Raw genomic sequence first — 72,089 nt, forward strand, 5'->3', positions numbered from 1 at the left:
AGGTGACAAAAAGAGGGGAAGGAGTGTTGGAGGGGGCTTTCCGCTGCAAACTTGAGCAGTGAAACCACTCTGGGGAAGGGTGTAATTTTCTGAAATCTCCCTGGCACAATTTGTATCTTATGCAAAAAGTAGTTACATTTGTGTAGTGTTGCTTGAATTATCTGTGAAGTATTTTGAAGGTGGAAAATGTTTTGTACAGAACTACCAGCTCAAATCTAAAGCCCAAAATCGTATTTGGCATCCAAATGCTCTGTAAAGGGATTTGGCTTTGTGTTATGGCACAGCCCAGAAGATCTTTGTTTTCTGCTTCTAAGCTGCAGCCAGACCCTTGCAAGAACAGCTGATGAGCTTTAGCCTTTATTTAGGCAAAAATCAAAACCAACGCTGCAGCCTAGTCCAAGTTGTTGGCCCCATCTGTCTGTAATCGGAGGGATCTCATGGCAGCTCTGACCTGAAATTGGTGACAGGCTGTTATTAGAAGTGTCCCTCAGTAAATCCCAAGAGCTGTGGATCATAGAAACAGAACAAAAATAACTGCTGTATTTTAGCACATTAATGTGGAGTGCAGAGTCGTCGTTGGTAGTGGTGCTAGGATGTTGTTACGTGCTGTGTGGGTAATGTTTAAACTTGTCACTTATTTTCTTCTGGACAAGGGCTGGGACACCGTATGTCACACCTGCCAACATCTGAGAGTTATTAGTAGGAGCGTTTGAGCCAGAAAAAACGCATGCACCTTGTAATTCTTTTGAAAACCTTTATTCTGGAGGAAGTTTGGTTGGCAAAAGGCGGCCAAATCTTAACGCCCTTGGCTTTCGATGTGGTCTTTGCTGGCACAGAGGAGTGGGTGGCCATCCTACTTCATGAAGTTCAAGCTGGAATAGTTTATAAAAACAAAGCCCCCCCTTCTCCCTGACCTCAGAGTGCGGTGTTTGCCTCGTTCGGCCCCTGTGAAGAGGAGTTGGGGCTCGTTCCCCCTGGCTCCTCTACCCGGCGCACCGGTCCGGCGGGACCCCGCCGAGGGGCCGGGCATTGCCGGCGGGGCCGGGCCTGGCCGCGGGCCGCCAGGTGCCCCTGGGCGGGCGGGCGGCCCGGCCGCGGGCGCCTCTGCCGGGGACGGGCGGCGCTGCCGCTCCCCGCCCAGCGCCTCCCCCGCCCGGCAGCGAGGCGGGCGGGCAGAGGGCGAGGGGCTCGCCGCCGCTCCGGAGCTGCGGCAGCGCAGCCGGCCTGGGCGGCAGCCGGACCTGCCCCCTTCGCCGCCCCGTAGTCCGCCTTCCAGCCCGGCGGTGTGGGGAGCGCCTCGGCCGCCGGTGCCCACCCCGGGCCGCCGCGGCGGGAGAGCCCGCCGGCCATGGAGCTCTCCCTGCGGCTGCTCCTGGCGTCCTGCCTCTCCCTGGGGGCGGCCGGAGAGTTTGACAGAAGGTAGGCGCCGGCTTCCGCGGGGGGAGCGGCGGTGGTCGGGGCCGGCCGGGCCGGGAAGTCGGCGTTTCCTCGGGCGGGTCGGAGCCCCCGCGGGGAGAGCGGAGGGAGCCCGGGCTCTCCCCGGGGCGGGCGGGCGGGGGGCTTCGGCACCTGTAACGGCCCGCGGGCTCCTAACTGCCACCGGACCGCCGGGGCGCGAAATGGCGGCGGGGGGCTCGTTACCGGCCCCCGGGGCTGCCTCCTGGCGAGGCGGGGGCGGCCGAAGCCCTCAGCGAGAATGTCTCTCTCGCCCCCGCCAGCCGAGCAGAGGTGCCCGGGGGCCCGGGCGGGCGGCTGAGGGGCCTGGCCCCCGCGACCCGGTGCCACCCGGTGCCGCTCCCGGGGTTCCCCGTGACGGACTCGCTGGGCCCCGTCCCCCCGGCCTTGGCCCGCGCTAAGCGAGTGCCGGGCATTGCTCGGCAAGCTCAGTACGGGCTTAGGTGTAAAAAGTTTATTGCTCTGGCAGGGTTGCGTCCTGCAAGAATTAAAAACAAAGCAGTTTGCGTGCTGTAAAAATAAAAATAGTTTATTGACGCCTCGAGGCACTTGAAACAGAATACGGTGGAGATTACAACTCAAGTTTTAACACGAATCAAGGTGAAAACGAGTGCTCGGAGAGCGTGTGCCTGGTGGTTGTGCTGAGCCGTGTCAGGTGTAGTGAGCGGCTGTGAGGCGAGTTGGGGAAGGCTTCGTGGGGGCTGCAAGAGCGGGCTGCCCGGCGCAGCTGTTCTGTCTGCGTGTAAATCGGCCAGCGTGATCCCCTCTCCAAGGATTTCTTCTTAGGATTTGTTCAAATGCAACGTTCAGATGATTTCAGCTTCTCATTAAAAAACATTAACGATTTATGTCAATGTTTTGTAATTGCTTGAGGCTGTGGTATCTTTTCCTTGGAACAAGGGAAGACTACAGCTCTCCGTTTGTAGTTAATTTCTGTTTAACAGTTCAGGAAGCTTTCGTTTTGATTTTTTTTTCCTTTAATGTTTTAGTGAGAAAATTTGGCCATATATTGTGAAATAACCCACTGCTGAAACTTTATGATGCCAGTTTATTCCACGCTATAAATTCTATGTTTCCGACTTCTGAAATTATTCAATACTAGCCTGGGAGTGGCAGCAGTGAGCACATTACAAAGCATGTCAGTTTTTTCAGGCTTTACAAAGTTACTCTAATTATCTTTTCCCCTCTTTGCCTATAGTCATTTACATTTTCTGAACTGAACAAAGTATTAATGATAGAAATATCCTAGACTCAGTTTAGAGCAGTTACTATAAAAAAAAAAAAAGGATATATGCCTCCATAGAATCACAGAATCATCTAGGTTGGAAGGGACCTTGAAGATCATCTAGTCCAACCGTTAACCTAGCACTGACAGATCCCAACTACACCATATCCCTCAGCGCTATGTCAACCCGACTCTTGAACACCTCCAGGGATGGGGACTCCACCACCTCCCTGGGCAGCCCATTCCAACACCTAACAACCCGTTCTGTAAAGAAATGCTTCCTAATATCTAGTCTAAACCTTCCTGGGCACAACTTGAGGCCGTTACCTCTTGTCCTGTCACTTATTACTTGGTTAAAGAGGCTCATCCCCAGTTCTCTGCAACCTCCTTTCAGGTAGCTGTAGAGGGCGATGAGGTCTCCCCTCAGCCTCCTCTTCTCCAAACTAAACAACTCCAGTTCCCTCAGCCGCTCCTCGTACGACATGTGCTCCAGACCCTTCTCCATGCATGAGAGGTTTTTGCTGGTCTTTGTCTTTTGTTTTTCTTAATCTAGAATAATTTTAGCTACTTTCAAAATGTTTCACCAGACTTTTTTGAACTGTCTTGTTCAGGTGGCCCAGACAAATAGTCTCCTCCACAGGACTGTGTCGATTTGGAAGTAGAATTGACTGCTGCTGGGGCTGGGCCCGATTGTCGTGGGGACAATGCCAACGTGAGTATCATTGCTGCTGGGGCTTCTAGTCACTTGTAGAAAAGGCTTTACGCACCTAGTCACATCTTTCACATGTTCACACACATTCTTACAATGCAAGGTGTAGGCTTTTGCACGTGTGAGTCTGACTTACTTAGAAGGATGTTGTCACATTAAAATTCTGGCTATTATTAACAGGGCTAAAAATGATTGCAATCAAGCAAGGTAGACTTTAGTTAGGGCAATGAGCATTTGGGAATTTCTGTTTGGTTTCCACTTCATTTCATGCTCTGGTCTAATAGCCTGACGTAACACTATACTGTGTCATGTTACAAGCCCTACAGGGTGAGAATATTGATGTCCAAGAAGGAAACCCAAATTATTGGTATTTCACTTAGAAAGTCGATGGAAATGTTCCAGTTAGTATTAAGTTCAAACATTCTTTCAGTAACACCAAACTAAGGGAATAAATCTGCCTGACAGCATCCTTTTAGTGGGTCACACGTGAAGAGAAACTTCTCTGAGATTCTCACATCTATCTAGAATCTTTGATATGATTGCAGGATAACCAAGTAGATAAGTCTTCATCATTAACTACATCTTCAAAATGTATTCTGTGGTGGCAGCTAGCACTGTGTAGAAGTTAAAGTTGTTAGGAGTGTCATAGAGACCTCAGCTCGTTAAAATTACAGCCTTTGATATTGGAAACACTCACTCGTGTTTTTAACAGTGCATACATGAGTGATATCCCCTAAGTTTTTGCAGAAGTGAACCTATAAATACTGTTCCTCATTTTTTTAAATTTAGATGCAAATATCTGCAAACTAGATAATTTTCTGCCAAGCCATTTTTAAAGTAAAACAGGTATTAAATACTGTAAGTTGCTTAGTCTGCAAGGCTGTGGCTGTAGGTGGCAAATATTAAGATAGAAATAGCATTGGCAATGCAACTGTAGACTCTCAGCAAAGGTTTTGTTCAAATCTGTAAACAGCAAGACAGGCTTCTTCTTTCCTGAGTGTGTTAAAAGCCCACGATGTTTAATAGTATGTAAGATGACTGATAAATAAGCTATGTAAAGTACTTCTGGAGCTTAATATAACATCCCTGATACTGTTTTTTGGTACAGAGTTCTCGGGCTGATACCTCTCAGGCCACACCGTGAATCGTTTTGATTTTTAGGGCTCTAACTGGTAACAAGTAGTCTTTTCCTTGAGCTGAATGTTTATTGAGAAGGAAGGAGAATGTGAAGTAGGTTGATTGAGGCTACTCCAGAGATGATAGAATCTATGTCCTTCTTTCATAATGCAGTTTCATTTGAAAATCATTGAGCATTTAAATGTTTGAGGCTATGAAGGCTTAACTGGCAAGTATCAATAATTCACATTGTTTAAGAAAAATCAACCAAGAACAAAACCAGAAAACCTCAAACACTAAAAGTGCCTCACTGTGGCCCTTTTCTTAGACAAGTCGTCTCCTGTGTTGTGACCATAAATAGCAGCTTATGTCTAGGTGGAAGTCAGTTTCTCACTATTAGCAAGTCTGATTTGGGGTTGCATTTTTATAATCTTGGGAGACAGGAATAGCATAAAGTGATACTGTCAAAAGATTCATAACTGAAGGTTGAAAACAAGTCAAAAACAATAATACACAGAAAGTATTTTTTATTTTTTACTCTGAATTTTGTCAGTAAGGTCATTTGTAGTGCTGCCTTTTTCAGGTACCATAAACGGTCTTCTTTTAAGGCTAAAGCTAGGTGAATTCTCACCTCCTTCCACTGCATTTTAGTCCATTATTCACAGATTTGTTCTCCATGCACATTTCCAAGAAGTGCAGAGATGGATTTTATGTGGTCATCTTGTAGTTGGGACCAGACTTTCAAAAGAATACAGTTATCACTTAGGTGTCTAAATGCATTTTTCCCCCCTTTTTTTCCACACACTGGGTGCTAATAATTCTTGAATCGCTGCTTCAGAAGAGTCACAGATATTTGGGTGAAGACCTTATTTAAAAACTTAGCACCTCCTTCTCGTTTTTAAGTGGGAGCCAAATTCTTAGCAAAATAAAGCAAGAAAATCTGCCCCAGTTGTGGGTGGTGAAAATTCCAGTCATATCAGAGAGTGGGAGATTACACTAAATGAAAGTGAATCTTTCTAGTGTTTGCAGCCAAACAGAAAAACTGTAGTCAACCCTCCACCTTGGGAATGTGGCATTCAGTATGAAGGATTAACCTGGCACAGAAGGCAGCATTCCTGGCCTCAAAGGAAAACTTGGGTGTTTTGCTGTACAAAGGGATATCGCTGAGAAATTTCCAAAAAGCCAAATACACAATTATTTCTCCTGCTTTCTCTGTGGAGAAAGGCAAACCTCTTAGTTCCATCCCTGAAATGAGTGGCATAAATACATGTCAGACTTTTGCTACTAGGTGTACATTTTCTTTGCTGTTTTTAGAATAAATTGTATTTGCACAATGAAAACAAGTATAGAGTCAGGGTTAAAAGTTAGTAGTGAGACCACCTTTACAAATGAGTCCAAAAAATCAAGCTGTAAATATTCAAGCAATAATGCTGAGCTCTTTATTAGTGAGATTGAACTGTTTTTCTCAAACTAGTTTGAGCCATCCTTGGTATGCCTGCAAGTGCTACAGCACCTTTGGACTCTCACCTGCTTACTCATGCATAATTTACTATGTAGGCACTAATTACTCTGAATTTATCTTTCTAACAACAAATGTAAGGTGAGAGCCATGCTGGAGCCAGAGTGTAGCAAGAATATAGGCTGCAATACATCACAGGGTTGTCCCCTGTTACAGAGACCTCTGAACCATGGTGAGCCATGGGTAAGTGATCGCTGACATACCTGGATATGTTTTCTGCTGTCCAGCTGAGCTGTTCCACATGGAAACTGTTAGCTAAACTAGCTTTGGTGAAGTGTGGAGTAATTCCTTTTATATCCCTTTGACTGACAAAGGAGTGCACATAGAACATAATTGTGCTTACTGCTGCTTAGTAACACAAGTCAGCATAACTCAGCTGTCTTTTTTGCTCTTACAAACATGTAGGAAGAAGTTGAAATCAGGCCTTCCTTTAATTTACACACTTCCTTTAAAACATCCTCTGACTCTTGTTAATAAATTACACTAATCAAGACTTGTACATGTAAGGAAGTGCATGTAGGTCTGATCAGTCTGTAAACTTGCTTCCAAAGCCTGTGTCAGCTGTAACATCTCAATTAGTAGAAATAGTCTCTCTTCGGTGACTGAAAGTGTCTTCCCAAATGCCCTTTCCAATTCCAGCAAATGCACTTAGAAGGTGTCCCTCCAACTGAAATATTGAAAACTTTGAAACAGGTTGGATTTTTTTTCTTTCTTGCAGATTGTGAGCACCAGGGTGAGGTTTATGTTTAGGCAACTAGATCCATTTTGAGATTGATACAAATATAACCATATTTTCAAAGGTGCTGAACACACGTAACTCAAATACATTGGCATTTCTTTGTCCTTCTAAACTGAAAATCCATCCACACTTATTTAGTGGCCTAATCTAGATTTAGAACTGTGACTATATTCCATCAGTAACATAACTAAGTAGCTTTTCTGAGGTTTTGATCTGGTATATAAACCAGGTCTGTTAGCTTATTAGTTAAACCTGGTGTGTAAAAAGGCTAATTTGGATGCAGCAGAAATGTTTAACCAACAACTCTTAGTTCATGTGAAGTAACCTCATCATCGGTAGAGTTGATCCTTTACACTGATGGACCCACAGCACCAGTAATATTACTGTTGAAATTAGTAAAAAAGTTGCATGTTGTACCAAGCCTGTGGGATTTACTTGTACCTTAGTAAGTAGTAGTTGGAGTAATAGCTGTAAGTGGGAATAATCACACAAAAGCCTACTTCTGTGAAAAATGGTATGTTGATAAAGTACCTGATGAGATGTGTGTAAAAATAATGCTGTTGTCTTGCATTTTTATGTGTTATCGTGTACACAGCAAAACTATAACCCAGAGCAAAAGTGAGAGTAGAAAGAGTTTCTTCTGGCTTTCTTCTCTCAGAGTAGGGAGTTTTGACTTCCTGTGATAGAGTGTTTTTGGTGAGAGGAGATATCAGCTACATTTTTAATTCATAGCTCCTTTTGCTTTGTAAGGCCACGCTCAGCATCTGTGGTACTGAGTGTGTTGTCCTAGTTCAGAACCCATTCAATGGTTTTTAAAGCATAGAGGGGAAAACCAAGTTGGGGCATGCATCATTGCGTGCATCTTGCAGACATTCACTTTTCTGTGTGCCAGCAGAAAAAATTTGCCTTAGGAAGTTGATTCAATTTTTTTTTTTTTTTTTTTTTTTTAATGTGTTATTCAGCATTAATTTTCATGGTTTGAAATGCCCGGGGGAAGAGAATTTCCAGAGTGGTAGGGCTGGAGCTCAGTTCTTTGGGCTGGATGAGAAATGTCAACTACAAAGTAGAAAACAGTTGTGGCCATTCCTGTATTCTAGCTACAGGTCTAGGAGACCTGCTGAAGCCTGTCATCTCATCCCCCTAATATGATGATTGTGACAGTATTCTGCGGGGATGACTGTCTTCCTGAGTGTTTCTCAATCAAAGGATAATCTGGGCTTTGTCCCAGTGTCTCTGCTAGGTCAGAGGTAGGCCAAGCAGCAGGAAAATCCTTGGAACCACTGCTGACTGACCCTTCCTGATAATCTGGTGTACAGAAATCAGCAGTGACTCTATACTCACATACTGAGCTCTGGAACCTGGTTAGCCTATCAGAAAACTAAAATATGGCATAAGAAATGCACTCATTTCATGTAGAGACTTATGTGAGTAGTAGTGTGAGGCTTTTTATTCTTCAGTATGAAAGTGGAAGTTCTTCCCTTGAGTTTCCAACAGGCCATGCTAGGGGTTATCTGAAAAAGAGTGCTTTTGTGAACATTTTTGCCACTAATCCATCTTGGGTCCCAAAAAGTTATTCTTAGAACTAATGGTCTACTTGCCTTGCTTTTAGCTGGCTCACAAATATCTCTGTAGCTCTTTCAAAAGCTAAAAAAATGAGTGTGTCTTTCACAAACAAAATACACCTGCTTTGTACTTGGCTGCATGTCTGTCTGTAATCGATTTGTATGCTAGTTATATGTAGTCAAGGTACACTACAGGTGTAGGCTGCCTTTTGCTTCAAAATTTCAGCTGCAGTTTAACAGCCAAGAGCTGTAGAAACAGATACTACTTTAACATAAGTTTAAAAAGTTAAGCAAGATTTTTTTTTTTTTTAAAGAAAAGCAATATAAACAGTCTTGAATTCTTATTCTGGATTACAGTTTGGACAACTCCTTTGCTAGAGGTGATGGCAAAAATTACTCCTTTTGCTGTGTTCGCTTATGTACAAAATAGGTTGGATCTGCAGCTTCTGTAAAAGGATGCAGATCTACTGTCAGATCCTCTGTTGGCAGGAGTCTGCATGACTGTTGAAGTCAGCAGAAGGTACTCTGAGATTTTTGTCTGGTGGACAGAAAATTTGACCAACAAGAGATGCTTAACAGGAATAAAATCCCACTGAATGTGGAGTTTACAAGTAATGATGTTATTTGATTACTTCACTCATTTCAATGTTGAATTCTCCTTAATTGATGACGAAGTCTATAAAGCCTGTCTTGAGAAGGGGTAGTGAAGATGAGTGTGCTCTTTCAGAGCATCCATCTGTTGTAACTCCATCTGCTTATCTTCCTGTGCTGAGTGTTCTACCTACAGAGCAAAACCAGAATAGGTCAGCAAAGTAGTTTCCCACCACCTTACACTAAAACCATGAGAACTGGCCTAAAAGCTTAGGGACCCAGCAATCAAGAAGGTATACAGTAAAATAACCCATTAGTAAAAGTATGTCAAGCCATCAGTTTACACCTCCCCTTAGCATTGCATCATTAAAAAAATGTTAATTGAAGGATGTCAGGTTAGCATTTGGATTTAGTCAAACCTAGTAGAAAGCTTACTATTTCAGGAGGTTCTTAGGAGGACCTGCAGGAGAGAGAGGGGAGCTTGTACAAGCTGATGTAGCAGATGCAGGCATAACCAAATGCTTTGCTGGGAACTGTGCATGCTGCTGCCTTCTTACAACTGTTGTTAAGAAACTTACAGTGTCTATGCTGCTGCTCCTGTCCTAATGAGCTTAAAGACTGTGCATCTGTACTGTGCAATCTATTTACAGAAATGCAAAGTGGTGGGAGGTGTGGGTAAGAGGTGGCTGTGCTCTCATTGATGCCTAGAAGGAGATTTTGTATAACCAATGATCATGTTGATGGGAGTTTACACATATAAATCATCTTATACATCAATGGGAGAAGAGGCCATAAGCTGTTTAGGACTTCTGTTTCTTGCACGTAACAATGCTTTCAGTGGAAATGGCAATTCTGTATAGTCCAAGATGCACAAAAATAAAACCATGATTTTGTCAATAATGAGCCAATAACTGGCTTCCAGGAGGCTGACTCACTAGCAGAAACTTCCTTCAAGTCAATGAAAGTTTTGTTACTGAATCTGGGGTTGCAAGAACACAGTCTGTATTAACGCATCATGTTGGCAATGTTTAATTCATACTGATATGCAGCGTGTCTGCTTCTTACAAAATGACCAGTATTTTTGTGCATCCCTGGTACTTTTCAAAGAAAAGGCATTTTATACGGAATTGCAATACTGCTTTAATACTGCTATGCAAGAAAAAAAAAATGAGGTTTTGCTATTTTTATTCAGTTGGTTGGTTTTTTTTTTTCAGTTTAGAAGCTTTATGCTTTTAAAGCAGTTACGACTTTACTATGTTAAAGATACAGTATCCTTTTCCACTTGCCCACTGCATCCCTCCAGCACTTCATACATAGAATAATAGTTTTGTAGTCCAGGTTTTCCCATGGAAATCTCAACAGTAACATGATCTGACCATTTATGACTGTAGTACATTTGTATTTGGAGCTTCTCTCAAAGCGCATCAACAACTTGGGGAGCCTCCCTCCACTGTAACAAATGCTAAGGGACTTTCTGGTTAAAACTAGTTTAAACCAATGTAAGTTGCAGTCACAGCAAACTCTTAAGTGTTGGACACATACTACTTAAAATACAATGAGCTGCTGTTGCTTAAGTCCCAGTCTTTTATAATAAGGCTATGTAGCCTAACAAGCTATGCTGCCAACATTAATTTTATTGGCAAATAAATTGATTTAAAATAAGCCTGAAACGTAAATCTGTGTTTCCATCTTACTTAACTTTTGTAGCATATCTAGTTTCATATGGTAGTAAGAGCTGAAAAGGTCTCTAAGCATTAGTTATAATTTAGATGACATTCAAAATTTAAACATTCTATAAAAGACCAGTAAATTTATATGCCAGCATGTTTATTGATTGCAGATGTTCAGATACTTATAAATGGGTGTAACTTTAATTACTCTCAAATTAGCATCCAGATGCTAACCCTTTATGTTTGCTCTGTGGAGACGCAGCATTAAAAATATATACCTATATTTAAATGAAAGGATACTGTCTCTTTAAGAAAAGCATTTATGTTCTGTTGATGGAAACATTGAACCTAAACCCTGAAACATGAGCATTTTTACAACTATGCACCGTATGAAACATGACAAAGTGTAGCTCCTTATTTGATTGAATAAGAATAGCATCACGCCATTACATTTAATTACTCCTATGTATCAGAATGTGTTTGTTAAATCTTATAATGAAATACTGATGTAAGGTATTTCCATTTTTAAATGTGTACCAGAATTTTTTTTTATTTCAGAAAAGCTCTGAATGTTGAATGTGTGTAAGTCTCCAGGAATGTAACAAGTTGATAAAAACCCCAGCCAAGCCCATCCTCCTTACAGGAAAAAAAAGCTGGAATTTCTTTTTTTGGATATTTGTTTTGCAGCTTTCTACGTCTTAAGGCAGAGAATAGCCAGCCTAAGGTGCCAGCCCAAAGGTTAGCTGAACATATTTCTTGAAATAATTTTGGCAAGGTTATGACTTGGAGTTATGGCCTCTAAGTCGTAAGTTTACGTGAACACTATAATACTGTGACAAGAAGATGTAGATGCTCTCTCTTTTTTTTTTTTTTTTTTTTTCTTTTTTAAACATTTGGTCTGGGGAAGATGAGGGGGGAAGGAAATTAACAGGGCTGTTTTATCCGTCACCTATCCGATGAGATACATATTTTCTAAACTATTGCACTTTTCCCTTTTCATTCTTTTCCTTTTTCTTTATTTTACCCTCAAGCCCCAGGAAATATTTTTTCCTTCCTGCAAATTGTTTATACTCCCAGCATCATATTTACAAGCTGTCAGACCTAGGAGGCCTAATTTGCTTTCACAGTATTGAATTGTGTGCAGTGGGACGTTAGTTTGGGATAGCTGAAGCACTTATTGCCCCCCGTTGCCTGCTTTGCACCTCCACTACAGGTTATCATTCCCATGACAGGGAAACTTTACAGCCCTTGGTCTACAGCAGTGTGCAACCTAAAATGTTAGAGTGAAATGAAATCAATGCTGGTTTTCATTGGTATCCAGGGCTGCAGTCTGCTGGTGCTTAGGAATTGCTGTGTCTTGTTTACCTATCCCTGTGGCAGGAGTACCAGTCTTTAGAAAGGGGGGCAAAGCAATCAGGTGTTCATCTGTCCCTGAAAGTCAGATTTGTTACTGTGATACAGAAGTTACTCTGCTGAAACCAGTTGGTGTTATATTCTAATAAATAAAATAGCAATAGGGTCCAGTTTGTTTTCTGCCACCACACCTAGAGACACTCATCATAGTCTGCTTGTGCCTGATGGAATTCGGTAGACACACAGAAAGACTCGGGTGACAACAGGCATTTGAGATGATAGAGCACCATTCTTTAAGCAATTATGAGCCACTTGAAATGCAAACATGGAAAGATTGACAAAACCTGAAATATTTCTTGCTTTTCTAATTTTGCATTGTGCTAGATCAAATTTTTACTGATTTTTAAAAAGACTATTTAAGTGCATGAGCATTAGATTAACTTTCACTGGCTTCATTAAATCCTATTGATTTCAGTGTTACCCATGCTTAAGTTATGCATACTTTTAAGTGCCGTTCTGAATAGCAAGGCATTCATGAAGCAGGGTCTGGATTTGTGTATGCAGTTTAGAAACACATTTGGCAGCAGTCATAGCCAAGCAAAGAATTCGCTGCAATCAACAGCCCACACTGGTTGCAGTTTGTCATGTTAATGTGCTGTTACCAGAATCATATGTGCAAACTGAGTAACTGATTTACCCAGGCAAATGTAGTAGTTGTGCATGAAAAATTAGGAGCCGCTTACTTAATGGACCAGTATGTTTTAGATAGAAGCTTAAGCATGCGTTTTGACATTTGTTATCATGAATGTTACAAGCAAGCACACGTAATTTGTGAAAAAATATTCAGGCATTAGATACTACCGTTTTATCTGATGATATTATCAGTCTCTAGTTACAGAAGTTGGTCAAGGACCCTTATTATCTTTTAAAATACACAGGAATGTTTTGCGTATGAAATTATCTGAAAATTAATACCCAGATGCCCTAGTCAGGCTTATTAAGGTCTGCAGAGATATATGCTGTGACTGCTAATACACTTATTTGGGAAGCAAAGTTATTTTTTCAGAAGTAATTCTGTAATGTGAGTTATGGGTATGACATGTTTTTACCACCTGCTGGTAACTGTGTGGCAGGTTAAGCTTTATGCATTCTCCTGCATTTGTATGTAGTTGAACAAAAAAGAAATATGTAACTCTGAAAGAGCTGCAGTGATTTATTTTACAAATTAACTCATCCTAGATTGAAATTACTGTGAATAAGGGAGGTTTATTTTCCTTAGTGTGTGCTTGTGCAATTGCATAATTTGCAAAGAATTGCAAAAAGTAAATAGAGACAGACATGAGCTGAAGCTGGCTCTGAGGAGGAGAAGTATAGAACTTGAGGTTGTAGTCTGTTAGCACCACAAGAAAAAGCGAGCCAGTTTCAGATGAAGGATGAAGCTTAGAGGAAATCTTGTTTCACCAACATGCAAGTCCTGTTCTAAAGTTGGCACTGGGGGAATGTAAGTAGTGATTTTAAGATTGGAAGTCTGCTCTGCATTCAGCAGTGTAAGAGGATCCAATAAAGGTTTGTGAAGCTGAATAGGATGTAATCATCTCTAGGCTGATGCACAAATTACTTCCTGTGTTTTCGCAAACTGAATTTTAAGGAGCTGGGATTTAGAGTCAGAATAAATAAGGGGCTATGTGTTATTTGGGAAGAGAGGACAGAAACAAGGCCGTTCAGGCAGATGGTCAACATCATTTCTTTCAGATGCAGGTATTATGCGTATTTTTAGACTTCAGAGAGGTGAAAATAGAAGTTCAAGGACAGGTTGGACATCTGCAGTCTGGCATTTTGAGGCAGATTTGAGTGGAGGGATGCAGAAAAAGCAGTTAAAGACTTTGAGGGCAACTTCTATCAATAAAACTGTCTTGTGGGCATCATGCAAGAAAGAAAATGCAAGGAAGACGAAATAAGTATTAAGGAACAGAAACTTAAGAGGCAAAGCAGAGAAAAAGAATTTAAGAATTACACACAGAATTCTATTCAAGGCTGTTTTGATGAAAAATGTAGCTAGGAGTGTTGGAAAACCAAAGAATTAAACTGGTAGTGATACTCCACAAAGAAAGGTCAGGGATTTCCATTGCTGGCCACAAACAAAGAGGAGTAGTTAGGCAGGTAGGAACCAGGCAGTGCAACTGTCTGGTTAGGATTCCACCGAACAGTGTTTGGTAATCAAGAAATAAATCATTAACATTAAAATTCTATATGAGAAGAAATAGAGGGGACAGCATGTGGTAGTCATCCATGCCCTCAAAAGGTGGGCAGTGTAGTGCAGAGGAACTGACAAAACCTGAGGGGGGACTTCCAAAGCACTTCTGAGGGAACTGTGTGCAGGGAGAAAATACAGATTAAAATTAAAAACCCCAACATTATAGACCCATAATGAATTGATTGAATGTGTTTTTCATTTATAGTATTTATGCAACAATTAAAAAATAATAATTCAGAATGATTGAGTCATGCTCAGACACTACCAGTAGCTAGTAGTGGCTGGGAAGATTGGTGGCTTCTGGCTTTTATGTGAGCGTAACATGTGCTAACAGCACGTGCATTTCACCAGAAATTCTTTCTCCCTCTCGCTCACACTTGAAAAAAGTTCCCAACCCTAAACCCAAACCACTCATTCATGTTTCAATTCCTTGTGTTATTTTTACAGGAAGTTTAATTTGTCCTAAAGTTTAAGTGAGACTTAAAATGTGGTATTTATCACCTTATTTTGGAGGAAAAGGTAGTTCTTGCCAACCTTTAAAATAGGTACTGTGTTAGATTTATGGCCAAATAAAAGGCTTTAGGATACCTCCTTGCCTCCATTGAAGTTGGTGGGAACTGAGACAGAGTAAGTCTTCACATCTGGCCCCCCAAAAAATGAAAAGTGTTCAAACTGCAAGGAATAATCATGAGACCAGAGTTTATTTGCTGATACCTCTTTTATGTATTAGGCAACAAAATGAAATGGAAAGTTTAATTGCAGTTTTATTCTATGGCCTAGATAAATAATCAGCAGTTGACTAAAGATGAAAATAGCTGTGCTTAGGAGATTTATTTCTGTCTCAGTCCACATTACTATGCGATGGGAGTGCCAGTTTAAATGCTTTCAGAGAGGAATCTTTGGAGAAATGGTAGGTTGTTGTTGATATTGATTCAATAATGAATTAGCAATCTTTTTTTTAGTGGCACTTGTCTATACAAGTGTACTTCTATCTTCTTTTTAAACAATTACCATTATAAAGAGTAGAAAGTTTTCGCTTCTCTTTGGCAACCTTTTCAGACTCTTACCTTCTGGCCTTCATTGCCTTAAATGTGTAAGAGAGTGGTTTTTCTCACCCTGGTGTAACTCTCCACTGTCTACATTTCCTTCTTGCCTAGTAGGGAAGTGAGTGTTACGTAGCAGACTGAAGTCCATGGACATGGCTTATTTCAGTCATGGTAAATGTGAGTTGATTGGAGGGAAATGGTGTTGTGTTGGTTCTTGTGGTCAGTTGTGGGGGAATTTTTTAATTGTCAAGACGCAAAGAATATTAGTTAGGAGGCTTTATTCCCCACTACTTATGAGTCTAATTGTGTTAAAAAAAAATGGGTAAACTCTATGTGTTTGTGTGTGAGCAGGGCAACTGAAATCTATATTCTATTCTATTCCTATTCTATCCGGAATTTTGTAAGAAATTAAGTAGAGTTGAAAATTCAAAGAAAAAACCCAGTCGCATCAGCATACATAGTGTATGCCTAGATTCATACCAAACAGCTGAAATAATTACCTGCTATTAAAAGAAATTATGAAAGTCAGGCTCAAGCTTATTTTTATACCTGAATCTCACTGTTGGCCACATTCGAATGGAGCCCTTCAGGAGTCAGCGAGTGTGTATGTGCTGCTGTGCAGGGGCAGCTCCTCCTCTGGAGAAGGGAGTATTGGCAAGGTGCAGGTGGCAGAGCCTGAGCCAGGGCACCCCTCTGGGCCTGGTGGTAGAGGTCAGAGGGAAGGGCGTATAGATGTTGCCGATGGAACCCCAGCCAGGTGTGCAGGCTGGGCTGGACACCGTCTCCTTACGTTCTGAGCACTGTGCAAAGTCCTGTTTGAGTGAATGGGAGGATGTACAAATTGCTTGGTGAGGGTGGCTTGATTCCTGATAGGAAATGCTGTGGGATGTGTCTGTGGTGTTGGCAGAGCTATGGATGTTGCTAAGCTTACTGCAAAGCACTTCTCTTGTGTATAGAAATTCTTCAGTTGTTACATTGTATTGAATTTCAGCACCTGTGTATAGCATAATACTTAAGTAGCCAAAGTGCACAGAATGTATGCTAATAAACAGGATTTCTTCAAGCACAGTGTTTGGCAGTAAACATAGGTTTCCAAATACCTGTTTAATGTGTAGAAAAAGAATTTTATGATGACTGACTTTATGGATAGTGGTTTGCTAATCACTAGGAAACTGTCCTTGTGGTAGTAGAGACTCTTGAGCTGTAGACTGCCGATGGGCTGAGATGTCCTTTAATTGAGACTTTTAAAACAAGAGAGACATATCTGTCATGTGATTTAAGTGCATTTCTTAGTTATATCTTGAGACTAGGAGGTAGACGAGATCAGGAGTTACCCATCTTTATGTCATACAAGACATTAAATACTGCATTGTATGGTGCTGAGTTTACTGAGATGTATTGGACTAGATGGTCTCTTGAAGATCCCATAGATCCGATTGCTAGATTTTATAACATGGCCTGTTACATGTTTCATATCTGTATTTGTTTTAAACAAATGCTAATACGTGATTTTTGTTCTAGTACGATATCTGACCTACTTGGTTAACAGATAATTAAGCAAAACATCTGATTCCTAATACAAACGTATTTGACCCTCTGAATTAGAGGAACATTTTCATTTCTAAATGAAATGAACATATCATTTATTTCATTACCAAATTTTATAAGGCTTTTCATCTTTAAGTATGAGATTGTTTCTTCCTCTATCTGAGCTGCTGCTAATTTACAATCTATGCAATTGAGGGAGTGACCAAGACTTTTAAAAACTCAGATAAAATAACATTGCCACAGGTCCAGTTCCTCAACTGTAACACTTCACAGCAAGTTGATCCCATGGTGCTTTGTGTTTTTTAAAGAGTAATTATTACCTAACTGTATCCCACTCCACAATATGGATTTTCTCGAAAGTGCCATTGAAATTTCATGGAAGCTTTCAAAAACATATTTATAGTAATTTCTGTTTCTCTGCTGTAGTTTAGATCACAACTTTTTCTTTTTCCCCAGTGGCTTCAAAGTCATGATGTTGGTCTTCATAGTCTGTTTTGCCTCCATCACCTCTAATTAGACTTGGGTCTATGGTGTCAGGAATATGAGTCTCAGTGTCTAAATGAGCTTTTACACAAAGATGATCTCTTTTTCTGTTTATGACCATAACGATTAAAAAAGAATTAATTGTTTCCAGGTACAATGTTCTAGAAGTTTTCCATGATGTATCAGTTGCTCTTCAGTCAAATCTGTCCATTACCCAAGGGCCTACTTGTTGAAACATACCTTTTAGTAGTCTAAGCAGTCCCTTTTCCTAACACTTTGAGAGGTGCTTCTGAACCTGAATCCCTTTTCTTTGTTTTTTGACAGTGTTTATTGGAAAAAAAAATAAATTCATTAACTAGAAACATCTCTCTCTGTTGCCTTTTAAGATATTTCTTAAGATAGTTTTCAGAAAGAGACTGAACCATCATGTTAGGAAGATCTGTCAAGAGCAGTGCTGTAGATTGAAAACAAAGTTTTATGTTCTCAGGGCATATCACTGGCCATATCTATACATATATAACATTTAAACAAAAAAATGCCCTGATAATAAAGGGCAAATACAGTCCTAAAACTGAAGCAAACTCTTCCTATGCTAACAATAGCTTCTGTGGATGCATTTGTGGGAATTGCTGATTCTGGATGATTTGAATCTTATGGAAAAGATTTTAGAACATAAGAGATGTGTTTGCATAGTTCTTCCACAACCAAAACTAATCTCTTGTGTCTGTTTCAATTTTATTTAATTCAACCCTGTTGAACGTCTTGGCTAGAATGCAAGCTACATTTCTGAGTGCGTTCTGACAGATTTCTGTTAAATTACATCCTTAATACATCCAGTTTCATGATACAGCCTGTTGTCAGATTAATTAATATTACAGCTGGATCTTGTTAGTTACTCTGCAAATTCCAAAAGATACTGTTAGTTTAGAAAATGAACTTAAAGCCAGGGTAAATAGTAAATCCTGATTACAGGGTATTCAAGTTATGCCACCCTCTGATTTCTGTCTAATTTGTGTCCGTGTTGCTTAAACAGTAAGCTCACCAGAATTTTGCATCAGCATTTTGTCATATAATGATAAACAGTATTTTAAAGCATAGTAAATACTTCAGTTTTCCAGTAGGTTGAAACAGTATGCTTAGTAATAGGAAGATGTTTCTAATAAAAAAGACTTGGAAATATTATTTAAAATTTTCAGCTGTAAAAGGGTTTCCAGAGTTATGCAGGATTTGTTACACTCTGAAAATATTCCTGTTAGCTAAACCTACATCACTAAAAATACATTTGTGTGTGAATTCTTATATTTCTTCAGAAGCAACGCTTGTTTTATTATTGAAGTTTAAAAGTTTGTTTTATGAATTTTATTTGTGTTATATTGAGAGAGATACCAAAAAATGGCTTCCTAACTAGTATTTTTTGGAGCTCTGTATTTATACTCCATTTGGGGAATTAGAAATTGCCTGGCAAATTTGACTCTGGAAGCAGAATACACCATAACTTCACATTCTGAGACTGTATCTGTACCGCAGGTTGGGTAATAAATGCTTGAAATATCTGAGTAGAAGTGACTTGGATGAGCGCAGTGATAAAGCAGCATATTACAGTTGATGTTGCTTTTGCTTTTACTCAGTCCTTTTTTCCTCCAAAAGAAAAAAAAGAAGTAATTCCCATGCCAGAATCCAAACACCCAAAAGGGAGAGATTCAGGCAAAACATTGCTTAATGAGGGAGTAAAGAGTGTTGCCTTATAGAGGAAAACAGTGAATGTGGGGATCTGTGCTACTGCTATGGCTTTGTTTGTCACCTCTGATATTGGCATATACATTTCTGTACAGCTGGGGCATATTCCAGGTTTACCAAATTTAATGACATGAATCATAGTACATACATACATAGAGCAAGTGAAGGCACATTGCCTGCTTGCTGATTAGGTATTGAATGGGTTTAATATCCCAGAAACAGCACAGTGTAGTGTTGTACAAAGACTACTACTAAGTATCTCACTCTTCCCACATGTATTGGGGTGGTGGCTGTTTTTGGAAGTGCACCTGGTCTTTGAACAGCGATATTTGAGGAATATAATGATGCTGAAGGGAAGTACATAAATGGTACTGTTTGTTAGGTTGTTGCCATGTTTCAAAGTAAAGCACTGTCAGCCATGACTGAAGTGGAAGGATAACGAGTATTCCTCTATTTACAGCTATATGCCAGCCAGGATGTAAACATGGTGAATGTGTCGGGCCAAACAAGTGTAAGTGCCACCCAGGATACACTGGAAAAACCTGCAACCAAGGTAAGAAAGTGAAGTCCAAGAAAGAGAATTTCTTCTTGAAATTGACAAAGTATTGTTAATCCCTCTCCCCACAAATGCTGTGTGCGTCATCTGCATTTATAGGGTCATGAACTCATATACCAGGTCTGTTACTGCTGTAGCTATTCTGATATTGGGACTGACATTTGTAGAGAGAATGACATCTGCAGTGGGATAACACAGGGGAAAAATTGCTTTCATTGAGATGAAATCAGTGAGTTTAGTGTAAAGGATGCATTTACATGCTCTCCTGAATCTGAATCAAATTACTTCAATCTTGTGGTCAGGATTGTTATTTTATAAAGTCACAATTTTCAGGTTTGGATAGTGAAATAGTATTTGTTCAATTAAAAAAAAATTCATTCACGCATTTTCATTTTTGTGTCTCTAATCCTGAACTAGTTAGGTAGGCATAAATTGTAGTGCATATGTAGGAGTTGGAAACATAAAGTGTTCTCTTCCTGAATTATTAATATAGTTTTATTGTGCTATTTTTGCCAAAAATGATCTCCAAACATGTAATGGTATAAAGATCATAGAGTATAAACAGAATTGTAGTACATGATTTATTAGATTTTGATGCCTAAGACATGGTCACATACAAAGATATCTCAGTAAGACTGTTTTCTTTTCCAGTTGTCTCAGCCTACAGAAAAAGTTCAAACATTTTCTGAGAGTGCTGAGGAAGTATGGTAGAAAAGTGTGACATTCAGAACTATGTTGTTCAAAAATGTACCTTGATGTTTGCTAACCTTCTTTTGACATGTTGATTTTAGAGTGAATAATTTTCTTTAAAAATAGATACATATTTATTTTTAGATTTACTAATCCTTCCCAAACTGATGTGGAAATGAAAGTTGTATTTATCAGTTTTGTTTTAAACTTAATTTATTCTGTCATCTCTCAGATTAGCCTGTCTCCTTTCTCCTTTACTCTGGGCTGACATTTTAAAGTATGGGCTGTTACGATTTTATTATTCTACACCTGTTTTGGTCAGTCTGGAACTTTTTTAGAAAACAGTGCAGTGAACTAACAGTTGTTATATGTATATGTAACAGTTTTTATTTGTACTAATAACTTTAACAATATCAAAAGAATGCTATGCAAATTGCTGGAGGCAGCAGTCTTAATCTCAACTATCTGCTTTCCACTAAATGCTAAGGAAGGAAAAAAAAGTGGTGATAAATGATTAAAAGAAGCATTTTAGGCAGTATTGATCAAATGTTCTTGCATGGTATTGGTGGCAAAGTTGTCATGACAGATATGCGTGAGGTTTCCGAGGTGCCTGCTGACTGTGGTGTCCCAGATGTACACCAGTTCAGGTGACTACATCCTATAGCTATTTTACTATATGGTGAGACCTCTGAGCTGTTTCTGGGGTCAGGGTATGCGTTCTTCCCATGTGTTGATTCCATGTTTAGGTGAGACCTGAAAGTGCATAGTGGATGCAGAGCCTGCTTTTGCTGGGAGGAAATTCAAATTGCACAGGATGAGTGTGACCTATGTTGTTATACCTTAATATAGCACCTGTCCTGTCCATGGGCCATTTTTCTCATTTCTGTTGTAGAATCATAATTAGTAATAACAGAAAGTAATGGTGTTGACAGAAGAAATGGTGGAGTTTGCCTGCAGAGGTGGAAGTCTTTCTAGGATGTATGATGATGCCTGGATGCTTGTCCTTTTCTAGTGGCACTGCGGCTGCTGTGGCAATCTAGACCTCGCTTTAGGTCACTCAGAAGTTAGGATTAGCCGTTTCTTCTTTTAGTATGTTGCTATCATCAGCAATTCAATTGCAGTGACTTTGCACAAGAGCTAACCATGTGCTCTCCCCACAGCATTCAAATCTCCTGAGCAGCTTTAGTGTTTCCCTTCTAGCTTTTTGATCCCAGCTTTACAGCTGTAACCAGTTAAGAAGAAGCTGAACAATGTGAAAGAAAATACCCTGTGCCACCTCTCTAATTTATAGTGATAATAACAGAACTAATACTTCTTTCAAAATGTGTTCATCAGAAAATTGATACCTGATCTTCAGTAAGATCTTTGTTCACAGACGAATACAAATGGTTGAAAACTTGTGATTTTTGCTAGTAATCTAAGGCATATGCAGGTTAACTTCATGTAGCTGGGAAAGGTTGTCTTCATGCAAAGAATGTAAGGCTGCTCATCTGTAACTTGGTATCTTCTTACCCTGTTTGTTCCAGGAACATGATGCAAAGTTTGTTACTTTCTCTTTGTAATACAATTCTTGCCAGCACTTGAGATATATATATATGTATGTATGTATTTTATTTTTTTTTAAATGATGAAGTAATGCATATTACAAAGATCTGGTAATTTCATTTTTATTATGCCTTCTTCCCATCCTGTGAAGATGAGCAGCCATATACAAGTCCACCTGGTCAGAGCAGTGAAGCACTTCTCTTCCTCCCTCTGGATCATCATGCAAGAAATATAGCATCAAGGGGTGAGATGGACCTGTATTTCAGGTGGCGTGCTCCTTCTACCTGCACGGCTTGAAACAGTAATACAGTTTCTTGCAAAGGGGTTGGAGGGTAATAGATGATGGCTGTGCTGCAGAACCTGAACCTGCGTGTCATTAGCATGCAGAGCAAAAAATTTATTGCATTTCCTTGATGCTGTGCGCCTTTATTCTGAAGAGACTTGACTCTCCACCATACTTATGGTTGCAACTTGCTTTTGTTACTTTCCTCTGCTCTTCTTTCAGGGCCTGTGCTTTGTTTCTGAATTCCCCTTTAAAGTGAGAGTGATGGAAATTCTTTATCAGGTTAGGTAAAGACAAAACTGTGATTTACATAAAGCTGGAAGTTGAAGAAAATGAGGACTGTTAACTTCTGCATTTGGCAGCTGTTCATTAATCAGACTAAGTGATGTGAAGAAAACTCTCTTAGGGTGATACAAATCTCCAGTCATAAGTTTGACATGATAGTGTGATGATGACAGTTGCTGGAAATGAAAGCTGATCTACTGTTTATAGTATGGTGATAACAGTTTAATTTTTCATTTGGTTTCTGATCCCTGGTTTTCTCTTTTCAAAATCTGAGTAAATTTGGTATTGAGTATTTGACCTTTGTGTTGCCTGATCCAAGTTAGATAATAGGCAGAAAAAGGCAGAGAAGGTGTGAGTGATGGAGTTTTCTGCAGAAGCTAAATAAAGAAAATACCAGTGTATTGCATCTTCCTAGGAGTTAGTGCCCCATTGTTAAGTGTGCCCTAAAGTCAGTCATTACCCAAGATCTTGTGTGGTGCCACACAGTAGTCAAAGAAGTCACATCCGGATTTGCCAGCATAGCACTCTTGTCCTTCCCTTACATTCACATTTTCATTTCATTTCTTTAAAAATAAAATACTTGTGCTCAGCAGCCTGTGCTTATGTTACAGACCTGCTTTCCATCGTGTCCAGAATTGTTATTCTGCTTTTATGTACAGTGCTGTCTCATGTTATTTTGAAATTAAGAATGCTGGTTTTTTATGACTGTACAATTGCAGGCAACATGGGAATTTTAAGTGGCTGAACAGTGAAGTTCTCAAGTGCAGGACAGTGAGTGGACATTCCCGCAAAGAGATTAAAGGGATTTGTTAAACTTTTTAATAGTGTTGGGCTTTATATTTTAAATTCCAGTGTGAGAGTATAAGTGACTAAAAGAAATGATGATACTTTATTAAAAAGAAAAACAATGTAAGAGTGTTATTTTTACTACCCCTTGAGTTTATACATTTTAGCTTTCACTTTTTTTAGAGGAAACCTATGCTGTTTTCTTATTTCATCTTTTGATGCATGGACATTTATACTGAGATGTCTTTATAGCTGTTGCTTGAAATACACAACTGATAAGTAACCAGCATTTGTTCAAGAGGGTATGTTGCTATGGCTGATTTTTTGACTGCTAACATTAGCCTGAACCTGTTCTTGAAAAAATAGACTTAACACAAAACACACAAACAGATCAAGTGTATAAATAGCAGGAATGTTTCAGCGCTCCCTGAGTCCATGTCCAGTACATCCGGACTCTTCTTAGAGAAGCACGCTGTTAGAGATTATGGGTGTGTGGAGGTGGATCGAGAGAGCTGTCAGCATCTTCATACAGGCCTTTATGTAGAACCAGTAGGACCTGCCAGTAACCGTACAATGTGTCTCCTAGGAAATGAATGGTGCTTGTCGTACAGTTTCCAAGTATGTGCCCATCTCCGCTAGTGAAAAGAAGTTGCATTTTGGGGAAGATGGGCTGAGCAGTATGCTCTAACACACCTAACCTCTTTGCAGGCTGACTTCTCTCTTAAGCAGCCACACCACTGCCAGTACCTGTTTTGCTAAACAGTAGCCTTCATTCTGACTCTAGAAGGTTAAAAACATCTTTCTCTCAGTAGTTAATTTCAAAGGCAAAAGTGAAAACCCATGACACATGAGGTTTAGGTTTAAGTGGAGTTGTGCTAACAGCCTGGTTTTGCTGCCTTGTGACCTTAGCTTTCTGTTACGTCAGCCAAGGTTAAAAAATTTGAACTTTTTCAACACACAGGCATTTTACTTTCAGCATGCTTTTTAAGACATCAATCAAAAGCTGATGTTGACAGCGTTTGTTCACAGGCAGAAATAGAATGAAGACAGTAGAAATAATTTAGTCAAAATTCCACACATGAAAAGCGTGTCATGTGATAGCCTAATACAGTTGATTGCATCTTACTTTTTAAGATCAGGTTATTCTTAGCATATGTTACTAATAGCTATCTATTTGTCAATACCAGAGCTTTCATTTCTGTACTAAGAATATTTTTTACCAAATGGTAGTGTAGTATTCAGAGTCCTATAGAACGACCCAATTATTTAAGGCTCATAATGTAATCTACTTTATGCAATATGGTAAACTGAGAACAGTCATAAATTCTTACTGTTTTCAACTTTGGATCTGTGGTTGTAGCTCTGGAAATAAATGCAAGACAGTTCTTAAGGGTAAAGTCTTCAGGAGTATCTGAATTTAGGAGCTGAAGTGCAGTGGGATGTAAGCACTAGATGTTAACACAGGCACTGTTAAAATCCTGCCCTGTCAGCTTAATTTCATCACTACCTTTCCTCATTTGGTCCCTACTTCTAATTAAGTATTTTATACTTAGCTCTGTCATGCATTTATTTTATAAAGTGTTGGTTTTTGTACAGAAGAGGAAGAGTGCAAATATTTTAGACTTGCAGAACTTTTCTTTCTCTTACTTCAAAATGACTGTTGTCCATGGATCTCAGAACAGTCAATAGTGTGGGCTCTGTGGGGATACTTTTATGAATTGAAGTTAAACTCTAACAGAGTTTTTGAATTTAACAATGACTTTTTTAACAGATGTGTTGCATGTGTAATGAATAGGTTAATGTAGCAATAATGTCTGTCAGGAGCTGCCTAATTGTAGTAAGTTTTACAGAAGAAAGAGAAAAGCAGCTTTTTGTGCTGCCCAGAGAAGTTTGCCTCCCAAAATTCAAGCTTTCACCTGTTTATTACTCATCATTTTTATACAAAGTTTTTTTTACACAAAGATTTTCACATTGAAAACTTGCCCTTCCCCTCTAGCGTAATCATCTGCTGCTTTTCCATCTGGCCTGTGCAGGTACTCGATAGTCACAACTCTTAGCTGAAGATCTCTCTTTTTCAGTAGAAAATGTACATCTCTTCTACAGCTGTTTCTCTCAGACCCAGCAGGTAGACTCTTGTGATTGTGGCATTTGGTGCCTGCTAGGAGAAGTATTTTCTAGCAACTCCAGAAATGTTTTCAAACTCCCAAAGAGTGAGAGTTGAACAGGGATGCTCTTTCTGCAATGCGTGATCTGTAGGATGACTGCGGAGATGGTTATCACCCCTTGTTTGTCAGGCACAGGTCCAGCCCTTACTTTAACAACTTCTCACTGAAGTCCTGCTACACTCACCTGGTCCTCCTCACAGCTCTAGGAGCAAATGTTTCCCTTCAGTCTTCCTAGAAAGATCTTGTTGAGCCTTCTGCAGGAAGAAAGGGAAAATCATGTCCCTTACCACTACCCTCTCACATCAGAGGAGAGCAGGGAGTATTCTTAACCTTAAGCCTGCTTCTCTTCCCAAGGCCTTGGAAAATGAAGTAAAAAAAAAAAAGGTCATACCTGTCAGTTAGGGGAAGGGTTGTGGGGAGGGGCAAATACCTGTCTGCATGACGCTCGCTCTCCCTTGACCCCATGAAGATGAAAACAAAGTAGGTCAGAAGACAACAGATGTAATGATACACATAAACACTGTTTGGAATTACTGACTTCATTCTAACCAGAGGTATATTTGTCTTTCTGTTTAAATGTCCTAACTCCTAAGCCTTTATATGTAGTCCATAGAAAGCATGTGTCGTCTCCTCAGCTGGCATTTTATAAAGTGGCTACTGTGTTCGTGTGTCTACCACATGGTAGGAGCCCCAAGGCTTATCTTTCTGCTACGTGAATTAGGGAGTGACTTTTGATGAGAATGTGCTTAGTGGTGGAGATGGCTTTTTGAAAAATTCCTGGAAATAACAGTGACTTTCTTACTGTAACAGACCTCCAGACAGCATTATGCAACATTAGAGATGAAGGTCAGTAACTCAGTTGTTTAAGTACTTGCTGGCTGGATTTGTGAATAGATTTATTATTTTCACCTTTATTGCATCTTTACTCATAAGTACACAGATAACTAAGTACAAATTATTCTGGTTTACCCAGATAAAACCAACAGGCGTTCCTGGAACAGAATTCTGAAGGAAATGCTCACTCAATCTTTACTTCCTGTTAGAAGCCTTTTCTACTAATATGAAAATTGTATGCTGAATATTTTCAGTAAGTCATGAATTCTGTATTAAATTGTAAATCTGAGATAGTAGCCTTCGTGGATAGTCCTTTGCAAATAACACTGATGTCAGATACTTTTTTTTCAGTATGTTCTAGATGGTAAGGAATACATTTCTTCTGTGAGATTGTTTAAAGTAGGTTAGCCTCAGCTTTCCTGCCTTCCTCTGCGACTAATTTTGAAGCATGATAGTGAATCACTGAATCAGTATCAGAATTGCTGATAGTGATTGCAGCAGTGACGTTAGCTTTCTCCCTTCTCCTCCTCCAGAGTTCTGGCTGGTCCTGGACATGGTATCAATGTGAATAGTGGCAAGATGTGGGCAGCCTGAGCTTGTGCATTCCCTAGTGAAACTTCTGTTGGCACTTAATCTAATGCTAATACTGTCATTTTTGAACGAATATCTGTGAAACAGAAGAAAATATGCCACTTGGCCGGAAGGGTGAACAGTGCTTCATGCAGGATGTTCTAGACACTTGCTATCAGCTGCACTGCGTATAAAAAAACCAGTTGCCATATTTTTCCTTCTTCCTCCAGGAACTTGAGCTAGTAGTTTTTTCACACATACTTTGTATGTTTTCTTTTCCCACCACCTTTCCTTGTACCCTTCATTTCAGATCTAAATGAGTGTGGACTAAAGCCACGGCCGTGCAAACACCGGTGTATGAATACCTATGGCAGCTACAAGTGCTACTGTCTGAACGGCTACATGCTTATGCCAGATGGAACGTGCTCAAGTATGGCAAGGCTTGTTGCTTTCTGTTTTCAAACTCCTCAAGATCCCTGCTTGGGTTTCCCTGGGAAACTTGTATGAAATGAAGATGAGTCCCAAAGTAAAAGATTAATCGTGCTGGAAATTAGGCAGTTGCACACGATGAGCTTCTTTCTTCTAATGAAATTAGGCTGAACAAAACTAGAGCAAATATTTTGATTTTTATTAGTTTTATTACACATTTCCTCAGAAGCATTCTTCAGTGCTGTAAATCACTGTTAATTGGCCTTCAAGGACAAGTGCTTGCAGTTTTCATTGCAGCAAGACACCTGCAGTTCTGCTGTGTTACGTCCTTATGAATGTAAAATCATTAAAGCTGCAGATGTTGGTTGTTTGACTGGTATAAAATTGTACTGTCATCTCTGTGGAGATCAGGTTCCTGCTTGCTCCCATAAAAGTGGATATTTAGAGTGTCTGGACAGAGAGAAGGGGAGAGAAATTACCTTTAATTAAAGAAGTTCCTATTTTAAAATGGCAGTACTGTTCAGGAGGGTTTGTAGTACATACTGGGTTTTATATTCCTCATGGGGGCTGCATTCCATGACACAACTTGCTACGATTGTGGTGGTTTTCTTTTTTTCTTTAGAGATGCAATTTGTGGAAAGAAAAAATTTACTGCATATGCATTTGCTCTTTAAAGCCTGAATGGATACCTGTCAAATTCAACAAGCATTTTTCCACTTCTATCATAATTATATGACGTCTTAATTCTCCAAAGTTTTTAGTAATTTTCTGGTACTGATCAGAGTCCTTCTCTAAATATGTTCAATTATTTTTCCCTAGATGCCCTTTCTTGCTCGATGGCAAACTGTCAGTATGGCTGTGATGTCCTGAAAGGGGAAGTACGCTGCCGCTGTCCTTCTCCTGGACTGCAGCTAGGGCCTGATGGCAGGACTTGCATAGGTAGGTGATCAAATGTAGATTTAATTTTTTTCTCCAAAATGATTTTATCGTTGCACTGAATGCCATTCAAGAGAGTTTATCAGTTGTATTTAGAATGCATCATACATGCAGTTTAAAGACATTACTAATGAGAACTGGGATAGGCACGTTGCTCAAGTGCTCTCAGGTGGTCTGTCATAAATCGCTAGTGTTTTCCTCCAGACCTGCAAGTTTCACTGACTGCTTAAAACTCACACAGGCTGCTCTGGCATCCAAGTCCTTGGCCCTTACACTGCTGTTACTGGGGCATTTTAAACTATTGCTAATAGAGAATCCACAATACCTGCCTGCATAAAAAAAAAGGAATGGGGAGGTCAGCTCTCCCTCATACCCAGCAAGGTGGTGCGAGTCTCAGAGAGCAGAGGGATAAATTCATGCAAATTATTAGGACAAGATGAAGGTCTGTGCACAGTCCCAATATTAATGGGATTGAAGCTACTGTCTATCTTCCATACTGTGAAAACTCCAGATTAAAATAAACTCAGGAATTCAGACTGTATAAAAGTGAAAGATTTTGTTCCCACATTCGTGAACATGGAAGAGTGCTTATGGTTAATCAGACTGTATTGTGCCATACTCTACTGTGGTCTGAAGAACAGTGTGACATGTGATTTCATTAGTCATTAACTATACATCCTGCGTGGATATGATGCTCCAGTGGTTTTATTATTTATATCCAACACAGTGCTACAGTTCCATAACCAGTAACAACACTTGCACTGAAAGAAAGTAAGAGAATGTGGGTGCCGTAATCATCCATTTGGGTACCATGGCTGTCCACAGGGAAGGTGGTTCTCCAAGTGGCTGACCAAGAATTTGTTGGCAGAGCAAGAGACAGATTCTAGATCTTCTGATGTGAGAAGCAGGCTCGGCTTTAAGTCAGAGGCCTTCTGAAGTGCCAAAAAACCCCCACCATTGTCACATGCTGAAGGGATTGAATTGTGACTAATCACGCTGTGGACATTGTGGCAGGCAGAAGTCTTTGGAAGAGACTTGTCCCATGCTGTAGCAAGCTGAGTGATTCTAAGCGTAAATTCAGGAAATTATACCAAGTAAAGAAATTTGCTAGAAAAAGACTTGCAAGGTTCTCCTAGTGTGCATTTTTATATTCAGGCAAACTTCATACTTCAAAATAAGAAAAGTGTGCTTTTAATGCCGAAGACTAGCACTCAAGCCAATTATATGAGGCTCTTCCAGTTCTTTGGTATAGTTTTCAAAAAACCACTTTTTTTCCCCAGAAAGGTGAAGAACTGTGTACCCATATTTCAGTTGAGTGTGCATCATTCAGATTGATCTCATAACCTATTTTTAAAATTTTCCACAAAAATTTCAGAGCAGTCTTCTACAATACAGAGAAAATAGTCACAGCAAGAGATGTCTGTCCTTCATGGGTCATAACATGATCTACTCCCCTTTTTTGGTAAGAAGTGATTGTGACATGCACCCTTTTTGTGTTATTTCTCTATCAAGTTTGAGTTGTACTAAAACCAGTAAATACCTCCAAGAATTGAAGCTATCTGGGACTAAGACCGTGCCTTTTCCTCATGTGTGTACAAGCCTGTTGCTGTTGGGGAGGTGGTCAGCTCCAGTGAGGGTCTGGGTATTGCTGTAGTACAAACAGAAATGTAGATGATGGTAAAAATATTGAAGCGTGCATTGGCTGCAGCTCATGAAATCCTTGCTTGAGGAGAGTTTGAAAGACAGCTGGGAATGTAATGTTTATTTTTAGTACAGGTGGAAATTCCTCTAGGCATTATTCTATTCTTAGTTTAACCCATGCTGATCATTCTTTTGTTAAAATGTTCCTTCCAGACAATCAGTAAAGAGCCACCAAACAATTTGGTTGTGAAGGTAAATCATATAAACTAAATAATAACAAATTGAAAAGTAATTCACCAAAGTATGCAGTGAAAATGTGGATTAATTGACAAATTAATTAATTACTCTTGAATCAATAAATCAATCAGTGTTGCTAGCTTTTTGAATTGGGATTTTCATTGAATGAAATTAGCAGTATACACATTTCAGCTTCAGAAAATCTGATTGATTCAGAAAATCAATTTGAGGACTGAAAAGAATTATTTTCACTGTAAAATAAATTCTTTCTACCTGTTTTGGTTGTGCATAGAAACCTGAAAATATGCCCTTGTAAACTTAAAAATCATACTGTTTTTACATCAGCCTCATAGTTGTTTAGTGCTTGAGTTGGTAATATGGTCATACTTAGAGCAGGAGAGAGAGAGCAAGACTGTAATTCAGCTTCTCTGTTGAAGACTGAACATCATAGCGTTAGGTGCTGTCTGTATTATGTGCCTTTGGAGCATCTCCCTGGCGCTAAGTCTGGGCATGCACCTCCATGGCAGACCAGGCTGAGGGGAGAATACAAATCACCCCTTCACACCCTAGTTTTCAGAGGAAGCAGGCGTGAGCCACAGCATGTTGCAGTGGGCAAAGGGAAACAGCCTTACACCAGCTGGGCTCAGGTGTGAATTGTCTCAGGTCAGTGGACTTGAAAGAAGACACAGTTGCTGAGGTGTTTGAGAACTACAGCAAACTAATCGTAAGCATTGCAAACCAGCTTCTAGCTAATGATCAGAAAGTGTTTTTCCCACCAGTAACAAGAATCCAACCACCTCTCATATTAAATGCAAGTAGTAGACTGTTGCTTTTTTCCATTATTTTTGTGTCAGTTTTCAACAGTGTATTGATTAGCAGTTCAATCCTGTATCTTTAGGCTGTATAACTGCCTAGAAAATTAAACAATACCACTGCAGTGCTCTCATCATCTAACATACTTCTTGCCTTATGAGAATTTACAAAACCATGAATAGGTACAGAGGGAAAGGTGGGACAAGCTACATTAGGTTTTAAACGACATAATCCATGCCATGATGCGGTATATTCGGTGGCTAATCTTTCTTACTGAATTGCTTTTTGAAGTTGTGGTTTAAAGATGAAAACAACAACAAAGAACCCCAACAAACTCATAGTAATCAAGAGTCTGAAATTTGCAGCCTTGAAATAATATTTTAATAAAGGGCAGAAAATTGTGGCTTGTAAATTAAATAATGGTAGTGAAAACGGTAGAATTTCTAAAGCTGTTAATAACGTATTCAAAGCCTAAAACTTTAATAATAGATTCAAACCAAGAGGTAGATTTATAGGGTGATTCAGGCATGTGGAGAGATGCCCAGTATTGGCCTCATTTGTGTTCTCATTCAGGCCTTTACTGTGACATTGCAGAAGTGCTCCCGACTGAGAGTGAAGGAGAGCTTCTATGTCAGAGCAGTCTGATGGGCCAGGAGTATGGGAGCTCAGGGGTTGTATCCTTGCTGTCCTCAGTAATTCTTCATGCAGAGTGGGACAGTGCCAGCAGGAGCTACTGGGACAGTCCATCTAGCCAGTGATTCATGTCTTTAGGTCACTTCTCTAGGGAAATACAGCTTGGAGAATTTAAGAAGCTACATCTCCCCTGCCTCAGGTAGCTGCCCTAACTTAGCAGCAGTTTTGTGGTAACATTTTTCCTGTGCTGTGCCAGAGACTTGGGCTTCTCTCTGCCTTGTTCAGGCCTCTTTCACAAGCAGCAGGGCATCAATCACTCAGCTTTGTTTTGCACTCTTGACACCTACAGCTGAAGTGCTCCTTTTGGGAAAAGAATTGCGTGGAGATCAAAATCTTGCCTTTCCTGATAGAGCTGCAGAGCAAAGACTTGAACTGTTCTCTGTAGATAACCAACAAACATCAGGAGTGGCATGCGTCAGAGGCAGCGGTGCATGGCAGCCCTCTACCTCAGGGAAAATCAGGGTTCAAGCACTCAGCAGGCTTCAGCTCGGTTTCCAAGGGCTACAAAGTGAGTGGTAGCGCAAGCAGCTTTTGTGTATCAGCCTGACCTCATCTGAGCGTTTCCCAGGCAGTGAAAGCAGTGCTGGGTGAGCATTGGCTTCTCCCTGGGCTGCTGCCTGGCTTGCTAGTCAGCATGAAGAACAGCATCTTCTGGGAGATGAGGGGCATCAGACATTTACTGAGCATCACCATGTCTTCCCACTCCTCTGTCCTTGCCTGGATATCACTTGCTGAAGTACTGCTTCAGGTCCTTCTGGGAGCCCCTGGCAGGGCAAATGGGAGCCATGGATCTTAGAACCTCAGAGATATCTTAAGGTCACTTAGGTTACCAACCTCTCTGTGAAGGACAGGTCAGCTACAGCACAGGCAGTGCAGGCTAAGAGATAGCAAAGAGCAGGTACTCAAAAAGCATTTGGCCTGTGTTAACTAACTGGTAGGAGATCCAGAAGTACTGTACCCCGGCATTAGCTTGAACTCTCTTTGTTTAGAGCAAGTCTGGAACAGATGAAGATTTCCTGGTAGGCTCAATGGGCAGGTCATGGATTCGGGACATGTGAAATTTTAAAAAAAACAAAGGTGATGTCTGTTGAATATGCACGTATGACCTGTGCTACAGGAACAATATTTCAGGCATGTTTCAGAAAAAGAATTACTGGGGTAGTTTTTATTGTTATGCCTTGTCTGTAAATCCAGGTGCTGTCTTTGTAACCAGGCAGGGCTTAGTGGGACAAAAGAAAGTTATACAAATAACACAAACTAGCTCTTGTTTGGACAAATATCATTACAGTTTTAAGAATGAGCATTCTGGGGTCTTGAGGAAGCTGTTGTGCATTCTGTGGGGAATTAGAAAACATATCCTCTCCAGGGGGAAGGGTACCAGGATGGCAAGAGCATAGAGCAAGCATTCCAAATTCAGTAGTAATGCTCATTATGCCAGTACATCTCTTGTCACTCACAGTATTTGTAAAGTCTTCTGGCACAGGAGGCATAAAAATTTGGGTGTGTGACCAAGAGCTGAACTCAGATGGCACAGCCAGAAGTGCTGAGGTGTTACTGCTGGCTGACCAGCTTGTAGCCAAAAGGACCTTATAAAAAATATTTTGGCTATTCTTCTTTAGTTTTTCATGATGTGAAACCAGTTTAATTTAGATAGTATAGACTGTATTTAACTGCTATTAAGAATAATACAGTTTCTTTGTTTCCGCAGATATTGATGAATGTGCTACTGGGAGAGTTATCTGTCCACGATTTAGGCACTGTGTCAATACTTTTGGAAGCTACATTTGCAGGTGTCATAAAGGCTTTGATCTGATGTACATTGGAGGCAAATACCAATGCCATGGTAATAACAACTTATTTCTTAGGCGCATGTAATAGAGCTGCATATTCAAAATTGAAATGAGTGGTTTAAAGAGGAATGTTTGCTTATTGTGGCTGAAATGTTGAAGCAGGTTGTTTTAGGTTGCACTACATCTGTATTTTAGGAAAGAGTGGATTATAGAAATAGACTGTGAAAAGCATGTATTTGGCCCCAATTCTTGTAACTGGTTCTCCTCTGGAAGCTAGTGGGAGAGCAGAGGTGATGATCTTAGGAATCCTTTCCAAAGCCTTTGTCCCCACAGGTTTCACTGTGCCCAGGCAGTTGTAGGTTTGGAGCAGCATGTGAACTTAGGCTATGTCTGAGCTGTGACACAGGTGTGCTCCGTAGCATGCCCCAAGATCCAAGATAAGAAAATGTGGCTAGAACACACCCCAGCTCCTTCCCACCCAGGCTGCCCAACTTTCCTTCCCCTGAAGACAGGTGGGGAAGAGGCAGGGTTGGGAAATAACCTGTCTTTGTCTGGACATGAGACTGGAATGCAGCTGGTGTATGTCCTTCAACAAAGATGTTCCCAGGTCCCACTGTCTTAGTTTCCCAGGGCCTCAACTGGTTATGATCCTTTCACTGAAAAAAGGATCATGTGGGGATAATGAGGCATTGCTTTATGTTTATTTAAGTATATTTTTTGGAGAGAAATCTCTAAGCAGAGCACTGGAATTTGGAGATTTTTGCTTGCATCACTGACAACAAACATGGAAATGCCATATAAGATGTTTAAAGCAGTTTTTGCTTCATGTAGAAACCTCTATACAGATGTATAATAGAGGAAGCATTTTATGTAAAAACAGTTTAATACCTGTGAGATTAAGAACATGCATATTCTTACACTCAAATTTTCTTTTATCATGTCACCTTTAAGAAGTGATTATTAAAATTGTGATCTTCATGATCTCAACTGCAGTCTACCCACAGCACATCACTGAAGCCAAGGTATAAGCTGAGCAATAAGAGAGTTGCACAATAGTCCCGTTTACCCTGACATTTGTATCACCACATTGATTTGTGACTGTCTTCCTTTTCCCACTGGCAATTCATTTTCATTACATTTTTCAAAATTAATATTTTCTTAATGACCATACTACTGTGTGTCTTTGCAGGGGTAAGCAGAAAGTCAAGTTTCTTTGATGTAAATTATTTTTTTTTATGTAACTTTCTGTTGCAGATATAGATGAATGTTCCCTTGGCCGCCATCAGTGTGGTAGTTTTTCACGATGTTACAATACACCAGGATCCTACAAATGCAAGTGTAAAGAAGGATACAGAGACAATGGAACTAACTGCATACGTATGTAATGCTCCTTTTAAAAAAATAATTCTGAAAGTAAATGTGTCTCACGTTGTAAATTTTGAGACACAGCACTATCAGTCTCCATTTCTCTTAATTATTTTTAAAACTTAATACAGGGCCAAGGAATGTAGTCAGAGTTTTCTGAGTCTTAGCATGCCTTGGTAAAAATATATTTCCCTGAGACATTTTCATAATTAGAAAGAAATTCACCTCTCCCTATTCACAGCTTGATTCTAGAGATTGCTTCAGGATGAGGACATCTGAGTAAGCAGGGTAGGTCTGGTCAAGCAGTACAGATTACTCATACACTGTTATTATGTACACTCTGCCACTGGCCCATTTCAGCAGCTCATCCCATCCACTCCCCACTGCTCCCAGATGTGAGCAGAGCCAAGAGGGAGGATTTCTCTGGAAGAATTCCCTGTTGGAGAGTTACCTTCCTCACCTTTCTCTTGGGAGAAGCAGTTGTCCCCCTTGGTACAGAATAGGCCATTGGAGCTCCCCCGCATTTGACATCCCTCAGGACTGTGCAGCTCAATGACATCTGCTGAATCTTTTTGAGGACCCTGTGTTCATACGTGGGTTCTGATCTTTGGTGACTCACTGATCTCTTTAAAGAGCAGTACCATTGTGAACTTGTTTCCTTTGGCTGTAGCTGTCATGGTAATGTGATCTGGCTAAGGTGATCTTTCACAACCTGAGTGCTTGCAATTATACATGGACACACTTCACATGTGCTACTGGGACATAGTCCTAGGGTGCAGTTTATATTTTAATATACCATAATGTTAAAACTGCAGGGTATTCAAAAGAACAGTAATAAACAGGTGGCCAGAGAGAAAGCCTTTTTACCTGCTATCATCAAACAATTCATTGTTTAACAAACAGTAGTTCTTCATTTTAACTGTGTTATACTTGAAACACTTGTGTGCAAAATATGTGACTAGGGTTCTTATGGGGGCTTTTAAGATCTCTAGTGAGATATAAAAGGCTTATTAACAAGCAGAAAATTAGAAATAACAAAACAGATGTTCTTGTGTTTCATGTCTGCAGCAACTCCCCTTGTAAAACCAAGATAAAATTTGTTGTCCTTTCTTTATGAAGTATCGGGGGAAATGGTACTGTAGGCACTGTCACTGTGGTGTAGGTGGTTCTCAGTCCACTACCTCCTTTTTGTGGAGGCTGAAAAAATGCCATTTGCTTAATTTCCTGGTGCTTAGCAAAGGTAAACCTCTAAATGAAGGTATTGGCTTAGGTTCAATCTCTGTTAAATGATTAATGCTTATTGACAAGGAGAAAAGTTTAGAAGTGGAGAGGTCTGAAAGATAACTTTCTTACGCCAAAGGTATCTGCCCATCTATGACCAAAATGGTTGTAACATTGGAGTCTTACTAAACTTGCCTCCGCTCCCAAGTACAAACTTGTCCAGTTTAGAAGCTGCTTAACACGCATCTTCCTGCCCTTGTTTTTTTACTAACAGTGCCTTTGGGTAGGTTTTGCCAACTCTGCAAGAAAGTTGATGCCTGGGAGGAGGTAAAGGATGGAAGTCTTTTGGCCTTCAGTCATTCTAAATCATCTCTAAACTGTTGTAATGAGAAGTACTATCTAAAGGGATGTGATAATTCAGCAGTGCTGATGCTTAAAGTATGTTTCCAGTTAGTGGAAATGTTCAGGAGGAGAGAAATGATTTCAGCAAAGACTCTCTGTGTCATAATAAAATATATTAAATTTCTGGAGCGAGACACTCAGATGTCCATTTTGGTCCCATTTTGATTCTCTTTGCAGTTATTCCTAATGTTATGATTGAACCACCTGGTCCATATCATATATTCAAGGGCAACAGCATGCTCCCTAAGGGAGGCAGTGGTATAACCAATAGGATTCCTGATGTTGGAGGCACAAGACAACCCCTCAGACCGCCATATGTACCTGGTATTGTTACAGAGCGGCCGGTGACCAGGCCAACGACTCGTCCTACGCCTGGTCCAACGACTCGTCCTACGCCTGGTCCAGCGACGACTCGACTGACACCAAAGCCAACCACTAGGTATGTGCCAGTGGCAACAAGGCCAGAAACGAAGCCAGTGACAAGGCCTCCACCTCCAACACCACCTCAACCTACAATGTTAAGACCCACACTATCACCACGAAGAACTCCTCTGATAACAACTGAAGAGCCTTCACATGTTCCCATTGAAACTACATCTTCCCAAGGAATAACGGATGACAACAGGATCCAACTAGATCCTCAGAAACCCCGAGGAGATGTGTTCAGTAAGTAATTTTACATATTCTTTCATTTATCAGAATTGTAGATGCAGTGAGGTGAAAGCATGCACTGTACTGTTTGGGTTTTTTGGAACACTGTAGCAATAAGAACAAATACACAAAACTGAAAATGGTCATGTGGTAAAACTGCAAAAATAATTGCTTTTATTACCTAACAAAAAATGTGGGGAGGAAGTTCTGAATCAATTCAATCAAAAAACTTTTTTTTTTTCCTTCCTGAAATTATTTGTGAGTATATTGTCCTGTATAAGTGCTTAACCTAATTATGCTCTCAGATGAAAGTTTTGGAAAAATGAAGGACATTTTATTGAAAAATATTGAAATGCAACATAACTCATAAATGGTCAGTGGATTCAAATCCAGGAAGTTGAGAGTCACTCTTAGATCGCGTATTTCCATAGCTTTAAGAATGGGAAGAAATGGGACCATGTCTGATTACCTAAAGACTGTTATGTCATCTGTATTGTATGAATTCAAATAGTCTTGGCTGTTTATAACTAAGCAATGAGAAAACTGCATAAAAATAACAGAGACTAATTTTATGAACTGCATCTATGAAAATGGATACATGAGAAGCTAAAGATAGTAAAGATTCTCATAGAGTGAACACGTGTCATTTTAAGAGTTTCTCTGAGATCTACAGCAGCATTTCTGTGCCAGCTTTAGTGCATACCACAGGAGACATTACTGGCACATGCAGAGTTACACATATCTGCCAAGAAATATCAACACCCAATTTCATCTTTAGTTCTGCTGCTAATTTTAGAGACGGGGAGGGTGTGCTGGATCAGCCCTTCTCCTGCAGCTCGATGAACAATAAAGCTGCTGCAGCAATGTAGTAGGAGGAAAAGTTTGCTGTCTCAGAGCAGGTGTACAGGCAATGTGGGAGTTTTTTTCCAGTTGCTTTGGCATCTGTGTGGTAACTTCTTGGGCTGTGTTCTCTTAGGTCATTCCACAGTGAACTATTTTGTTCCTTGTAAAAAAAGGTTTGTTTTCCCTGTTGACATTTTAGCTTTGGTTGACAGTTTGATAAGTTTAAAATGGGGACAAAAGCTGACTTAAAATTTGGGAAGAAAAATCCTGGTACTACTCAGAGGAGTGTGCTTTTGGCTTTTTCAAGGTTATTTTTTAAACAATCTATATTCAGTTAAAAATATAAAAACATTTTTATGTAAAATTCTAAAAACAAATACAGTAAAGACTCCTAAAACTTAATATAATGGGAACCAATCATTAAAAATACAGAGTTCTGTGGAAATTATTTTAGACTCTTAGCATTGTGCTTTCCAGGTGTCTCGTGTTGCAAGTGTTCTCTGGAATTCTAAAGCAAAGGGATGGTTTTCAGCTATTTTCATGAAGTCATAACAATCATCTGTATAAAGCTTATTAGTTACAATTAGTCTTTCTGTGCTCTCCCTAGAGGCTAGATTTTGAAGCTAATGCTTTCAATACATATGCTTCAGATATAGGGGTTTGGAAAGTAGGAAAGTAAAAGTGTTTTCTGACTGTAAGCTTATATTGTGGTACATAAAACAAACACAGGAAAAAAATTAGCTTTGAAAAGTGTTTATCAACTATTTAGTTAGGTCAGCTGCCACCCTTTGAGGTTTGTGATATACATACATAGCTTCAAAGGCTTCAGTATACAATACAGAAGGATTCCAACAGGTCAAGCACCAGCAACTGTTACTGGCTTCGGTAGGTAATACAGGGACAGATGGCTCCTCAGATCACGTCAATAGATATGTGTCTTTAATCTAATATTATTTCTTCTATCCCCTGCTAAAGATATATTTGATATACATATGTGTGTGACATAACTGTGGGACTGAAGGCATATACTACCTGTGCTCTAGATAGTAAGAATTCGCATGGTGCTAGTAGTGTGATCTGTAACGAAGCTAGTGTCTTTTCTCCTCTCCCCTCTCTCTCTCATTTCTGCTTTTTTTCCTCTCTTCTGGCCACTTTGAATGTATTCTTTAGGTAGTGGTCACTGGTGTCCCCTCCCACCTTCTCTCTGTCCAGAGGCATTTATTTAGTGAGTGCACAAAAGAATTTGTTTGGGATTTGAAATCTACAGTTGATTGCAAAACAGTTCTCTTCCAGAATGTGCTACCTTGTCAAGGAAAGCATTGCTTATAGAGTAAGGTGTTACTTCACCTACTGTGTCCTGTTACTGTAGGAGTTCTTGGGGTAGGGAAGAAGTTACATTTCCTCATGTGGGACATGTAGAAGAGCAGGTAGAAAAGTTACAGCCACACACATTACTACAGTGGGATGCGCAGGGCATGACTCAGCCTGTCCTTGCCTGCTCCAAGCGCTGCACTTCTGAGGATAACACAGAGATACTCGTACATCCCCAGATGTCGTCACACCAAGGGTTCAGCAACGTGGCAGCGTTCCTGCCAGGCGCCGAGTTCCTGGGCAGTAGCTGGGCTGCAGACCCGGCTGCCTGCGTGCTCTTTGCCAGTGGCAAATGCGAGGTAAAGCGCATTAGCTCAAATGCCTTTCATGTTAGCTTACAGATGGCATTTGCCGGGTGGGTTAACTTCAGGTTCCTGCTGGCCAGCCCTGCCCCTGCTCTAGGCCCAGGGAAGAGCAGTGCCCCACTCGGCTGGGCTGCAGCTGCTCTGAGTGAGGCACCGCAAGCTCAGGACGGCAGCGCTTCACCAAGCGTAAGCCAGGGCCTCTCAAAAAGCATTCCTCACAGCCAAGCACAATGTTAACAACCATGGTGTTAAGGCAATACAGAATTTTAAACTGAAGTAATCAGAGTAATTTAGCTAACTTCTAATGTGCTGCTTATCTGCCATGTGGATGTGCAAACCCCTCCCCACCTCCAAAAACGTTTGTCGATTTTTCAGTTGCCTCTGTGTTTCCTCAGGGAAGGGGCTTTTTCAGCTACTTCCTTCAGCTTCTTTAAAACTTAGTTGCTGTTTTAATCTCACCCACATCAGACATCTTTGTAGTGTTTCTGGGTTGTGGATATGAGCTAATTTCATTTGGCTTATATGGAGCCTCTAGGTTCATTTCCCCACACTATCTGCTTCTCTAGTTAAGACGGCAAAGAAACTAGTTCTCAAAAATGAATTTGCACTGTGGTCCCCGTATACCTGCCTGAAAAGAGAAGAGAAATCCTTGCTCTTGCCTCCTTTATTTTGTTTCCCACGGTAGAATGCAGGCAGCAACTCAGTCATCTTATAACCCTCATCTTGGAAAACAGGGGGAAATTGATGTTAGATCCACTCTGATTATGAAGTAGGACTTAACTTCAGTTTTGTAAGGCCTTCAGAAGAGTTACAGTGTCTTCTTAGATGGCTGCTTCCTCATGTGTCGCCAAGGGCTGTTTTGTCCTGAAGAGTCACAGGTAGTGTTTTATCACACAAGGATGGGCAAACCCCAGCACAGAGAGCACTGTAGCCAGCAACCACTGGCAATTCTGATCTTCCAGCCCTTAATATCTGCCAAAGACCTGAATGTTTAAAGTTGTGTTTTTAAATTAGGTTATCTTGTGATGCATAGACTTTTTCCTTCCTTTTTTCCCCTCTTAGGCTCTGAAGCCTTAGCCAGACTTGGAGAAAGCAGCACGACAGTAAGCGCTGCTTTGCTTGGCCATCTGAATAGGTGGTACTTCTGTTAGGCAATCCAGGGCAAAGGGGTGATTGCTGCGCTGCACACTGGTAGATGTCCTAGTGCACTAGACCAAATCCTGCAAACATATGTGGTCTAGAATTGGTCCACATCAGAAGAGGAAATATGCCTGGGCAGGTGTACTTGTTTTCTGCAAGCATCTCTCAAATTTCAATTTTTCATTATTGAACCTTTTCCTGAGCTTACCCTCGGTGACCTGTTGCTCCCTATATTCTCCATTCATTGTCGTTTGACCTGCTGTACCACACGCTGAGTAAACTAGTCCTAAGCTTTCACTTCAGAGCACTCTTGAATGTGCTGCTCAGCTTGAGATCAGCTGAGGACCAGTGAAATTGGTCTGTTAGTGGTGACAAAGAGCACAAACGATAATAGTGCTGATAATGTTATTTAAATGCCTTTGCAATTTTTGAAAGGTATTGGGCTGTTTTCTTTAGGTGCTTTACCCCTTTTCTAAAAATGCCTGCAGTGACTTTGGGGAGCTGCTTTTTCAGAGAACAAAAAAATGAGTATTTTTAAAAATGGAATTCCTACATTTGGCCTTTGAACCACTTAGTCAGATGCAGACAGTGGAATCTGGCACCAAGGATAATCTTCTCCTGATATGGATATGGGGGGAATGGCAATGAGGGAGGAATGCAGTGATGGCTTAATATTTAACTATTTCAGGACTGATACAAACTACAGTGAAGTACAGAGGAATCTTTTCTGGTTACTCAGATGGACAAAGCCTCTAACAAATAGAATGAGCTTTTCAATAAGACTGAATTTCTGCTACCATCAGGGTCTGGGTGATAAGCATTAAAAGCATAAATGTAAAGACAAAGCATAATACTAGATATCAGCAGAGCAAGAACAAAACCCCTTATCTGTATTAAAAGAGAGTTCACCAGTTTTCCTTCATAGCCCATAGTGGAGCTGAAAAGATTGGAATTAGGAGACTTTTCTCCTAATAACTATTAGAAAATTTAAAAATTGGATTAAAACTTGATTCTTTCTGGTCCCACTTTCAATGACTGAAAAGTCCTTAGTGAGTAAATGCAGTTACGTGATTCTTGAAGGTGTTGAAAAAAGGGAAATGCTAAAAGCAAAGAACGTGGTTTTTGTTATTCCTTGATATCATTATAGTAGCATCAATTTACAATAGCATTTCATTTGTCTTCACTGTTCTGGCACCTCTTAAAATGTATTTGTCTTTAAGCATCTTTAAGCATTTAAGATAGGCACTTTGTTCCTGTTTTTAATGTGTAATCATAAGGTCTAGGAGTCTTACAAATCACACCCTCCATCAATCCTCCAGCTAGTTTTATCCCCAGATCTGATATGCAAGCTTCTGTAGACTACTTATTTTAGCTGTGTTTCCTTGAAACTCGGCACTCTGCACCTCTAAATAGCTGCTCATAGAAAAGCAGACAGGTTACTTTTCAGAAAATCTTCTGGAAAGATATATAGTATGGTCTTTGTTTAGGTCAAAGTTAATGAGCCTTGTAACTGCCTGAGAAATGCAAGATTGGACTTCAGAGTGGTTGCATGTGAGGACCATCTCTCCCCTCTTACGCAAATAGCACTGTAGAGGGTGGGACAGTCCATCAAGGCCCTTCCTGAAATAATTTACCCTGCAAAATTTGAGTCTGTGGAATTTTAGGCAACAAATCCTAGACGCTACGGTTATCCAGATAAAAGGGTGAAATGTACTTCTCTGTTGTCCTTCTTTTTAGCCCAGCATATATCAAAGTCTTCCCTTGAGGAAAACAGGGCATATTCTTGTTTACTAAGTCTGACTGAGCTCCGGACTACCCTTCATTTTAGCTATTTTCTACTAGTTCTGCATGAGATCTCATCACTTGAAGGGTTTTTTTTGGAAGTGGAATTTAACAACTTTCAGTTGTAAGTTTTCAGTCAAATAATCTTTGTCCTTTGTTGTGTTGTTTTTAACAAATGGAAAGCTTGGCCATGATTATTGTGTGGAATGGAATTGCATAAGAACACAGTCTTTGCTGTAAGGCAGAACTCTGTATTATTAACAGTAATAACAATTACTAATAACATGAAGCTGCACTCCATGTTTTGTTTTGCTTTTGTAACACCAAAACAGTGATTATTCTGTAATTACAAATAACCTGACATATGTACACACCATCTCTTATACTCCCAAACTCAGCAATTAGTAAGTAAATGAAAAAAAGTCCTACTGTTTTCCCACAGGATTAAAAAACTGGAAAGAAATCAATCTTAGGCAGTTTTTAAATGTTTCCCCCCACATTCATGCATCTATGAAGAACTCAGCTCATGAACTCTGAGAACATGGTAGTGTTGATGTATTGGCTCACTCAGAGCTTATAAAATTCTCCAAGAAGAAGAAGCCAAGTTTATATTTAACAAGCTTTATCAAACCATTGAAGTTAAGTGAAAAGCACACTGATAGGCTATATAAAGTACACAGAAAGGGCTTGGAAAGCTTGCAGAAAATAATTGTGCCAAATACTTTCTCCCACGATCGCCACTCAGCACATTGGTCGTTGTAGCAAAAAGTAGTGTACACATGGATCATATTTAGAGCCCTGCATCTCTTACGGTAACTCTTGTTTCATATGGAGTGCACATTCCTCTAATTAGCTCTGAGCGCTGAAGTGGCTGGTTTAAGCTCTACGTTATTCTAGAAGTTCATAACAATGGTGTTTGGAGAGGACTTTTCTCTAAAGCTTTCAAGAAATATTTTTTTGTAGAGCTTTAATTGTAGGTAAATATATCAACTTTAATTTGGAGAATGCTCGTATGTGTGCACAGCTGTAACTCAGATTTGTATGAAACAGCAGTGCACTAGAAATGATATTTTAGTAAGTAAACTGAAGTAGTTTGGAAAATAAATTCCTATTATTTCCTGCAGTATTTTCCATAAATGAGTTATGGGGAACTGGGAAAGGGGGTCCACAGGGCAAGCACATACCTTGAGACTGTGAATATCCTACAAATCCTAGAGCATGGCAGTGGGTTTCTTCAATGCTGTCTGCCACAGTGTTCATTTAGAGCCTTGTAACTACCTGCCTGTGAGTCTGTGGTCTGAGCCTTTGGTCCCTAAGAAAAACTTGGGGTGCAGGGGAAGAACAGGAGGATATGGAGGTGCAGAGTGTTAAGTTCAGTGTCGCTGGTGGGTACATGGTGGCTGGAGGGTAATGGCACTGTGAGTTTCCTCACAGACAGCTCGCTTTTCTGTCTGCTCCTCTGGGCTGACCGCTTTCCATCCTGTGCCTTGTGGATGTGGCAGATGTAAAGACACCTCAAGAAAAGGCTGCGTGTCCACTCTAGACTGACAGCTGCAGTACCTATGTATGCTGCGCTCAGCAGTTTTGAAGCAAATTGCCAACTTGTTCTCCATAGCGTAGGAAGTGAACAGTATATTTTTTCCTTAGTGCAGTCCAGGAAGAGGAAAGGCAAGGTGATAGTGCCTGGGGGGTGTGGCACAGATGTGTCTCATGTGTGGAGAGTGCTGTGTTCCACCAGGAGCAGCAGCCTGTAGTGTGGTTGTAACGCGAGGTGAAACTCCACTGTGAGGACTTATCTAAGGCGAAATTGCAGTCAGAGCACTGTCCTGCCAGAATTGACAGTAAGTAACTTGCAGGATGCTGTTAGTTTAGCAGGTTTTGTAAATAAATACTCCTGCAAAATTTGCTGTCCCAGGCGGCTGGCCACAGTAAGCCCCAGAAATTGAATTCCCAGTTTTTAACATCCCCGAGCGAACCCACTGCAGCTGAATGTAAACGGTGCTGCTAGGTGCTGTGCATGCCACGGGACAGCTCGCACTCATACCTGCTCCCTAAGCTACTGCTCACGGTCATCCATGCCTGTAACGCGGTCAGAGCAGTGTGTGAGTGAGTGTGTGTGCAGTTCCACCTCCGAGCAGCTTACTCGGCCCTGAGCACCTCTGTGCTGGTGTGACTGGAGCTGCTTGATGGGCTTGGTCAACTGTCCCGCCTGTCAATTAGAGCGAGCTCCTAGGAAAGACAGTAGAGGACTACTGGGAGGGATTAGGGGTGAACGACGATTTTAGAGCATTCCTGCTTCGATTTTCCTTGTTCCTCTTTTGCTGCCTGAGGTATTTTCTTTATATACTTGAATATAGTATTTGTGCATAAACAGGCTGCAGGATGATTATTGGCCTAGGTGGTGTGGCCTGTGCACATTCGTAAGGGTTCTTTCATGTTAAATCTCAAAATTCTAATCACAGAAAAAAAGGAAAAAAATGATTAAACAAAGCAGCAAAAATATTATTACAAACAATGTATCCTTAAAAATTAAGAGGCCTTTATTACCCAAGCCAACCTAAAGTCCTTGGGGCTATTTGAGCATGATATCCTAGACTGCAAATAGACATAATCTGAAATCTACAAAGGATTTAAAAAAAAAAAGGAAAAAAAAAAGGAGATGTAATAATATCAAAAATGGCTATAATATTAAGGAGTTAATCAGTTTCCTACAGACTTAAAGCTTTTTATTTATTTATTTATATTATACAAAATTATCAACCAAAATCTGTAGCTTGGAATATTACTTTAAAATATTAGCATTTGGTTGACCTTTTATCAGGCTGTTTATTTTGTCCTAGTTCCAAAAAGCAGGAAGCTACTTCATTCTTATTTTCCGTTGTCTTCTGGCTTTAGAGGAGCTCTTGCAGCAGTGCTATTTACATGTTGTCCTAGTGCAAAAGAAGTTCCTTCTCACCTTTGATTTGATTTCCTGAAAACAACAGTCCTTTATTTCAGTTTAGAACTGTAAATCATCTCAGTTCTTCTTGTTCTTACTTGCCTAAGAAGCCTACAGAGACATTAAGTTACTTGTTGTGGCACTGCAAATGGAAAACATCTCAAGTTTTTAATAGATAAGGGCCTTACAAATTCTGTAGGTGTCAGAAGTGTCTATAACATCTAAGGACATGTCTGAAACGCATTACTGCTGTTATTAATTATGTGCTAGACCTGCCTCTAAGGAGGGATTTCCGAGACAGCTCTATCCAGTGGTTTATCTCTAGTTGACAGCTGTCCATCAGGCATGACATTGGTGTGTTATTTCTGGAGACTTCTACAGACTGGCACGGCGTCTTCAGAAGTCTTTGTAGTCACCTGACTTTGGCAGCCATCGTTGCCACAAAGACATCTTAAATTTCAGGTTGTTCTGGCTGCTGAATCTCTAATAAGCTCTGGGCCCGTTAATCACTGAGAGCGTTCCTTCTCCTTCCAGCTGAGAACAGCAGCTGAAGGACAGACTGTGTTGGAAAGCAAAAAGCATAATTACAGTTGAATTCCAGCTGCCACTAGAGCTCCTCCTCTTCAACTCTCAGTACAATCCTGATAATTGTGTTGGAAGCTCTAATCCTTTGCAGGTAGATGGACGTACCTTCAGCCATGTTTTGAGGGTTAGGTGCGTGTGGGGCCTCTTCCAAGTACCACAGCCTCGTCTTGAGATTCTCCTATAAGCATCTCAGGAGGGTGAGTGGACTGGAAAGTCTGAGCAAGGGCTTAAATGTGGCTTATTTTATTGAGAAACCACTGTCTTTAAAAGTACATTTGGAGGGAAATAGTGAGCTTCAAGGTTAAAGCTTTTTCTTCCCCCCCCCCCGCCCCCGGTTAAAAAGGAGCTTTCATTTGAAGAGCCTTTAGCAGATTGGGAATCAACTTTTACAGTGCTCAAATAAATGTTACAACATAAATCATAAATCACATAGGCATAAAGTTTATGAATCTTCATGTCAAATATAATTAACTATATTGAATTCTCCAAGAGAAGCATAATGCCCAGAGCTGCTCTGCTGTTTTTTATTAAAGATAAGAAAGTAGGTCGCTAACTACCTTTATCTCATTCATTTCTGTAAAACTGCTTTTCTCACAGTTCCACGCCAGCCTGGAGTGAGCAATAATCTGTTTGAAATACTTGAAATTGAAAGAGGGATTACTGCCGATGAATTTGAAGCAAATGATGACCCAGGTAAAGATCATATCTCATGTTCGGGGCCTAGGCTTTAAGATTTTTTGAGATTTCTTGTGGTTTTATACACCTTTACAGGACTTCTACATCTTATGCCTCTTGTTTAAACTGTGCTTTGTAAAAACAAAAAACCCCACCATCTAAGTGAACCTTTATAGTTTTTTTTCCTAACAGATTTAGCATAAAAATAGGGTGAATTGTTAATAATAACATTAGCATCCTTTTTATTGTTTTAGTGGTTTTGTAGATCCTTTTTCTAATGCTTCTTCTGTTGCATTTAATTTTCTTATTCACTTGCTAGTGTCAGCCACAAGGGAAATGGCTGTAGTTCCCCAACCAAAACAATCCCAATGGTTTGGGTTTTTTTTGACCTTCTGCTCTGTTCTGCCCAGGTGTCCTGGTACACAGCTGTAATTTTGATAGTGGACTGTGCGGATGGATCAAGGACAGAGATGATGACCTGCACTGGGAACCAGTGAGAGATGCGTCAGGTAAGACACATCTGTGATCGCATCCTGTAGCTGAAGAACCACCAGGCTGGAGGTTGATGACAGTTCTTGTGTTATGATGAATTTACACAGCTTCTGTTCCCTTTAGTTCCAGGATACATTTCACACCCACACCTCTCCTGTGTATAACAATCAAAACTGAGGATTCCCACCATGAAAGAGCAATTGAGAAATTTATCATAGCTGGTATCTTTACAATAGGAATGTCTCTGAAGGAGTAGTAAATGATTCAGTAAAAGATTATCTGTCTTAAAAGAATCAGAAAGAACAAAAATGTGGACTAGAGAACAACTTTTATTTATGGTGAAACAAAGCTTATTTTTCAAACCACCACACAAACATAATTATTTCTATATTACAAGCAAAATTATAAAGTGCTGGAAATAATCTTTGTTCTGTTGCCAAATGTAATGTTTAGTTTAACCCCTCAGTTTGATTTTATTGAATTCTACTCTTAAGTTACAGCAGCCTGTATATAGGAAGACTGTTAAGTAACTGCAAGTCAAGTGAAGTGCTCATATATAGAGACTTCTGAAAATGAGTCTATTTGGGATGGTAAAAAGTGCCCCTGCAATGAACATTACAGGGGAGCGTGTACTAGCCCCTCGCAGGATGGAAGAAGACTGGCATGGGCAGGGGCGGTCAGCCAGAGCGGGGACCCCTCCCACTGCACACCTCTGCTGCCGTAGGCCCAGCAGCCCCACACCTCTGCAATGTAGCTGGTTGTGTTTCGGGTCCTGTTGGTTTTGCTGCACGGCCCCGAGAGGCTGGCTGGCCCTGCCTGTTTACCCTTCCCCCAGCAGCGCCGGGGATTAGGCACACATCTCTGGCTCCCCGTAATGATGGGATTAGTTCATACCCAGAAGAGCAGCCTTTGAAGTGCACAATGCTTACATTATGTGAGGGGATGGCAGGCTTCGAAGGAAACGCGCTCTCAGGCATAAAATGTTACAGGTTAAGTTGAGGGAGGGTGAGGGCACTGAGAGCCATTTTCCATCACTGATGTCTGTCCTTCCGCTGCCATTGACGAGACAGTCATTTGCCACCACAGCAGGTGACCTGGCACCTTCTTCAGGCTGTTTAGGCGACTGAGTGGAAGTGCTGTCTTCACTTACCCCTCCCCACCCCCAGGCAGGCTCTAGTATTTCGTATGCTCCTTATGACACTTAAAAAGTCTCCTGAATGGACTCCAAGAGCAGAGCTCCTTTCTCTTGCAGATGAGGAACAGGCAGCTGTCTCCTGGCCTTTTAAAAAAGATCACACATAATTCAAACATCGTTTTGAAACAAGGGATTTAAAAATGCTTTGTTTCTGAGGTCAGTCACTCAAAGTATATTCATTATCTGTACTCAAAAATTGTTGTTAATATATATCAAGTTACAGAACTATGGTTTTTAACTGGCTCTTTGGTTTTTTTAGACTTTTTTTTTTTTTTTTTTTCCTCCTGCGTTGCTTCCCAGTCACGGGCTTTTTGTTTCCTGTGTATGTTCTGCTGCTGTTGACATAACCTGTTAAAACTAGTCCCTTGAAGTCACCCACCCACTCCCTCCTGTCTGGAATACCTTGTTGCAAGGATTTATTTTCACAGCTTGTTCCTGAGTGTTTGCTTTTACCTTTCAGAGTTTGCTATTTATTGGTTTCTCAGAATCTGCATTTTGAAAGGTGCCATGCTGAAGCCTTATAAGCTTATCTTGCATGCAGAAAATGCTGATTTGAGGGGACCTTTTCCTGCAGGGGCTTGCTTGTAGATACACTGGCTTTGTGCTTACCTAAATCTGTTTCCTATTGATTGGATTCAGTCAGTGTAACTATCTGAAACAGATGCAGTTAATGAGTTGAGTCAGTACTTGTATAATGATATAATTGTATCTACAACAAACAGGTGCAGTTATTTAAACTCTAGTATGCTTATTTTAGCAGTTAGTGACCTTGATGCAAAAACAATGCATAAAAAGAAAAACAAAACAAAACAAAACAAAAAACTTTAACAGATCCTTGGACAAATGGATTCCACTTCATGTCCAAATGCAGATCTGGGGCCCCAGACAGCAGCATAATACTTTGTTAAATCTCGTTGAGACCAAAGAACTCAAAAACCTGTGTAGAAGTAGTGAATTGGAGGCAAGGCTGGCTTTCCTTTTAACTGTGTGACAAGCCCTGATACATTGTCATTGAGTAGCAGCAGGGCAACACTTTAAATGGAAAAATACTTTTATATCCCATAAATAAGTAAAGACTGTGTATGTCCAACAGTATTTCTATATCAGTTTCAACTAAGGAGCCTAAATTCCACCTTTGCCTTAAGTTCACTAAACTTGGATTTTCTGATTAAAAAAAGATTAAAAAATCTGATTCTCTTAAAAAAAAAGATTCTTACGTTCAGAGTAAGATAAATTTTTTTTTTAAAGAAATTTTTAAAAAGTTACCTACTCCCTTTGGTAATTTCAAATTTTAACATTATCATCCGCCTTGCAAAAGTTCTAATGAAAAGTATGAAGCTAAAATACAAGTGTAGGTTTTCTCCAAAATGTGAAGTATCATTTACTGTAATTTTGAGTGCCTGTGTGAAAGGGTGTGTGTGTAACTTAGGGAAGTATATGCTTTTTTTTGTTTGTTTAGATTTAATAAATGTTGCCATACCTGAGATCCTCTACTTTTCATGTTCTAGGTGTTTTTATGAAGGCATCTTTTATGATCAGAAATAATAATAGGGTTTTGAATTAAATACGTACATTCACTGACAATTAACTACTGTTAGAGAAGACTTTAGGGAGTGTATCACATAAACAGCCATTTGGAAGTCATTACTGTTTCTAGATTTCTGTATCTAATCCAGATTAAGACTTTAAATTATGGTTAAATGAAAAGGCTCTGTGTTTGCAAAGGTTTGAGAATTAACCTGTTAACACAGTTCCCAAACCAAAGGAAGGGGACAGACCCATAGCTCAATTACATGGTAACATTTATGCTAGCCTTCTCGTTCATCCATCCAGTAGCAAAAACCAGCAGTTTACAAGGAGCATAAATGCATGCAGTAGTTTTAATGTCACTGTGGGTTTAAAATCAGGCAACCAAGGGGTTGTCAGAAATGAAGGAATACATGAAATTATCATTTTCAGCTGCATGAGTTTCAGTAAGGCCAAATGCCAGGTGCTGCACTTCAGCCACAACATCCCCCAGCAGTGCTACAGGCTTGGGGAGGAGTGGCTGGAGAGCTGCCAGTCAGAGAGGGACCTGGGGGTGTTGACTGACAGCCGGCTGAACATGAGCCAGCACTGTGCCCAGGTGGCCAAGAAGGCCAATGGCATCCTGGCTTGTATCAGAAATAGCGTAGCCAGCAGGGACAGGGAAGTGATCTTAGCCCTGTACTCGGCACTGGTGAGGCCGCACCTTGATGACTGTGTTCAGTTTTGGGCCCCTCACTACAAAAAGGACATTGAATTACTCGAGCGTGTCCAGAGAAGGGCAACGAAGCTGGTGAAGGGTCTGGAGCACATGTCTTACGAGGAGCGGCTGAGGGAACTGGGGTTGTTTAGTCTGGAGAAGAGGAGGCTGAGGGGAGACCTCATCGCCCTCTACAACTACCTGAAAGGAGGTTGCAGAGAGCTGGGGATGAGTCTCTTTAACCAAGTAATAAGCGACAGGACAAGAGGGAATGGCCTCAAATTGCGCCAGAGAATGTTTAGGCTGGATATTAGGAAGTATTTCTTTACAGAAGGGGTTGTTAGGTGTTGGAATGGGCTGCCCAGGGAGGTGGTGGAGTCCCCATCCCTGGAGGTGTTTAAGAGTCAGGTCGACATAGCGCTGAGGGATATGGTGTAGTTGGGAACTGTCAGTGTTAGGTTAATGGTTGGACTGGATGATCTTCAAGGTCCTTTCCAACCTAGATGATGCTGTGATTATGTAATGTAAACAGACCACCAGCACAGTAAATATTACCCTGCAGGAGGCAGATGCATCAGTTCTGGTTCACGTTCCAGCAGCTACATGCCTTATTTAAGACTCACTGGACCTTGCGGAGCCCTTTTTTTTGTATTTTTTTAATGACTCTTGTGCATTTAGTCCTGCAACACAGCAGAATTTAAAAAGACGAAAACTAACTGCTTTTTCTTTTGCAGGGGGACAGTATCTCACCATCTCTGACCCCAAAGGCAAAGAAGGAAGAGTGGCACATCTTATCCTGCCCTTGGGTCACATGGCTCCCGCTGGTGACTTGTGCTTGTCATTCCGGCATAAGGTGCCCGGGCTGCATTCTGGAGCCCTCCAAGTCTTTGTAAGGAAGAAGGGGGCCCACGGACCAGCTGTTTGGGGAAGAAATGGTGGCCATGGCTGGAGACAGACACACATAACTTTACGAGGACTAGGCATCAAGAGTGTAAGTACTGATGCATGTGCTGCCTTTTTTTTTTTTTTTTTTCATGAGAAGCTGAAGACACTTAGGTGGCATAGCACCAGACCGTTTGTCTTCTGGGTCCAATTTCAGCCTGTGTTTTATTATTTGATCCCTGCCAATAGAATCACATTAAAGATAAGAGTCATTGTGCATTATTTCAAATTAGTTTTACAAAAAAAAATCCCACCTACAGCAGGAGCCACATAGGAAATGACAAAATAGCCTGTACTGAGCTACCTTGTCCAGCCTGTTTTAAGGGAACCACCAAGTAGGAAGGAGCAGTTTAATGGACAACAGCATACTGTACATGGATTTCCAAAAAGTCTGTATCAAGATTCCTCATGAACAATGCTTTAAATAATACACTGCCATGGAGAATAGGAAGAATCCTCCCCTGTGGATTAGTACCTGGCTAAATCAGGGCAAAGATATTGAAAAGAAGTAATTTTTGGTCATGCAGGGAGGTTATACGTGCAATCTCACATGGTTTTATGCTCTTCAGAATACCTGCAGCAGATCTGGCCAAGGAGGTAAATAATGAACTAACTATGCCAATAACCCAGAATGGTTTAGTGCAATCAAAAGAAGCTGTCTGAAGTGCTGTGGAGAATCTTTTAATACCTGAAAGTCTTAGAAACATTGGGTGATAAACTGATATCAAAAGCTCATCATTTTCTTCAGCCTCTGCTTAGCTTGAAGGTAGTTTCTGTTTCAGATCGAAAGAGGGAGGCTTGGGTGCTTCAGGGCCTGTTTTGCTCTGACATATATCAGATGCTCTAAAAAGCTCACACATCATAATGTTCACGGTGGGAGCAGGCTACAACACACACACAGTATATAGTTCTACAGTTGATATTAGGGCTGTGTTTACCATGGATAATTTACTGAAAACTTTACCTCAGCAATAGTAACAAAGAGGCCTGACCTCCTGTTAGCTGTAAATAAATGTCAGACTGAGAATGTGGAAATTTTTAGCAGGTGAACAATATATTTGCCACATTCTTACCCTTTTTCGCTAAGTTTAACACTTCTGGTAATCCTCAGATCTGTCTCACCTGATAGAGCAGTTCATTAAATAAGTGTGTACCACTAATATATTGTCTGGCAGAAAAGCAAATGAGTTTGAGACCCCAGACGAGATCAGCAGTTGCCCTTCGCGCTGTCCCCTGCCTCTCAGGCCCACCTCAGCAGCAGCTGTCAGCGGGGCTTGCCAACCAAAACCCATCGCCGCTCCGCAGAGCTGCCTCGTGGCCCCTTACAGAACAGTCAAGTCTGGGATCTTTTCCAGCCAGTGTGGGCAGCTGGGGCTGCTGACCTGAACACTGTCACATTAAGTCCAAGGATCAGGGAAAGAGGGAAACCTCTAGGTAAGCAGGGAAAGCCTCTGCCCCAGAGAAATCAGGAGGCAATATGGAAGCTTTATTTTCTAGATAATTAAAAACCAACAGCAATTAAACACTAGTGACTTTAGGGGGGCCTACTGGAAACCTGAGGAGAATATGAATGGAGACCAGAATCCTTCATCACATTTTCTAATAAATTAGCTCCGTGTAAAAGTACACCCAAAATCATTCATTTCTAAAAAAATAATTCAACACAGAGTTTCTCTGACCTCCTCCCTTCCTACTCCTTGTTTAAAAGTGTGCTTTCAGCAAGCATCCAAATTATTTTTAACTATACAGCTGAATTTCTGATCTATGAATCTGTATTAACCTTTTCCAGCTCAGTGATAACAGCAGACTCTTACAAAGTTTTGCTGTAGCCTTCGAGTAATTTTTAGGCCATGGTCAAAAACACTGACTGTATTAAACAGTTCAGGTTTCTGAATCTACAGCTGTAGCACAGGTGAGGAATACTGATTTGTGGGAAGTGTTTCTTAAAGGCAGCTGGCTCTGATTTATGCTCCAGTCTTTCTAGTCAAGCTTTATATTTGTTCAATTTCTCCTACTCAGGCTAAATCTGGACCACTGGTGATCTGCGTAAATCCATGCCCAGACATCTACCACCACCATTTTGTGAGGAGCCAGTGCTTCTATAGATCACACCATGAGAGTGCAGGAGCCAGAATTTGTTAAATAAAAAAATGGGTGTCTCTAGTTCCCACAACTAAGGCAGCTGCAAGATGCTTTAGCAAGGGAAAGCTCCTCTATTAGACAGCATTTTTTCAGAATACAGAGGATTTTATACGTTTGCAATGAGGGACAATGAAAACAGTGCAGAGATGATATGTAGAAAGCGCCCAAGATTCTCTTACGTGGAAGTTCATCTCACCTCAGCAGATAGTGCAGCTGGAGCAACTCTGGCCTGAACTGCTCACTCTTCACAAAGATCCTGCCAAAGTGAAGGGAAATGATCAGACACAGAAAAAAAAAGCCATAATTCTGAGGAGAATCAATAGGCTTCTGTGAGTCAGTTATGATTGCCTGAGCTTTCTTATGCTTTTGCTTTCTTACTGTTTAGACCTCTCTCAACTAAAGCTGCTTTCATTTTACTTTACTTTTTGCACTCAAATTGTTCTATTTCTCTTCCCAGGTTATTTTCAAAGGGGAGAAAGGGAAAGGAAGAACTGGGGATATTGGACTAGATGATGTGATCTTGAGGAGAGGACGCTGCTCTGAAGAGCATTAGCAAAGACAGTGGACCAGCACAATCATCTCCTCTATCCGTTCTCATGCTATTCCTACCAAGCTTTGAAACAGAAGTGCACGAAAAAGAAGTTGGAGAGTGACAACTTCTTAGTGGTTTGCTAAGTGCAATCTCACTGAAACTTCACTTAAAAACATGGAGAGCACCTCCCAGGATTCAGGAACTCCAATCCCGTGCTGGTTGTTTCTATTAATCCTTACCCCTAAATCATATTTTGTATGTAGTAACTTTATCCCCTGTTAAGCCTGAGGAGTGCTCACACAAAGAGCACTTGTGAAAAACAGAGAATTAAGTACAAATGGTGGCAAAAGAAAGCTCCAGCTCAGAAAGTTTTAGTGTTAACTGATAGTCATTATCTTCCCATAGTGCTACTCTTTCATTGATTAGATTTGATAGGCAGTGGGATTGATGTGGCTTCAGAGTCACCTCAGATTAGAGGAAGCCTGGACCTGAGCTTTGGCTTACTGCCATTGACCTTTGAAGAAGGGTTTGCTTCATATTAAATAGCATTTATTTTGGTGTTGCATCTGTATTAAAAAAACGCAGTTATAGAGAGTAGGGACTGCATCCTGTAATATTGCTACTGCTGTGTTTTGTGTATATGTGTATGGTTATTAACATATTTATGTTCTTAATATTTACAGACTCTAGTTGTGAGGTAATTGGCAGCTGTGCTTTCTTATTGTACAAGACAGGAGTTCAGCATATTCTTTGATCCCGCTGGTCGTGCCAATAGATGTGTTACCAAAGTCAGTTAATGGTGCTCACTGAAAAATGCTGGTGCAGTTTTTCACATTGTAATATGCTAAAGGCAAAAGACCAAACCCTTCCCTGGTGTAAACTGGCATCTGATAATGCTGTACAAGTTTGCACTTAGCTCAGGAGCAAGCCCTAAAGGGCTCTCAATCCTGCAAGAAACTCCTGGTTCAGCTGAAGGCTGAGCAGCCTGGAGAAGAGAACTTGCTTCTTGTAAGACTGAGCCAGTTGACTCTACCAGGAATGTTCCCTTCCCACAGGTGGTACAAGCCTACGCATGAGCAAAAAGGGCAGCTGCATTAATACTGTGTGAACAGTTCAGACCATGAAATGCCTTGAGTGATCTTTGTCAAATGTCCATATTCCATCCAGCCCTTCTGTATATAATAAACATTTTATTCTTTAGAACTAGAACAGCTAGTAGCTCTAGCTGGAACTAAATATTTATCAGAACTTTGGATGAATTTTTTAGTTATGTATCATGCATGTGGTGTGCAGTTTCCCAGGGAATTCTTCTGTTTGGCTTGGGATTTTTTTTAAATGAGAGTCATCATCATCGCTGCTAACAATTTTAAATCCAACAAGGTAACTGTAACGTTTAAGAAAATGACAAAAGATTTATAAAAAGTTGTTAGTGGCACAGCCTTAAAGCTTCAAAAATATATATGTAGAAGAAATAGCTCTCAGAGCTTTTAAATACTTAATGTAAAATGTAAAATAAATGTCACTTCATATCATGTTAGAAAACCATCATTAAAAAAAAATTCATGTTAAGCCTTGCACAAAGTCCACAGAGACAAAATTGCAAGACTGTTAGAGGTCATGTTCCAAGCCTCTGTTTATTTGACCAAACAGTCTCTTGCAAAACTGTATCAACAAACATTTTGAAGAGGAAAAAACAATGCATTTGTAAACATTTTTAAACTGTCTTGCTTGAGATATGATCATGATCTACTTTGTAATATGTCAGAAATATTTGTGAATAGTTGAAATACTTTGTCCTTAGTTTAAAGTAATCAGTAAAGGAGGCTGTTACTTGCTAATAATTGGAAATCTTGTTTTCATTTCTGGATTGAAAGTCTCATTTTTATTGCAGTGAAATGAACCAAAAGATGACAACCACAGTGAAGTAGCTCTTGTTACCAGATTTAAAAATAAAAGTACATTTCAGTATATTACAACAAGAGCATTATATGTATTATTCAAAAGGAAGAATGACAGTTTTCAACCTACCTTTTTTTAAGAACAGTTTCACAGGTAATTTAAGAGCTTCTGCAATGTAAAATGTCCATTGTACAAGAAGCAGCAGCTACCATAGTTCCACATGCTGCTGAACCTGCACAAACTTATATTCTTTGGCATCTAACAAGAGGAACACGTTTCAGTCTGGTTCATCACCAGTGGATGAAGATAGTCTTTACCACAGCGCTCTGAGATTGAGACTCACAGATAGAAATCTATCTGTGCAAGACTGAAAGAACTTTTTGCCCCTTTACAACTGGCCCTTAGCACCCAGCATTTGAATGGATTCAGAAGGTGAGCAGAGAGAAGTACTCAGGTGACACGAGGAGGATTTGGGGTCTCTGTTTTATGGATGCATTTCATTGTTACAGTCAAACAAGTACCACCGTAAAGACTTGTTAACAACTGAAGTCTCACTTGACAGTGGACACAGGGGTAGTCTCCGTGAGTGTGACCTGAAGGAGCTGCAAGTCACTCACCGCTGCAGCTGGTTGTGCCGTAAGGCTGTAGGTGTCACCTTCTCTGGGCGTTTCTGAAGAGACGAGGCGCAGTTGGTCTGGTTCTGCCACGATCCTTCTCCAGGTCTCTGTGCCCACCTTTTGAGACAGCGCCAACCAGCCACAGCCCTCAGCCAGCACACGGCAGGTACTGCCAGTTTTGTAGGAGCCTCAAGGCAGATGGGAAGAGGGCCTGAGGTCTTCCTAGTAAGTAGGTTGTCACTGCCCTTCCTGCTTAGGGTTTAATAAATGGTAACTGTGCCAAAAGAAATTCCTGCTTAAATACTTAGACAAGCAGAAGAAATTGCACTAAATTAACATGAAAACATTTGATAAATGTACTGTATAACCTCTTGCCAGCTTATAATTTAATGTTTTTAAAAGACATGTTAAACTTTTTTCCCCCAAAAAGATTGAAAATTAAGATTCTTCATAAATTACAGGTACCATGACCAGTGTGCATTTACTGACTCAAAGTGAGTACACTGGAAGAGACTGATACAAGATTTTGTTTCCAGATTCCATTCTATAGTCACCTCAGCTCTCATCCGAGCCATGTCACTAAGTCACTAGCGAGTGCTTTCAATAAACCCTCTTTGCTCTGGAGAAAAGCTTCCTCGGGTTCCTTCAATAAATTTTCCTAGACTTGGAGGTCAAAACATTGTTTTTTTAATATAGCTGGAGAGTACAATAACCACCCTAGTAGGAGTCAGATTAGTCATGAGAAGACAACCCTGCGCAGAAGAATGCTCATGACAGCAGCATCCAGCTGGAGAAAAGATGCAACAGTAGCACCTGCCTCCAATCCAAGTGCCATTAGAGGTTGCTCCTCCCTGCAAATGAGGCCCAGTAATGGCCTCAGAGACTGTTAAAATCAGAGACTTTGGATCAAGCTGTGCATTGGGACAGCCACCTTGAAACCTGTTCACTCTGCATTTAAAGATACACAACAAGATAACTATAGCTGCCTGCCTTTGAAATTTTAATTGTGTTAGAGTCATTAATTGTCAACTGAGGCCCAGTTAAATCTTACACAATTTTTATTTATATAGAACTATATCTCAAACACCAAATTATCCAAGTTTTCATGGTAGCTGTAACACTTTCTTATCTGCTGTTCTATCCTGATGTCCTGTAATGATGCAAAGTTTTACAACTTCAGATTTTCCGCACCAATAAGAAAAGAAGATGAGCGATGCATTTGTGTAAACCTGCAACTTTAGAAAGAAGAGATATTTTAGTGGTAAGTTCCAGGAGTGGTTTGAAAGAACACAGAAACCTCCTCAAGCTTTGAAAGTTAACACATTCTCAGAGCACACCTACTGCATCAAACTGACCTGGCAATATGTGAGGAAATGCATTTTGAATATCCGTAATGCTTTATTTGGTTGACAGGAAGCTGCCAAAGGACTGAAGACCTTCAGGAACCACAAGGACAACTTTAACAGTACCTATAGAGTTCAGACACCAGCTCCGTTTAGGTTTTGGGAATTACAAGTCCAAAATGAATCAAATCACACTGTAGCTGCTCTGCTTTTACCAATTGTCCTTGTGCACTTGTATGACCTCTTCCAGGCCCAAGCCCTGTTTCTTTGCTTTGAAACAAACTGTCCTCTAGACAGTGCTCTTGCTTATTGCTTTGGGCTGAGATAGCCTATTTTCTGAAAAATGAACAGGTTATTTTTTATTTCTGTCTCCTCTTAAACTTCACAAACAGCCTGGGTAACGTTACTGAGATCAGGGTAGCAGTTTCTTTTCACAGCAAATAATCCAATTACTGTATCTGAGTGCTTACTGAACTGTTCGTGTTAGGTTGCATTTTTTCTCCTAAGAAATCTCCGATTTAAATCCCAAGAGCCAGATAGGGTATCATGCTAACACACGCTCGATACATGTCAAAAGTCCAGATCTATCCTTCATTTTCTTAAAAACAACAAAGCACAGTGGACCTGAATTTTCTGGATAAAGCCAGAAATAATGCCCTGCTCCATAGATCAGGCACTCCCTATCATTATTTTTCCTCAGTTTACTTCCAAATAGCTGTTAAGAATCAACCAATTCTTTACTCTTAGTAATATTTAACTTCATTCTGTAGTACGCAGGCAGATTTTTGCCCCTTTACTCCTTTCCTGTAATCTAGCCATTAAAGGACTCCCCAAGACCCAGGAACAAGGCTCTGTTGCCATCAAACCACGCTTCTGCGGGTATCACAGACACCACATCCCCAGAGCAAAAGGGCCATTGCTACAGCATCTCTGTGCTCTATGTACCAGGAAATATTGTGTGTAATTGCTCATACTGCATGCGTGTGTGTGTGTGCACATGCATATTGTGCCCAACAGGCTGAGGCCAGTATCAAGTGTTTGAGCAAGGAAGCCAAGTATTTATTGAGTACACTGAATAAGGATGCCCCTCTCTGTGGCACAGACAAATCCTGCCTTCCTCTGACCACAAGATACTGCAGGACTTTTCCAGAAATTTTTGTTAACCTTCTACGTTATGACTTTTTACCTTCTGTTCAGGCGAGGAATAGTCCTCTTTTCACACTCTTCTCCCAGGTTTTAACTTTGCCCATGCTCTCATTTCAGACTCTCATCCAGAATCTTTTCGATATTCACTCTGAGTTTGACAAACACCTGGAAAGACAAGGTACAGTGTGTACACAGAGAATTTTACTGCATTTGCATGCAACACCAGTGCTAAAGTTGGGGATTGCCACTTACAGGGGATTTCAGGGAGACTCCATCATTGCTGATACCACTGGTGCCCCATCAGAATGAGGGGACCACGTCACCTCTTCCCTTGCCTTTTGCCCCTTTTATGGGGGAAAAAATGTCCCTTTAAGCCCCTTTAGGTCAAAAACTCAAAGAAATGGACTCACCAGATTTTTCCCCCTGTCAGGATGGCCCAAGACAGGATGTAGGAAGCAGGATTACTGTGACATGCATAAACTCCTGTTCAGTACCTGTGGCTTCTTACTGCAAACAACAGTAAAAAGCCTTTCAAAGAAAACTGGCTTTAAAACAACAAAAGGACAGGAGGTGTGTCTTAAAGAGTGCCCGTCTTTCTCCTCTGCAAGGAAGCCGGTAATGTTAAGCCTCCATAGACAATACAAAACCTCTCAGGTTGGGTGGCATAGTCATTTAACATTCCACTTGGTTTAAGAAAGATTCTTTTTTCAAAATGGCTTAATTTTTAATAATAGCAATTTAACAGAAATTAAGTATTCATGAACTCCACAGAGGCCATCGCTTTATCAGTCAATTAAACATGCCTGGGACTGTCTTCTGGCCCTGAGGTTACATAGCACATAATACCTGTATCCCTACTATTAAATCTATATCCATGCATCCATACAATTAAATCCCCTTCTCCCCAGTGGGCTGTCGATGTGCATTCCACCAGTGGCCAGCTGACCCAGAGTGCTGACTGCCAGCCATACCAGGCGCTGTTTGGAGCAGAGGGGCTGGTGAGGGCTCACACTGTGCCAGCGTTTGCTGGGAGAGCTGGAGTCTGCAGGGCTCAATGTTGCTGCAGGTCCCAGCTTCCCAGAACAGCACCCGCAGAAATCGCCCCAAACCCACCCAGCCACTGCCCTATCTCACTAGTCCCAATTTAAGACACGCAAGGTGTGCCCCGAGTACTGTAGGCAGGTGAAGAGTGGGCTCTCTGAGGACACAGTGGTGCGACATGAACAGTAAAACACATCCCTTCCTTCAGAAATGCTCTGTCAGCCCCCTCGACATAAACGCACACCGTGTGCCTCTCAGTTTGCACTGGCCTGCTCTTAGGGTGGCTGCTTTGCAAAAAGTCCTTTGCAGACCTACATATACAACAGAGCCAGCAAACAAGAAACCAGTCATCAAAAGCCAGAGCTAGGGCAGGTGGCATCAAAGCAAGAGGAGTGAGCACAGGGGAGGGGGAGAGGTTGGTGCCTGCCTGCCCCCCCCCCCCCCCCCCACCTCATGCACTTCTTTCTACACAGACACCATTGATGCTGAGATGTGGCTCTGGGAAAGCCTTGCAAAAAAATCCCTATGAATAAAATCCCAAGGATGCTCATATCCAGCCCCCCTACACCAAGGTCCAGTCCCTAGTGAGGGCGGTGACTGCTGTCCTCAGACATAATCACACCTTCTTATACCCCTGGGAAAAAAACCCCCACTGACTGTGGCTACAACCCTCAGGTCCTGCAAGCCAGTGAACTCAACAGGCAGACAGATAGCTGTGTTTCTTGGTGCCTCTGAGGTGCTCTTGGCCCATGCCTGATGTGGAAGGAGAAGGAAGAGCTGCTCTTGGTCCCCCTGCTGCAGTGGCCCTTGAATGGCACCTTGTCAGTCTTCCCCCTTACGGCACACTCCCCATCCACAGAGGAAGCACAACAGGAAGCCCCACTAACACTCCCCCTGGAAAAGCTGCACAGTCCACTCCTAAACCACATTTTGCTCAGATTCTGTGTCTCAGGTTGTCACACAGCTGCTCCACAGTGGTTCTGCCCAAAAACCCCCAGAACCACTGCCAATTTAAAGTATGCTTCTACATGATTTTATTCCCAGATGAGCACACTAATACATGTGTAGCACAAGTGCCCAGAGAAAAAAGGTAAGCAGCCAAAAGTATACCCTGATATGTGATCAGTAACAGATCAAAGGCAACATCCAAATTTTAAATTAAGAAAAAAAAATGCTGGCTGGCTTAAAAGAACAAGTCTCTTGCCTATCATTTTGTTCCAGCAAATGTTGGAACCTACTCATTCGATCTCAATACCAGTATTTTGGGATGCCAAGTACAAGTAAACTTTCTCCCCTTTATCCAGACCTTTCCCTCTAGATATAAATACTGAGAGCAGCACAGTGAAATGCACTCTCACATCCTCAGCTTCAGGTCTAGCACAAGAACAAGAGCTCCTCGTGTGGGAGCTGATGCCATGTGTGCCACCTCAGCTGGTGATGACAACACCAGAGTTCTCAGCAAAGACCATCCTGATATCCAGCCTGATGTGAGTGGAGAACTAAACCCAAATAAGCACTGAGCAGTGCCAGTTATGCTTTAAATGAGGAAAATAACTGGAAGACTGTCTAAGGCAAAAAATTTGATTAGTAGGATTCAGAGGGATGTCCAGGAGAGACACTTTGACTTCCATCTCTCTCAAGTTCTGAGTTAGCTCAGGAAATGTTGTCATCTGTCCTGGTTTAGCCAGGATAGGGTTAAGTTTCCCCAGCAGTGGGGGGGAAGCTCTAGCCGGGTTATTCATATATCATGCTGACGTCACATCCTGGCGCCAGCGCGGGAAGAATCGGTGATCGCGTGGGTTGGCGCAGCCGGTTCTCTCACTGCTGTATTGGTATATACTTTGCTCTGTTCATTGTTATCACTGTTATTCTTACTGTTATTGTTTGTTGTGTTGCTGTTGCACTGTTGTATTAAACCTCTCCTTATCTCAGTCTCGGGGCTTTGTATTTCACTCCCTTTGTGGGGGAGGGGCAGCGGCCACATGGTCTCAGACCCTGGCAGGGATTAAACCACCACATCATCTTACCCTTAGTTTCCTGGACCGGCTGAAGGACAGGAGAAGTTGTGATCCTATAGGGTTCTACAAGGTTTCCATGCCCAGACAGGACGTTTAGTGTTCTCAAATATCAAATAAACATGATTCTCATTATGGTCTAGGGGATCCCTTTAGTCATTGTGCCTTGGAGTGTATAAACAGGGATTGAAGACACTGAAACTACTCACTCATATTAAACCCCACAACTCTATAGCGTACAACAATTTACATAGAAACCAGGTACCTTTATTGTGTAGTGAGAAGTTCCATTAAACTGTGAGCAATTCAGTTACCCTCCTGTCGTATGCCACTGGTTTTATCCTGCTTATAAAAAGATATTTTAATTGGCTGAACTCCATTACCTAAGGCTGATTGCTAAACGCAAGTGATGTTTAACTACCCGCAAGGTACATCGGGCAGTTTTGTGGGGTGTTAGGAGACCTTGGCACTCTGGCAGCTTGGCTGTGTATTAGCAAGCAGCCCTGGCACACTCATGCTTGCTGGGAAACTCACTGTGAGCTACTCTGCCAGCTTTTATGGGAGTAATTTGTTTGCCAAATAGAAATATGTGACTGGGGCTTGAAAAAAATATTTCACTAATATGAAAAACAGGCAGAGAAAGTACATGGTACATCAAGTGATGCCTTCATCACCTTATGGCCTTTGAGCTGCTTACATAGGTGGTTAGAGGGCTAGACAAAAATTGTAAGGGTTCAAATACAGCTCGGCCACAGAGCTCCAGTCCACAGACTTCTTACTCAGGCTCTTTGTAACACTATTCCTCATCTTCTACTCAGCCATCCCCTCCAGGACACCACTTAGTCCATAGAGTGTGTTTGACATCGCAGCAAACACACAAACGATAACTAACCCTCCGCAGCTGGCTGGGACCAGGTGGTCCCTAACACATGCAACTTCTTTTTTTTTTTTTCTCAAGTTTTGCTAGAGGTATGAGTTGTGCTACTGAAGACATCAGTCAAATTCAAACTTTCATGTTCCCTGATGAAGTTAAGAAGATTTTCCTTCCCTGACATGGAAGTCTGCTCTCTTCCTGATGAGGGACCCTCAACAGAGGAGACCCATTCAGTACCACCCTCTGCACTATCTGCACCAAATGAAATCCCCTACGTACTGGAAGTAGGTCCTAGTGCAGAGGTAGCACACTGCATAAAAAACCCATATAGGGCAGTATCCTGAGCATGCAGCAAACAGATCTGAACTGTGACCCTTCGAGAGGCAGTTACAGGTGAAACCACAGGAGGCACAAATGGGGAAATGGAAGCAAACCTGCAACTGCACCCACCAGTGTGGGACTGCAAAACAACTGGACTCCATTTCTGGCCCCAAAAGGCGCTGACACACACTTCAACTGGTGAGTTTTCCAGCAGTTGGTCTGCCTGGGACAGCCCGGGAACACAGCATCTCCAAACCATGCAAGCCTGCCAACAGTGACTGCAAGGTAATCTTGCGACATGCAAAATAACATGCGAGGGGGATTTTCAAACCTCGCTATTAAAAACATCCTTGGAATGATGGCTGCGTCTCGACACTCAATACGGACAACCCGTGCTTCAAGTCTGAGTGACAGGGCAACAACGCCCTTAGGGGATGTGTACGGACTGCACAAATGAGCTCCACCCTTCGATGACCATGCTTTTGGGAAGACAAACATCTTGCACCCCTAAGGGAACTGTACAGAGCTGCAGCAGAAAAGGCACAGGCTGCTCCAGCGGTCTCAGGCTTCGCCCACTGGCCTCTTTCAGCCAAGGAGTGAGGCTGCCCAGGAGCTCCCCAAACACATTCAAGGGACTGGTAGGAATTTTCTCTATGCACCTCTCCACAGCCCTGCTTATACTTCTGTAAGTAAGGTAACTCAACTCACCCACGTGGCAGATTATGAGAAGTGGGCAAATGCTTATATTGTGCACCCAGAGGTAGGTAAATGCCATTTACTTGGACTGACTCACAAATCCTACTGCTACACACTGTCCTCTTGATACACAACCTGCAATAGCAGTTAGTTAAAAGCAGCAGCACAATTAAAAGCCTCCTTTATCCACCATTATATTGAAGGGGGGGAGCTTACAAACAAGTTTCATCTGTCTAACTGTCAGAGAGCTGGATCTCCAGCTCAGCCTTTTTGCCACCGCCACAGCCCGGCAAGGCAGGCTGAAGCGGTTTGGGACCCAGATGTCGATGGCTTCTGTGGCACAAGATCTGGTCCTTCGTTAATACCAGACAAAACACCTTGCTTCTGATTAAAATGAATCCTCTCAGCTGCTCAGAGAAACACACCTGAGTGTCTCTCCTGAAGGAGCTGCTGAACAGGGCATCTAGAAGGCCACTATGCAGAAAGCACAGAAACCCAGAACAACATTACAAAGGAACTTGGGCAGCCATGAGACAAGCAAGCAGACCAGACACTGATGAAATCACCATGCTCCCTGAGCTGTTTATATGTCATTTATCTCAGTTGCTAGTTAATTTTTAACAGACATTTCCCCTGTCCCTTGCCAAGCAGTTGGCAAACTCACTGCAGAAGAGCCACATGTGCTCCAGTAAACAAACATCCAAGCAGCGTTCCAAAGCGGATGTAGTAAATCGAGTTCTTACTCCACGTAAGAACTGTTGTTTAAAATCCTATTTCTCCTGTACCTGAAAACAAACTTCTTTTTGCCCACATCAAAGAACTGAAATACAACATTCTTCTCTTCTTCACCACATTCTGCTTTGTGATAGTCTTTTTTCTTCCAACCTAGATACAACATGTCATTCCTATCTCCTACGCTGATCACTCTACAAGGCTCCAAAGTGGATTCTTTAATTAAATAACAGCTACCAACATTCAAAGTCTTTTACAAAGTGTCTTTGCACCAACACTAAACCAGGGCAGCATCAGGGCAAGACAAAGAGAGAGCTCTTGCAGCCTCACATTTCAGCACATTCCAGTTTTGCTGCAGCGCTTCCAGTCTAGCCCACAGTGACATCAACCTGGCAAAAGCTCTTCAACCGACCTACGAGCAATTTTACAATCACTGTACTTGAAATACGGGCACCCTCACCTGCAAACTGCAAACGCTCAAGCCGCCTCCTCTGATTCCAGTCATTACAACCCTCTGGGCTAGTGGAGAGGTTGAGCTGCCCCCAGTGACCCCCAGCTGAGGGCTCTCCTCCCTGGGCAGACTGCAAAGGCAATACCCACCGCCCAGCTGCTCCTGCACCAGGGGACCCAGTGCCAAGCCAACGCCATTCCGGATGGGTCCCAGATGTGCCCTTTTCCCCAGTGGGAGCAGAGGTCTCCAGTGGGATAAACCAGCATGGGCACAGCCTGCGGTAATGGGCTGTGCTGCCCAGTGCACGCGTGCTGGCTCACTCGGGTGTCCCAACACCCGCACACCTTGCCACAGTGGGGTTTCTCACTCCTGGCAAGGCCCAACCCTGCCGCCCCTGCCCTGGCTTCAGTTAGGGCTAGATCGAGCCCCTGGTGGGAACAGATTCAAACCAAGCCTCTACAAATCAAACTAGAAAAAGCCTCCTTTGCCTCTGAGCCTTCGTGGTTGGGCAGTCCACAAAAAACAACCACCTGAATTTATACAGCCTATCAAGCCTGCACTACCCATCCTACGGTGCGACGGCCGCCCTAGCAGCCGGGATCCTGATGGGTACCCCAACCGACAGCAGGAGCATGGGCACTGCCGTTGCTTCTAAGCATAACCAAACCCCCAGTTAAGTAATAACTGGCTAAAGACTGTGAATTCAGAACTGGCGTATTTCTATTTCTTGTCCACACTAAGTGTGCGTGTGTGCTTTGAAGCTGGATGCACTCACTGCAATACAACATGTGGAGGTACAGCTCCCCATGCTCTGCACAGGTTGCTTCCTCTCTCCTCCTGCCTTTTCCTCCTCTTCCTCACACAGCTCTCAAAATTTCCCAACTGCATTTTTTCTCTTGCACTCTGGTTTGTTCCAGGAGCCCAACTTTCTTCTCTCCATCTTCCAGCTCTGTGTTGCTGCTGTGGTCTTGAGCTTTTGATGAAAAACAGGCTATCAAAGCCTTTATCCTCAGCTGCATACTTTTAAGTTTAGGCCCCTGTCTACCAGGAAGATTCACGTTAGGTATAAAGCAGTGCACCTGGCAGTGTTTGCCAGATCCTGCCCAAACAATAATAAAGTTTCTTTGCCTCAGGACTTGCTGAACCCAAAATACTGTTTTCCCTGGCAGGAGAGGCCAATTTACTCCTCGAGATAAATATTAAGCAAACCAGATTTTTCTGACTTTAGGAAACTAGAACTTTTTCCTGGAGCCACAGTCACACCCTTCGTGCCAGCAACACTGAGCTATTTTTAAAAAGTTAATTCCTGGGGTATTTTCCTAATAGCCATATAGCAGTGGGACATTCTGTCAGACACACGTTGCTATTATTACTCCATCTACGCCTTGTGACTATGACCTTCCAAATTCAGGAAGATTAGCCAGCTGTCAAACGAAAAAAAATAATTAAATTCTTCTCTTTGTAACCTTTCCTCTATTGTTTGTTTTCCTGGGGCAGCAGCTCGGTCCTGGCAGGGAAACACCTTTTAGTTCCTGCTCTAAGACTCCATCACATCTTGGAAAAGTCCAAGTCCTGAGTGTTGCAACTTGGACTTTCTGCATACTAAAAAAAAAAAAAAAAAGAAAATCTTGTACTTCTTGCCAATGTTTCAACAAGCAAAAACTGAACCAAAACCCAAGTTGCTCATCCATATATATTTTCTATACCTGAAACAATAACACTAGTAACTTAAAATGACCAATGGGCCATCAGCCATTCCATCAATCATACTGTTCCCTTCATCTAAGGACATGACAGGCAAATTGAGTTTGTGACTTTGTCAGTAATTCTAATAAAAGCGTGAAGTCCATAGCAAATTATGATACAGACCTGTATCAGCTTGGGGACCTCTTGTTAAAATAGCATTAAGAGACAGAGCAGTTAGCTGTTCTCTCCTCTGTACTTGTTCCCTGGTTTAAAATACAGAACATTTTTTCTAAGACTATGTAAAGATAAACAAAGATTAAAATTAGGGCAAATATCTCCTTCCTCTGATTTCATTGTCTGAACCCTCATAAAACTCTCCAGTAAGCAAGGTCAGACCCCATCTATTTTCTATTAATACATACATTTTATTTCTGCTTGCCCACGGTCTGTGCCTGGCAAGAGCACTCCCAAGCAATCAACCTTTCACTCCCAGCTCCTGACCCCATTTCTTTTCTCCCATCCTTTTACATTTTCCAGCCTTCTGGCCATCTCCTAATGGTGAAATCAGTTTTTTGCTGCCTGAGCCAAGAGAGGAGGCAGTGGCAACATGCCCTTAAGAAGAAATTGCTGTGTTTTGTACCTGCCAGAGCAAGTCTGCAGCCGTCTGTCCTCCTCGCCCCAACCCGCTCTGTTGCTGCTGCCCTCAGACACCCTTGTAGGGCCACAAGATGTGGCAAGCTCCGGAGCAACCCCTCGTGGCTCTGGTTTGCATATTGTCGCACTCGCCCTGTTACTGCAAATGCACCCTGAGCCAAAAACCTCTTTCAAGTCAAAATCTAACTTACTGACACACAATGAGTCCAGCAACTGTTAACAGTGGATTTTGAAATTTAAAAAATTTTCCCCTGCTCTTTTCCTTCTACTTGATGGGTCCATCTTCAAACTCTGTCCTACAGAGGTGTTAAAAATAAGGTACCGTGAGATACATGCAGGTGAGAGCTTCATCCATTGGCACAGTCCATCTGCACCACCTCCCTCCTGAGCTACTAACTCAGAGACAGCAGGGCTAAGCTTAGTGTTACCGCTATGCTAGGAAAGTACATTTACATAAATTCAGCTGATAGCAAAGTTACAATAAAGGTTTTAGTTCAAATGGTGCTATGCTGGTTTTTTATCAGCTGATTTTCTGCCCCACGAATTCCAGCATTGTTCATTTAACCCAGAAATAATATTTAATTCTTATGTATGTCAGAATCACAAAATTTACTTTGCTTCTTCCACATCAAACTTAAGGAAAAAATAGGGTTTTTGCTGAGCTCTCTAATGCTGAACACTAATAATTGCTGGATGAGAAAACAACAAACAAAAAGTTATCAACAACTTCTGGCTAATTTCAGAGGGCAAAAGGGAAGGACTCCATTCCACAAAAAAAGAGCAAAGTCCCAAGAGAAAAAAAGTAAGCATTTTTCCTCCAGTCAATATTACTTACAATAATTCCAGTGATTTATCTACATTTCTAGACTCTTTGTTCTCCCAGACATTGCAAATAAAAAAAAAAAAAAAAAAAAAAAAATCAACTTTTGCCCCCACTCTGAACAAGCTACAGTGAGGTGCAACAGATGACAAGCTGAATGTGCCTCTAGCAGGCAGCCAATTTCAATACTGCACCTTTATTTATATATGAGGAATGGCATGTATATACAGATATTTTTAATATATATCTTACATAGAAAAAACATATGCCAATTTTGCATTCAGGTAAAACATGTAACAAGAGTTGCTTGGGAAATGCTACTAAGGCTGGGCAGTGCTGGGAAGGCAGGACATCCCAAATGTCTCCCTGGGGCTTGCTGGGGGAGCAGGCACTACCCAAGAAGGAACAACCTCCCCCAGTTTTTCCCTGTTTCACAGGTGCAAATCCTCAGCAGTTTGTCAGGCTCTGCTTGTTACAACAAAAGCCTTCAGTCTCCTGACAGTTCAAGAGGGTTCAAAGAAACATAACATGAGCTAGTTAAAAACGCCACTTGGGGTGTGTATACACACCCACCCCACTCCAAGCCAAAAGCACAGAGAGCTAAGTTTGTACAGCCTAATAGCTCATCCTGCCTATCTCCCCTCTCCTGCAGGGCTCTTCTGAAACAATATCCGTTCTGTTGTCTTGCCTGATGTACTTTGAAACCCCCAGGTGACTCCCTCTTCACAGCAGGCATGCAGACTGTACCCCTGTGTGCGTCCATACTGTGCCTGAGTAAGAGCACAAAGAGGCTCTGAGCACAGCCGGGCACCTCCAGGTGGTACCCAATATAAACAGATGCTGGAGAGCTCATGCTGCAGTACTTTTCCTGACCTTCAGCCAAAATTTTTGCTTCAGCAAATTTGAAATATCTCCTCTCCAGAGACCACCCAAAACATCTTTGTACAGTTCAGGTTATGTCTTAATCACCTGGCCAAACTTAAATCCTGCAGCTCTTTCAATCTTTCCTGGTTAACCAAACTTCTCAGTCGCTTTGCCATTGTCGATGCTGCTCTCAGGATTCCTCTCATACACAGCGATCTCCTCCTACTTCAGACAGCTGCAGAGAGCCAGGCAGCACGGTAACTGCAGACAGTAGCGTGTTCCCACAGATGACACTAGTGAGACCAGCACAACTCTCAGACAAGGCTCACCAGCAGAGCACCAGAGCCCGTGCCGAGCTCCCTGTTGCTCTTGCTAGACTGCTTTTGAAATTGGAACGAGATAAGGTCTGTCTGCAATGTGTTGCAGTGTGGACACATTGTTTTATTACCAAATCCATTCTCAAACTTCAGTTCACAGTTGTCTGCCTGCTTGGTTTGTGGCACAGACACCATCTCCTTGCAACTGCTTCTACAGCAACTTTAAATGTCAGAGGGCTTAAGCACACCCCAAGCCCACTGCCAAGGCATTCAGTTAGAGCCCTTCCTCCTCTTTTGGTCTGTGATCAATCTATTTCAAACCACAGGTGGAATCAGAGGCAGGGACTGCTACAGAGAGAAATAAAAATGATCAAGAAACAAATGACAAATATCATCCAGGTAACGCAGGTAAAACCACCACCACCAGTATTCTGGCTCTTTACTGAGCAAATTCCACATGTCCCATATTTCCCCTAACACTGAACAGTTACACAGTGGCATTTTATATTAAAAAATAATGTAAACTATATCACCAATCCTATTGTATAAAATAACAGAAGGTTACAGACTGTGTGCAGTGATCAGCCAGGCAATGAGGCTTCCCACATGACAGTTCTGTGATATTTTGACACTGTGCCAAAGCTCAACCACGGCCCTGGATTACAGCCTCTTAGCAATGCCTCTAGGTTGCTCTTCCCACCACACAATTCATCACTGTCCTACTGTTAGCATCAGCATGCTCTGAATGCCAAACGCGAAGTTTTGGGTCAGGGTGTGTTTCACGCTACCTTTGTGCTGATGCAAAAGTGATGCCACAAAGTGGCGTGAGAGGAGGCATTGGGCTCTCAGACATCTAAAGAACTGATGGAGAAAATCCTGTGCCACTGTAATAGACAGATTGCTTTTGGAAAGTCAGTAGTGCCCACATAGGTGATGCTATCATAATTAATAAACTTTTATACTGTGCCATAGTGATCCATGAGAGATCTTACGCTAGATGCTGTACGAACAGGGAGATTTCTATTCTGGGGAATCCCACCTGAATTTTTGGGACAAAACCCCCAAAATGGTGTTTTCCTCTCTTCTTTAGGATACTTTTAATCTGAACGTATTCCTTTCAGAGAAACTTTTTTGTTCTATAAAAGAATTACTTAACCCCTGCGATACCTTCCTGACAGTGGTCCAGTGCAATCATCCAAAAGAAACTTTCCCCTCAGATGAATTCAGCAGACCCTGCTGACATCATTTAATGCGTTTCTCTCTTCATTCAGCATTATAAAATTCAGCATTATAAAATTGTTTGCTTGAGAATTTCATTTCAGGTCCTGCCAAGGCTAATATGCAGGATAAATACTCTCCTCACTCATGGCCTAGTAGAAACTCTCTTGAGCACCTCAAGTTTGCTGTGTAATACCTAGGGAAACATGACAATCAACATCTCATATGCTAAATGATGTCAGACTTGAGAATGCAAGCAGGCTTTTACTTCAGCTACTCTGTCCTTGCCCTCCTCCGATACTGAAAAGAAGCGATCCTCTGTAAATCTGAGATACTTCAACTCAAGCCACTAGAAAAAATAAATCAGTATTTCTTACAGGGATTGCTGTGAGCGGAGCTTTAGCTGAACAAGAGCAGTCACACCAGCCTCCTCCACGAAAAGTTAAGTGCCAGGAAGTGAGCAGAAGAGGGGGGAGGGGGAAAGGGAGAGAGAGGGAAGAGAGAGAGGGGTGAGGTGGAGAGAGAGAACACCACCATCCAGACACCCCCAAAACAGAAACAGACCCATTTTAATAATTTTCTCGCTCAAATACCTTCCCTAAGAACAATTTTTTCCCCTTAAAAATAGAGATATCTTTAATAACAACATTATCAATATTTATTTTTGTTATCACTTTGCCAGTGAAAACCTGGGCCACTTTGAATAGTTAATCTTTTCTCTAAACGAACCCATAAGTTTTCACAGTTTTCATAGCAGCTGGCCTGGAATGAACATGTGCCCTGATAAAGTGCAATGACATCTCACTGAAGTGTAAGTAATATACATTTTATTTGGCAAAAAGGTGGAATCTCCTTCTGGAAATTGTTTATAATTCAGAAATCTACATACTCCTCAGAATGTCTTGGTTACTCAATTAAGTTCATAATGAAAGAGAAGCCATTCATAGAAATAATCTGTTAAGCCCAGAGCAGTAAATTCATACCTAAGGACACACACCAATACATGCGTGAAAAGATGATGTGAGTTTATCTTGGTTGGACTCTTATCTGTAGAGTTTGTGTCAATCTGCAGAGTTTCACTGTCAGTACAGCTACTGCTGTCCACACTACCAAGCTAGAACACACTAATTAAGTCTAGTTAACTCTGAATCCTGCCCCCAATGTGTCCAACAAACCTCCAGACAGTTAAGGAAAAACTCGCCTGTTTTTTTTCAGCAACAGTATGAGCTATTGAGACTTGTCAGAGATGCTGACATCTAAATATGCTTCACGAACTTCTGAGTTTTGACTGCTTCACTGTATTTTCTGAATGCATTATGCCCGCAATTTT

The 72,089-nt window shown here is 41.3% G+C and overlaps 1 protein-coding gene across 3 annotated transcripts; it reads left to right on the forward strand.

Moving 5' to 3' along the window:
- The first annotated feature begins 1,159 nt into the window (after positions 1-1,159).
- NPNT (nephronectin) lies at positions 1,160-55,906 on the forward strand. 3 transcript variants are annotated; one of them, XM_074866871.1, is made up of 13 exons: positions 1,160-1,419; positions 3,292-3,392; positions 11,274-11,324; positions 19,468-19,560; positions 27,032-27,151; positions 27,970-28,089; positions 33,179-33,313; positions 34,515-34,637; positions 36,426-36,914; positions 46,461-46,556; positions 46,949-47,047; positions 51,184-51,440; positions 53,991-55,906. In XM_074866871.1, the coding sequence occupies exons 1-13, from the start codon at positions 1,349-1,351 to the stop codon at positions 54,084-54,086; spliced, it is 1,851 nt and encodes a 616-aa protein (XP_074722972.1). In that variant the 5' UTR covers positions 1,160-1,348; the 3' UTR covers positions 54,087-55,906. The 3 variants fall into 3 exon arrangements, with proteins under 3 accessions (XP_074722972.1, XP_074722974.1, XP_074722973.1); XM_074866873.1 differs by having other exon boundaries at positions 36,585-36,914; XM_074866872.1 differs by lacking the exon at positions 11,274-11,324.
- The last annotated feature ends 16,183 nt before the right edge of the window (positions 55,907-72,089 follow it).

The sequence above is a fragment of the Strix uralensis genome, chromosome 4 (genome assembly GCF_047716275.1).
Source record: "Strix uralensis isolate ZFMK-TIS-50842 chromosome 4, bStrUra1, whole genome shotgun sequence".
Lineage (NCBI taxonomy): Eukaryota > Metazoa > Chordata > Aves > Strigiformes > Strigidae > Strix > Strix uralensis.

Bases quoted from the DNA above. Each gene is read 5' to 3' on its own strand.
- NPNT (XM_074866871.1), top strand. From the start codon at position 1,349: ATGGAGCTCTCCCTGCGGCTGCTCCTGGCGTCCTGCCTCTCCCTGGGG. The intron at 36,915-46,460 runs GTAAGTAATTTT...CTTTTCTCACAG, and splicing joins ACCCCGAGGAGATGTGTTCA to TTCCACGCCAGCCTGGAGTG. The intron at 47,048-51,183 runs GTAAGACACATC...TTTCTTTTGCAG, and splicing joins ACCAGTGAGAGATGCGTCAG to GGGGACAGTATCTCACCATC.